Here is a 72,089-nt window from a genome sequence, read left to right as displayed (position 1 = left end):
AACACTAGCTGAGCATCATGGCTACAGGCAAACTGAGCTCTGTAGCCAGGATAAGGCCAATAATGCCAGAATGCCGCCAGAATGACAGGAACTTATCAAGCCGTGATCCACGCAAATCGATTGGGCGCTGGGTATTCGGGGTGGAATGAACAACGTCTGGGCTATTACTGGCACTTTGGGCATCAACTTTGCGTCTGCGGTTTATTATGTTGAAGTGCGGGGGTTTGGCACTTGGTCAATAAGTTAATATAAGACATTATAAGTTGCAATTTGTGCACAGTGCCTTAAAAGTAAGGAAGTATTATAAATCCTTTGAGGTTAAAGCCCAAAGCATTAATATACATGTATGTTAACCGTATGCATAGCATGCCACTAAATGTTGTAACTTTAGTCGTAATTATACTTCTTGTGTACATTTGGTTGTGATGAAGGGTGGGGAGCTTAGCGCGTGGTAAATAAGTGCACTGCCTTGAAAGTAATGAAGTAAATCTTTTGAGGTTCAGCTCAAATGTATGCATAGCATGCCACTAAATGTTGTGACTTAAGTTGTTAATATTATACTTATAGTCTGCAGTTGGTTGTGATGAAGGGTGGGCTCAGCTTAGCACGTGGTAAATAAGTCGCCATTTGCGCACTGCCTTGAATTGAAAGTAATAAAGTGAATCCTTAGAGGTTAAGCTCAAAGCAATGACATGTTAACTGTATGCACAGCATGCCACTAAATGTTGTGACTTAAGTCGTCATTATACTTCTTAAATGTCTACAGTTGGTTGTGATGAAGGGCGGGGGCTTAGCTCTTCAAGGTCAATAAGTTTCAATTTGTACACTGCCTTGAAAGTAATGAAGTAAATCTTTTGAGGTTCAGCTCAAATGTATGCGTAGCATGCCACTAAATGTTGTGACTTTAGTCGTCATTATACTTCTTGTCTACAGTTTGTTGTGATGAAGGGTGGAGAGCTTAGCGTTCGGTAAATAAGTCACAATTTGTGCACTGCCTTGAAAATAATGAAGTAAATCCTTGGAGGTTCAGCTTAAAGCATTAAAATGTCAACTATATACATAATGCACTACATGTATGTACGTAACTTTGGTTAGTCGTAGCTGAGGTCATCTGTTGTGTACAGCTTGTTTAATGTTATGTTGAAGCATGCTGGCCGGGCAATGGGTCAATAAATCGACAACAGTTGTCATTAGTGCCTTGCTTTGAAAATACTGAAGTCAATTCCTTTGAGGGTAAGCCAAATCATTAACATGTTATTGCTACTGACTGAAGATCTCATAACTTTACCTCACGGTTTGTTGGGTTGAAGGTCAGTGACTAGCACTCAGGATCAATAAGTTAAGTTTGATGATACAGTGGAGTCCAGCTATAACGAACCTGGGTAAAACGAAATCCCGCTTTTAACAAACTGCCATTGATTTCCCGGCAGACAGCCTTCTATTTCTTACTTGTTACTTTCGGGCTACAACGAAGCTTTTGAACTCATTTGCATAACGAATCCCTCTTATAACAAACACGTTTTCATCCCCCCAGAGCAGTTTTGTCTCTAAAAGTCACAAGGCTACAACGAACGGTGCAAGGTCTCGGCCAACCAAGACTATGGCATACTCGTGGCAAAGCCGCGGAATGGTACCGTAAACCAAGAATAGTGACGTAATTACGTCACGGTCGAAAGTCTTTGACGTCAATGCCTCCCTGTAGTCTTTAGTTTCTCTCGCGCGGTGTGTGTGTGTGTGTGTGTGTGTGTGTGTGTGTGTGTGTGTGTGTGTGTTCATTTTGTGCACATGTGTTAGTGTTACTGTTTGTGTGTGTGTCTGTGTGTTTGTGTGTGTGTTTGTGTGTGTGTGTGTGCGCGTGCATGAGTCTGTACTCGTGTGTGTGTGTGGTGTGTGTGTGTGTTTGTGTGTGTGAAAGAAAGAAAGAGAGAGAGAGGGAGGGAGAGAAAGAGAGAGTGTGTATGTGTGTGTGTGAGTGTGTGAATGAATGTCTGAAGAGTACTCGGGTCCAGCGCGAGCGTTTTTAAAAGACACTGACCTTCTTCCCAGGGGTCAATGACCCAGTTTTAGCTATGAGGTGGTTCCCCTGTCATATGAGAGTGGAAACATTTCCTGCACAGGGGTCAGTGACAGTTTAATCTATGGGGCGGTCTCTTTGATGTCTCAGCTGAAACATGCATTATCACAAGTTGTTTGACTGGTACTCAGGCGGTCTCTTTGATTTTATTTCTATTTTGATACACTCCTGGAAAAAAAGTGCCCCCTTAATGACCCGGAAAATACCGTACATGCTTTTACACGACTTTTTCTGGGACAGGCTGATCTTTCTTAACCCAGTGTGGGATTTTCAGTGGGGCGACCACCCCCAACCCAGCGCGTCCCCGGGTGGCGGATAGGGGAACGGTCTTCAGATATGGAGATCAGCCGCTTGCGGCCGCGGACCAAACTGGCTCCGGGTGGGATCCCGGAAAATCCTCCCCCTGTGCTCTCAGGGTAGGACGTACGGGCCATGAGCTAAGGGTGAGGTAACCCCGACAGAAAACCCCGAATGCTGAAGACGGAGGACCCGGGCCGCACGGCGCATTCTAACAAACCACGGGTACACGCACTTACGCAAATGATGACACAATCAACCAGCACAGATGGAAATGGCGCTCGCCCATTGAGGACCCCCCAGGGTGGAGCAGCGTCGGGTCCCATGCCTCAAAGGGACCCAGCCCCAACTACTGGAGGTCCCTCCCGTCCGTCTTGTCACGCCAGGGGACGCGGGAGGAAAGTGACTGGCACCACCACAACCAGGAAGAAACCCAGTCAGCAGCGACCTTTTCAGGTCATGCACTGGAACGCAGAAAGTATCCTGAACAAGAAGACAGAGTTGGAGCATATCCTGCATGAGAAGAACATCAACATCTGCTGTATTCAGGAGACGCACCTGACACCCCAAAAGTCCTTCAAAGTGAGAGGCTACCAATGCCTTAGGTCCGACAGAACAGACCGAAGCAAAGGAGGAATCCTGACCCTCATCAGGAACAACATCAATGCCTGTTTGATAGAAACGCACATGGAGGACTCCGAATATCAGGTGATTCGAATCCAGACGAAGACATCAGAATTCCATCTTGTCAACTTCTACTGCCCCAATGATAGACACCTCGCCCTTGACACGATCCCCGCAAAGGCCTCCAACTTCATCGTGGTGGGTGACTTCAACAGTCATTCACAGAGTTGGGGATATGACCACCTGGATCGGAGAGGAGAAGAGGTGGAGAACTGGCAGGACGACAAAGGTCTCATCCTTTTGAACAGTCCCTTTGACTGCCCTACATTCTATTCCAGAAGATGGCACACTACATCAACTCCTGACCTAGCCTTCTGCACGGAAGACATGCACCAGCTAACCAGCAGAGAGGTCGGAGAACAGCTAGGTGGAAGTGACCATCGGCCAGTCTTTTTGACCCTGGGCATGGAGTCCTGCACTGAAGCTTCCTTCCCACGGTGGAACTACAAAAGAGCGAACTGGTTCCTCTTTAGACACCGCACCAGCGAACTCACCAAAGACATCAGAGTCGAGGGTCGAGACATCAACATGGTGGCGAAGGACTTCAACATGAGCATCCTCAGAGCAGCGCGTGAGTCCATTCCCAGGGGTGCCAGGAGAGACTATAAGCCCTACTGGAGCAATGAATTGCAGGAACTGGATGATGATCTGGCAGACGCCAGAAGGGAAGCAGAAGTCAACCCGTCACAAAACAACAACATCCGCCTCCAGGAAGCCAAAGCCAAATTTCTCAAAAAGAAGCTACAGGCAAGACGGAGAAGCTGGCAAGAGAAGACAAGCTCTCTGAACCTTGAGAAGGATGGCAGAAAGCTCTGGAGGCTCACCAAGCAGTTGAATGATGAGAACACCAGCAGAGGAAAGATCACATTAGAAGAGAACGAGAAGGTGCTAACTGGAAAGCATGCTGCCAACCAATTTGCTGAAAGCTATGCAGCTGAGAGCAACCTCCATGTTAGCCCCGAGAAACAGAGAGAAGCAAGAAGAGAGAAAAGAGAGAGACCTGCCAGACAGTCGACAGTGGACGCCATGAGTCAACCACTCACACTCCACGAGCTGCACTCAGCTCTGAAAAAGTCAAAGGCGAAGAAGTCCCCTGGCCCAGACGGCATCACCAACGAGATGCTAACCCACCTTGGTAGTGCAGCAGAGAACAAGCTACTCGAGGTCTTCAACAGCAGCTGGCAAGAAGGATCGCTACCACAACTCTGGCGAGAAGCGATCATGATCCCCATCTTAAAAAAAGGGAAGGATCCAAAGAAGGCCACCAGCTATCGCCCAATCAGCCTCACCAGCTGTGTTGTGAAGACCCTGGAGAGAATTGTGAACGAGCGCCTCAGGCGGTACCTGGAATCCAGGAACCTCCTTGCCCCTGAACAAGCTGGATTCCGACAGTTCCGCAGCACTGAAGATCAGGTCACTTACCTGGCGCAAGAAGTTGAAGATGCCTTTCAGGAACAGAAGCTGGTCTTCGTCACCTGGATAGATCTTCAGAAGGCCTTTGACAAGGTCTGGAAAGATGGACTCCTTGTAAAACTGCTGAGGAAAGGCGTGTCCAGCAACATGTACCAGTGGATTCGCTCTTACCTTTATAACCGCAGGGCAAGAGTTAACGTCGACCAGACCAAAAGCAAGAAGTTCCTCCTTCGTCATGGCGTCCCTCAGGGCGGAGTCCTCTCCCCAACACTCTTCCTTCTCTTCATCGACGATCTGGTGTCTGAGATGCCCAAGGGGATCAAAGCTGCTCTCTACGCAGACGACCTTGTGATCTGGTGCAAGGAGGAGCACGCAAGTACTGCCACCTACAGAATGCAGCAAGCGGCAGATAGGCTGAACGCATGGGCAGAAGATTGGTGCGTCTCCATCAACAAGGAGAAATCCTCCACCACCCTATTCACACTGTCGCCAAAGCAGAAAGCCGGAACCATTAGGCTTGGTGGAACTCCTCTGAGAGAGGATGAAGAAGCAACGTACCTTGGTGTCACCTTTGATAGACGGCAGACCTGGAAACCACACATTGCACAGGCAGAGACGAAGGCCCGGTGCAAGCTAGCCATACTCAGGAAGCTGGCAGGTACCAACTGGGGAGCGAACGAGAAGATACTGAAGACAGTATACCAGGGAACAATCAGACCCCACCTCGAGTACGGCTCCACAGCGTGGTCAACCTCAGCCAAGACAAACCTGCAGACCCTTGACCGTGTGCAAAACCAGGCCCTCCGACTCATCACCGGTGCAATGAAATCCACGCCCATCAAGGAAATGGAGAAGCTTACCACCATCCAACCCCTCTGTCAGAGAAGAGAAGCCAAGACTATGGTACAGGCCGAGAAGCTCAAGTGCCTACCCGACCACCCCATGAAGCACAGACTGAGCAACCTCACCAAGAACCGGCTTAAACGGAGCAGTTTTGTACACGAGAGCAAGAGACTTTCTCGACAGTACAGGGAAGTCCTTCCACAGAACACTCTACCTCTGACTCAAGAAGAAGAGGAAACCCCCAAGGCAACAGAGAAACCAGGCATCCAGATCTGCACCAGTGTTCCACATGTTACCTCAGGAGAAGATCAGAATGACACAGCTCGACAGGCACTCACCTTAGCCCTGATCGACGAACAGTACCCAAAAGAGGCGTGGATCCATGTATACACCGATGGATCAGCAACTAACGCCGTGCTCAATGGAGGTGCAGGCATTCTCATCCAGTTCCCTGGGGGACATACAGCTACATCCAGCGTTGCCACTGGCAAACACTGCACAAACTATAAAGCAGAAGCAGAAGCTCTCATGCAGGCCGCCTCCTTTGTTCAGGACTCCGCAGACCCTTGCTACCAAGTTGTCTTCCTCTCGGACGCCCTTTCAGTCCTTCAGGCCCTAGAGAACGACAAACTCCCACAGCTGGCCAAAGCATTACAGATGGTCAGACAAACCAGAAGAGTTGTCCTCCAGTGGATACCAGCACACTGTGGGATACCAGGAAATGAAAGGGCAGATGAGCTGGCAAAAGAAGGAGCCGTGGAAGACCAACCTGAAAACAGTGTCAGCTTTAGTGAGCAGAAGACAATCATCAAGGCATTGATGAGGCCAAGGACAAACAGAGATGACTACCACACAATGTCCAGAGAGCAGCAAGTCAACCTCATCAGACTGCGTACTGGCCACAACAGGCTCAATGCTCACATGAACCGAAAGTTCAAGCTGGCGCCATCACCAACCTGTGCCTGCGGTCAAGAGGACCAAACAGCGGAACACATCTTACAGCGATGTCCCTTACTAGATGAGGAACGAAAAGAAGTGTGGCCGTCACCAACTCCCTTGCAGACCAAACTATACGGCAGTCGACAGGAGTTGGAGAAAACGACAACATTTATCACCAGTGCTGGACTGATTGTGTAACCTCTGCGAACGCCAAGAAGAAGAAGACACGACTTTTTAAATTTTACTTCTAAAATTACAGTAAAGTGAACATTTGAACTATGCCTCTCTATGGATTATATTATGAAGCATGCAGAGATTGTACTCTCCAAGGAAAGATCGATGGGACGATCATTTGAAGGTGAGTGGGAAAACTTGTCTTGAGGCCATTTAGGGTTGAAAACTCTACAGCGAATTACTGATATAACGAACTAAAATGTATCTCCCTTGAGATTCGTTGTACCCGGACTCCACTGTATTAGCACTCAGGATCAATAAGTTAAGTTTGAGGTTAAGCCAGAACTGCACTGGCCTGTTATTGTTAACTGCATACTGACTTTTAAGTGTCCAGCGTCTAGGGCGTTTATGTTGAAGGGCAGTACTAATTGCTTGTTTTAATAAGTTGTTATTTGTTCACTGCCTAAAGCCTGTCTTTAAGTTTTTTGTTTGTTTGTTTGCTTAACGCCCAGCCAACCACGAAGGGTCATATCAGGACGGTGCTGCTTTGACATATAACGTGCGCCACACACAAGACAGAAGTCGCAGCACAGGCTTCATGTCTCACCCAGTCACATTATTCTGACACCGGACAAACCAGTCCTAGCACTAACCCCATAATGCCAGACGCCAGGCGGAGCAGCCACTAGATTGCCATTTTTAAAGTCTTAGGTATGACAGGGTTCGAACCCACGACCTCCCGATCACGGGGCGGACGCCTTACCACTGGGCCAACCGTGCTGGTTGTCTTTAAGTGGGCAAAGACGACTACACGAAGTATACTCCGCGAAGCTGGCCACACAAAGATTTAGCACTGAGTTTATGGTAAAAAGGCTTTGGTGAGTCGACTAGATTCCAATTTCAAGTTAACTACCAGTCCACCGATCCCTGTGAAGTACCAGTACCAACACTGACTAATTAACTCTGAAAACCCTGTAATTAGAATTCTCGGCAACAATTCACCACCCACTAACTGCTAAGTACCCTCACGTCCCCGCCCTCCATGAAAAGAACACTGGTCACACATTTCCGCCTTCAAACACACAAGGCACAACAAACAGGTAAGTGAGCGTTTTGCCGTGTGATCGCTGAAGCATGGTGAACAGTGCTAGGGACCTAATCCGACAAGAAGGCGCACAAATGGGGAGTTAGTCACCCGCGGCCACCTTACCTTTGTTTGACAAAAGGCATTAGCCTTGCTGCTATTCACATACTGTGGCTGTACTTATGGACTGCTCCTCTTGCAACTATTGCACTATATAATGTGTACATTGACGGGCGCAGTGGCGTGGTGGTAAGACGTCGGCCTCCTAATCGGGAGGTCGTGAGTTCGAATCCCGGTTGCTGCCGCCTGGTGGGTTAAGAGTGGAGATTTTTCCGATCTCCCAGGTCAACTTATGTGCAGACCTGCTAGTGACTTAACCCCCTTCGTGTGTACACGCAAGCACAAGACCAAGTGCGCACGGAAAAGATCCTGTAATCCATGTCGGAGTTCGGTGGGTTATGGAAACACGAAAATACCCAGCATGCCTACTCAACGAAAGCGGAGTGAGCTGACTATGCTCTCAGAGCATAGTGTGGGGAACCCAAATGGGCAAACGAGCTCACACCTAACCAGAAAAATTCTGGAACGCGGAAGAAGAAGAATGTGCACATTAGTTGTACCCTGTAAGTACATTAGTTGTACCCTCGCTTTGTCATCCGCAAGCATAACAGTTATGGGCTGCCAAAGTGCTGGGTTTTTTTTATGTTTTTTTTAATTATTCTTTTTTTTGTTTGTTTTTTGTTGTTACAACACATTATACATTACATTACAGTTCACATCGCCACATACATACATACAACATGCATACTATAAGAATGATCTAGAAAAGAGAGAGAAATAGAGAGAGGGGGAGAGTTAAAGAGGCACTGTATAGGACTGTTTGACTGCAACAACTGCTGGACCCTTAAATAATATTGATTAAGTACTACAAGATTCAAGTTTACAACATAATATATATATATCAAGATACTGTTAACGGATTAGGGAGGAGGAGTAGAGCCTAGTACTGGACAATTTTCATGAAACCAGGTTAGAATATGGTTGCCAGAGGTGGTCAAACTTATCTTCTGCTAATCCCCCCTTGTACTTTTCCAATAAATATCTACTTTTCAAAAATTTCAAGAATATCGGAAGCATCGGTCTTTCAGAGTTCCATTTACATTTGTAAATATAAAATTTGGCCAATAAAATTTAATGAAATCTAAGGCTTTATCAGTGAACATATTTTCCAAAGTGCTGTTAAAAGAGTTTATGTATCAATTGAAAATCGGATTTCCTTTCTTTGAGCCATGTGACGTCAGAGTCCGACAAAATTTCATATAGGTAGCCAGTCGAGACTACAAAATAGTGCATGCTTGTTGTATGCGTTCAATCATAAAAACTAAAACAAAGGAATTCTAACCAGAATCGATCTGTACATACATGTATTAGTTTTAGCATGTTTGACCAAAATATGACATTTTTCACAGATTTCGACAGTCACTGACTGTCTGGATCTGTGTAAAATGTCAGATTTTGGTCAAAAATACAAATAATGTATAATGAGTGTATTGCTCTTGTGGTTGTGTCATTACTGACAGTGACAGTGGATCTCCCGGGAGGCATTTGTTTGCGCGCACGTGCGTGTGTGGGATAAATCTGTCTATAGATCAGAATATTGTATCTGTGTACCTGTGTGTTGGCTTGCAACTACAGTATTGCACTATGTTAGCGGCTGGTGATCTAAAATGTATGCAAAGTGTTTGCAGAGAACCTTGGAAGTGCACTATGTATTATGTGTGTATAAAGGCTGTCAAATATAGTGATATACTGACAGTGACTGTGTAGCTAGTGTGTGTGACTGTTTATCAAATTGTGTGTGCCTGTCTCACTGTTTGTCTTTTCTAGATATTGCACTGTAGGTTTTACTGTTGGTAACAGCGTTTGTGGGCTGAGAAAATGCACACTATGATTTATTTGCAAGGGCTGTTTTTGTGAGAAGTATAATTACCTACTCTATGCTTGTGTATGCATGTGAGTTTATGAGTGTGTGCATGTGTGTGAGTGTGCCTATAGATACATGTATACATGCAAGTACAAGCATCTGTGCCATATATACAGTAAATTATATAATATACATGTGCTTGCGTGATATGTACTAGATAACATAAGATCTTCACACAGGCAGAACCTGGCATTATGTGTCACAAAGGCTCATTCATTCAAGTCGCATTTGCACCAGGGCCATGCTCTCTCTCCCTCTCAATCTCTGTCACACACACACACAGTCCGCACACAGTACGTGACACACACCTGCATACATAAATATAAATTCAGACATGCAGGCAGGGCACAGAGTATTTTTGTCTCACATCCCTGCAGCTGAGGGGACGCACGGTAATTTGCATTTAGCAGGATAATTAACTTATCAAAGGAGAAAAGGAGTTTGTCAAAAAAGGTGCCTGCCATGGTGCAAAACATGCATACTGAGTAAGAGGTAAGAGCCTATAACTCTTGACCTGCTGACTGCTATGTGTATGAACTATGATGCCAGATGCACCCCAACCAATTATACTTGAGTCATCTAGTGCCTGTCTGCCTGTGTGTGTGCAGTGTTTGCATACATGTATACGTACAAAATTGCCACATTCACATTTAAGCCTATCAATCTTAACAGTAAATAACTAAGAGAGAGAGAGAGAGAGAGGGAGAGAGAGGGAGAGAGAGAGAGAGAGAGAGAGAGAGAGAGAGAGAGAGAGAGAGAGAGAGAGAGAGAGAGGGAGAGGGAGGGAGAGAGAGAGGGCTTGAGAGAGAGGGAGAGGGAAAGATAGGGAGAGAGAGAGGGAGAGAGGGAGAGAGAGAGGGAGGGAGGGAGAGATAGAGGGAGGGAGAGATAGAGGGAGGGAGAGGGAGGTCAAATCAAATATTATTTTACGAGGGTTGTTGCATAAGTATTAGAATTACACACGATAATTTTGTCAACCAGCCTCGCCCAGAGAGAGAGAGAGACAATGACAATGACAATGACAATTCTTTATTTTACGAGGGTAACAGAATAAGCATTGGTATACTTTTTTGCATCTGGCCCTCGCCCTAAAGAGGGACTAAATCTACTATAAAAACTACTACTACTACTACTACAATACTTACATAATTAGTAAAACAGGATAAGTTTATGTACATACGTGCATTATATGAAACATTGTAGTTTATACATGTTCATGACAAGGTGCAAAGCAAAAATTTGCAGAGAGAGAGAGAGAGAGAGAGAGAGAGAGAGAGAGAGAGAGAGAGAGAGAGAGAGAGAGAGAGAGAGAGCGAGCCCTTGAGATCTAACACCTTTTGGCTTTCCAACACCAAGGTTCTACTACCCAGCTGATATGCAAGTGCTAGCGCTGCAAAGCTACTTGAGTTCTTCTTCTTTCCAATGATGCCCACGATCATGATAATGATCATTATGTTCCACTGTTTCAGACACGTTTGTACACTACACAGTCTACAGTACACGCCGTGTGTTGGGTGCACTGATTACACACGGTGGAGTAACCCAAACATGCACCGGTCCTCACTAGTTCCGGCTGAAGCATAAATTTCTTATCGACCAAAACTTCGCACGCTCACACTGAACTCAGACAGAGCGAGCTGTTTCTCTCTCTGGGACCTTTCCTTGCCCATGATAAATCAGGAGCAGTTCGACTTCGAGTCGATCGATATTTTCACAGAAACATTTACTGCAATTAAAAACAAATGATCTGTAGACTCACCTGCTGTTTCAAGCAGTCTATGTATCCAGTCACCGGAGAAGCACAAAACACATGCTCACAGAACGCTCTTTCCTCGCATGTCGCTGTTCTTACACGCAAACGAAATCAGCAAATTAGACATGCTTGCTTGTACACATATCACGTGACCGAGCAGCGACCTACAAAGGGGGCATCTGTGTTTGGGTTCATGAACAGATTTTTGATAGGATTTGTACGTCTTTTGTTCGTTTTGATTTTGCTACCCTACTGATCTATTTAAAAGTTTACGTATACTCAGTTTTTAATTGTTAACATTCAAAGCTGTATCTTACAATTAAAGTTAACTGTGTCCTTTTAAACAATAAACAGTCCCTCTAGCAGACGACGCTTTGCCGCAAACACTTGATACAGCACAAAAAAAACTATCATTACGCAAGATAATGCATCGAAAGCATTAACTCAGTAAAACCGTTGTGTCTCTTGTGGTTTTTTTCTCTTCTACATTTTTTCGTGAAGCGGTACTTTACACTTGTGTCTGATACTGGAGTGTTGCCAACCAAAAGTTCTTGAAAAGGGAACAAATTCAGGAGTAGCCTCCCTTGACACATGTCACGAACGAGACAGAGACATAGAGCCAGACACAGAGAGATTAGGAGAATGACAATGACTATTCTTTATTTAACGGGGAAAATAGATCAGCGATGAAAATATTGCTTTTTTTAATTTTTTTTTTACATCTGGCCATCGCCCTAATAAAAAAAATATAAAAAAACTCAACAACAACAACAAAATGCCAGACGTGGGTGACGGGGATGGGGGGGGTGTTTGAGGAAAAATGAGGAGATCAGCTATGATCTGGCACCACAACAAAACAAGTTAAATCATGTTTTTTGCAAACTGACACGGAGAATGCCATAACTTATCTGCCTACAAATTGCAGCAGGTACAATGTTTTCGTGTCGCACTTGTGATGTGTCTGTCTGTGTGTCCGTCTGTCTGTCTGTCTGTCTGTCTGTCCGACTGTGGTCTTCTAAAGTGGTCCAACACTGTGCGTGTGTGTGTGTGTGTGTGTATGCATGTGTCTGTCGGCTGTCTGTCTGTGTGTCTGTCTATGGTCTTCTCGGCCGCAGTGAAGTCAGTGGTCCAACATGTGTTGACCGGCGTAGTTTCTGAAGAACAAGTCGGAATGTGTGTGTGTGTGTGTGTGTGTGTGTGTGTGTGTGTGTGTGTGTGTGTGTGTCACAGTATCTGTCTGTCTGGGTCTGTCTCATGTGTCTGTCTCATGCAGTGTATGTCTGTCCGAGTGTCGGTCTGTCACACACACACACTCTCAATGTCTCACACTCAGTCAGTGATACTGACACTCACACACACACTGACACACACACACACACTCACACACACACACTAACACACACACACACACACACACACTTGACGCACACACAACACTAGGGGCCTATGCATTTGAACTTCTTAGCCTAATTATATTTTGATATCACAGTGATCGAAGACTCCAAAATGACATGAACATGAGGTGTAAGAGGGACAGCAAGAAAGAAGACAAATTCAAACAAAATAGATATAGCCACAGAAAGCACTAGGGATTTGTTTGTTTGTGTACTGGCGATTCGCGATAAACTCCGGGACAAATCGTCACTGATGAAAGTTTATAGTTGTTTTACTCAATTTTGTCTCTCTTAAAGAAATGCCTCTATTGACGTCATATCCGGCTTTAAAAAAAGTTGAGGGTGTACTGCGGCGATCGCATTTCTAACAAAAATCAAATTGATTGAAATTAATTCGGTCAAACGTTCTTTGCTTCAGTCCGAACTATGGTATTACATTTCAACTTCGAGGCTTAAAAATAATGAATCAATTCCTAATTAAAACTCGACCTCATATCAAAATAACAATAACAGACACAAACGTGATCTCATTGAAATCTTTTTTTCTCTTTGTTTTTTTAATCCAAAAATCCATGGATATGTTATGTTCGAACTGATCTTAAACGCTGACACTGTCCTATTTAATTACTTCCAGGGCTTTTCCCATCGTTGCGGGGATGTATAAATTAAGCTTCCTGCAAAGTTTTAGCTTTGAAGTCCTTACCAATTACGAGAAATAATTAATTCTTTATTGCTATGTTCTCCAGGACTTGGGCTATTTTTAGACCGTCAACACAGACAGTACAGCGTCGCCAATCCACGCGTGAAGGAAATGTGCAAAACGTAGTGATATTGACACGCCAGATTAGTGCGGTAGCGTATTGTGCTAAGCAGGAAAGCGCGCTTTTCTGTATTCTTATTAACTTCGCAATTTCCGGGAAACATTAACTTTCACTTTGAGACTGTTTTGTTTACATTCGACACTATCAAAACCACTTTGCAATACTGAAATAATATTTTATGTGTTCGAAAGCTATGTACAGCTAATCGTTATTATATCCCCTTGGGTACAGTTTCATAACATTATTGGCACGGCATGTAAACAATAGGAATTAATTAATGAACGCTACGAAAAGGGCAGCCTTTAAGCTCAAGAATCAACGAAAATCTGTTTTATGCAAATTAGGTCCTATTTCTACACGATAGTGAGACAGTACAGTGCAGCGCCGTCTCGTGGGAAAAGGTTTCGGTTCACCAGGACATAGTCTCAGTGAAGACTTATTGAGTTCAGTTGTGATGTCAATGTTTTGATATTGCTTTACGCATTGTTACTTTTTCATTATTTGTAATTTGTATTTTTCGTTGAAAATGAAAAGTTCACTGATTATCGCTGGCATTAAAGGTCTCCTAGACGAGTAAAAAAAAATCGTCCTTATTTGTATTTGTCTTTTTTTGTTATATTTGAAAATGTTTTTATTCATTGTCTTTTACGTTGGTTTTGAACCATTGAGTGATGTTGTCTTGGTGCTTGGCGGCCCAGTCAATGTGAGTGTTGACTGTCTCCAGGCTTTGCTGCAGCACCATCTTGCCTGGAAGAAATCCCTCACATGCAAACACACAGGGTGGGCCAGTCAGACCACAGACAGACACACACACAGACAGACAGACAGACAGACAGACAGACAGACACACAGACAGACACAGACCTAGGTCCTTGTCCTGGAAGAACTTACTCCCTCACCTGCAAACACACAGGGTGGGACAGGTCAGACAGACAGACAGACAGACAGACACACAAACAGACCTATCTCCTTGTCCTGGAAAAACTCGCTCAACTGGAAACACACACACACACACACACACACACACACACACACACACACACACACACACACACACACACACACACACACAAAAACTGGCATGGGATGCAACCACACATGTTGGAACACTTCAAAAGACCTTACACGGACAGAGAAACACACACACACACACACACACACACACACACACACACACACACACACACACACAACAAACACGAAACACACACACACACGCATGCACACACACACACACATTACACACACTGTCAAAATAAGAACTGCTCAGAAAGAATTTGCGGCCTTTAATTTGAAGAACACAGTTAACTTTTTCTGCACATTTGTGTGTGTGCTATTACCGGTTAAAAGTTTACATACTTTTGACACAAGCTAAAAAGCTAGCTCTCAAAAATGTAAGTTCATAAAAGCACTCATACATGTATCAATAAATACAGCAAATGAAACTGTTGGTATCACAATGCTTCAAAGTGTCACTGTTTGTTTGTAAATGTTTGTTTGTTCGATTGCAGCACAAAACTCTGTACAGTGGAACCCCCCTTTTAAGACACCCCCCCCCCTTTAAAACCTTGTTTTCTCAGACTTTCTGTTTGTTTGTTTGTTTGTTTGTTTGCTTAACGCCCAGCCGACCATGAAGGGCCATATCAGGGCGGTGCTGCTTTGACATATAACGTGCGCCACACACAAGACAGAAGTCGCAGCACAGGCTTCATGTCTCACCCAGTCACATTATTCTGACACCGGACCAACCAGTCCTAGCACTAACCCCATAATGCCAGACGCCAGGCGGAGCAGCCACTAGATTGCCAATTTTAAAGTCTTAGGTATGACCCGGCCGGGGTTCGAACCCACGACCTCCCGATCACGGGGCGGACGCCTTACCACTAGGCCAATCGTGCCAATCAGTCCAGCAAAGCCTACTATGTTGAAGGGACGTTGAAAAACAACAACCAACCTGCACAATGTAGAATCAAGCTATTTGTTGCATACCGTAGGAGAATGAATGGCTTTTTTTTTTAAACAATAATTGGCTTTAAAACCCCTTGACTGCCTTAGGACGGGTATACCCGTCCTGCACTTGTGCATTATTTCCATGATTAGATACTAAAAACAGATTCTTGGTTGAATTTCTTTTAAAAATAACATAGGTTTTACTTTTCTACCTACTGCCAGTTTGGAGCTAGAATTTTTTGTGAATTATTACACCCCGAACTCCAATATTCCCTGGCAGTCAGGAAGTTTTGATTGGCAGCGAAAGGGTTAACATTAACGGCCTCATCACAGAGATCGACACCAATACTTTCTAAGATGAGCAGTATATCTCAACACCTTGAAATGGAGAAAAAAAACAATCTGTAACTTAAGTTTCTAATGAATTGACAAGTATGACAAGCCTTACAACAACTCTTGTTCCAAAACTTCACAATTTTTAAAAGTAATCCTATTTCACTGTTGCTGAGATTGATATAGAAAAAGAAACCTATGTAATTAACATCCTTTTAATCTTCTTTGCCAGTGAACCTTTACAGGGCAGACACTGAGTCTGATTTCCAATTGTCATCTATCTGATTTTGAACATGTCTTGCATGAGTCAACATATGCTTCTTTAAATAAGTAGATTGCGAAAATGTAGCAGCACAATGTGAGCATGCATAAGGTCTTACTCCTGAATGTTTCAATTTATGCCTCTTCAAGCCTACCGAACACGTGTAGGTAGCGCCGCACTGATTGCACGAATAAGGTCTCTGTCCCGTATGGCTTAACATGTGATAATTCAATCCACCGCTGGATGAAAAGGTAGAATCACACTGTGCACATATGTACGGTTTCTCCCCTGTGTGTGTTAACATGTGTCTCTTCAGATGACTTGACCAAGTAAAGGCTGCGCCACACTGGGTGCACGCATGTGGCCGGTGCCCTGCGTGTTTCATCATGTGCGTGTTCAAACTGTTGGCCGAGAAAAAGGAAGAGTTGCACAACACACACTTGTGAGATCGCTGTCCCGAATGAATCAACATGTGTCTCTTCCAGCAGTTCTTCCACCGAAAAGATGTTCCACACACTGTGCATGTATACGGTTTCTCTCTTGTGTTATTACTTGACCCGTCTTTGCTTGAACCATCAACCATGAATGAATACGGTTTCTCTCCTGTGTTATCACTTGACCCGTTCTTGTCGGAACGGTCACCATCAGTGTCAATATTTTTTCTTTGAGTTTTGCTGCCAACAGAGCCCTTGCTTTTAGTCTTATTACAGAGAGTAGAGTTTGTCGGCTGTGTGCTTACATGTGATGTTTCTGTAAACTCTTTGTCATCTATCCTTACGTCTTTCATGCTGGCAGCAAACAGCGAGCCAGCAGTTACACGTCTTCTTTCTCCAACATCGCACGATTCTGATGTTGCATATTTACTGCTGTCGGGGTCTGTGTTCTTGATGGCCTCTTTTTTCAACACGCCAACCTGTTCAGGGCACTGTGTCAGCTCTGAATTTACTTCACTGATACTGGAAACAGGGGACGAGACACGATGTGGTTTCACTGTGTTTTTAACTTTTTTCTTTCTTGGCAACTTTGTAGGAATGGACACAACGAGCCTATCCCCATGGTTGTTGAATTCCTGCTGAACCGTAGACCTTTTTCTGTTGTGAGTCCTCATATGTTTCTTCAAGTACCCTTGCAGAGTAAATGTAGCCGAGCACTGTGGACATGCATGTGGTTTTTCTCCTATATGTAGCTGCAGGTGCCTTTTCAGATTGATTAAACATCTGAAAGCAGAATCACACTGATCACATGCATACGGTTTTTGTCCTGAGTGGCTGAACATGTGGTATTTTAACCCAGCACCCGAAGTGAATGCACAGTCACATTCTGAGCACACATAGGGCTTCTCTCCTGTATGCTGTAACAAGTGTCTTTTTAAATGACTGGACCAGGAGAAGGAAGCACTGCAATACATACACACATGTTTTTTTTCTCCAGTGTGTTTTAACATGTGTGTCTTTAAACTGTTAGCAGAGACAAATGCAGCATCACAAACAACACACTTGTGAGGCTTTCGTCCAGAATGAATCAACATGTGTCTTTTCCAGCAATTCTTCCACTTGAAAGAAGCACCACATTCTGTGCATACATGGGGCCTCTGTTCTGTGTTTGCCATACTTGCCTCCCTTGAACTATGAAGGAGACTATCCCCACAAGAGTCTTCCTTTTCCGGCTTGTCTTCTCCAAAATGAGTCCTTCCGTCGTAAGAAGTGGAGTCTGAAATTTGGTCCGACGTTGCTGCATACTCTTTACCAAGTATCAGTGTATTGTCTGGGGTTGTAGAATGTAGCGATCCACCAGGAAAAACTCCTTTTTCTCTTAGACCCGTTGTCTCTGTATCTGTATTTGTGAATCCAAAGCCTCGTGTGTCTGTACCTTGCACTAACATTTCACACTTTTCAGACCATTCTCCTGGCTCTGACTTAACCCGATTAGCACTGGAAAATCTTTGCCTTTCTCCTCCCTTCTGTGAAGATTTGTGTAGATCAGGAGAAAAGGACACAGTGAGCCCGTCGTCACATTCATCGTCCGACTCTCCACACGCTCCTGGTTCTTGCTGCAAGTGGGCCATCCTATGTCTGTGTAAACAACTAGCTCCAGTACATGGTACTACACCACAATGGAAACACACATATATGTTGGCGTGTGTCTCCTTAGCTTTGTAGGCCACCCTATGTCTGTGTGAACAACTCGCTCCAGTAAATGCTACAGCACAATAGAAACACATATAGTTTCTTCCCTGTATGTGTTGGCTTCTGTGACCCTTTAGCTTTGTTGAACATGTGTAGGTAGCATTTCACTGCTGGGAACTGGGTAGCTCAGTTGGTAGAAGGGTGGCACTGAGTTTGTGTAAAACAAGAGATCTCTTCAGCACTTGCATCTTCCCTGGCTGATGCTGAAACAGAAAATTGTTCATTAATAACGACTGAAATGAAACTTTCTTAAATCATTGTCTCCCAGGTACAGATATATCCGTACAACTCATTTAGCTCTATCTGACCAGGTACGGATATAAATTCGCTCAGACTGTTAGCTTCAGTCGCTTCCAGTAACGTCGATCTAACGCCTGCATTCCATCGTGTTGATACACAGTTTCTACAATGGTACTACAATTCTGACTGACCTGCTGCAGCACAGCTGGTCCCGGCTAAAACAAATTGGTCAATATAGGTGGAGTTAGTTAGTTAGTAAGCTATTGCTTTTCGGGTCCAGCGGACCATAATAGGCCAAATCAGGACCCCCATAGGTGGAGTAGAAAGTGCTAAATGTACTGCAAACAAGCACAGTGTCATACAAACATACAGGCAAATCCAGCTAACTCACAAACGGTTAAGTCAAAAATTCGCTTAGCACACAAAGAAATTCTGGTCCGGAATTATCCCTCTTTATCTATGTGTACAAAGTACCCTGAGCTCGAAATGGGATTTCTCTTACGTAAGTCGAAAGACGGATAGCACACAACAGAAAGTCAGTCCCAAAGACAAAGTTTACTCTATATTTACTACAGCAACTCGAAACACGAAACTTGGCGTCAAACACTAGCGCATTGTGTAACCTTATTCCCTTCTTCTCTACACGGACGCCACACCGACTGGTCAGTCGGCACGCAATAAAGTATGAACTGAAGTTAGGAGGGGGCGAGGAGTAAGGAGGGGGCGAGGAGTAAGGAGAATTATCCAACTCCAAGAAAACATTCTGAAAAAGGTGGGGAAGTGGTGACAAGGCAGTGAACGCACTCACCATGCACTGACATCATACGAAAGCAGCCACACAAACACAGCACAGAGGCAGAGGCAGGTGTGCAGATGCTTTGTGAGAATAAGCGTTGAAAACCAGTTTGAATAAAATAAAAAAAACAGCAGATAGAGCCGCATGTCATAATCATTCTTCTTGTCTGGCTTTATTGACTGCATGCCGATCTTGTGGCAGTGACTTTTCACTCTTCAGTCGGACTGTACACAAACCGCTCTCACTCTCCCTCACTGACTACCCTAAGCCCTGACAACTGATCCTTGGAAATTGTTTGGAAGAGTACACCTCTCTATTTCTCTCCAATGCTCTTCCTGCTGACTTCAGTGACACCGGACACCCCACTGAGTTTAGCCAGCTACCCCCCCCCCCCTATCTCTCTCTCTCTCCCCCCAGCCATGTACTGTTTGGTGCTGTGGCCAGAGAGGTGTCACCGGCTAATTGAGGCCAGCTGCACTGTTCACTCAGAGCAAAACTAGTTGACTGTGTCTAACTTTTGACAAAGCAACACAACTGAAGGGTTCACAGATTAGGTAACCGACTCACTGGTCAAGGCTGCAGGGAAACAAGAGTATCTTGTCAATGAAAGAGGTTACACACAGATACGCGATGCTGAGAACGGTGGCCGATTTTTCACTCTCTTTCTCGGAGGGCCTTCATCATTGCAGGGACTGCTGTAAAGAAATGCTTGCTCAGAAACTAACTCTTTTTGCATTGAAACATGCACCAGAACTGGTGGACACCATCGACAATGTCAAACATGAAATCGAAGCAGTTTGCTTGAGGAAACGGTCGTCAGCAACTCAAACTTCTCTGTTTTCTTTTTTTAAGAAAATCTGAGGTGACTTTTTTTGTGGCCCCGCCCCCTCCCTCTGTAAGGACCCCCCTCCATAAGGACCGATTTTTGTCAACATTTTCAAGGTCGCTAGAGAGGGGTTCCACTGTACTATGACCAAGTCGAAATTTCGGATAGGACACAATAACAATTCGGTCCCTTCAATTTCGTCTTATCCGGATTTGCCTGTAGTAAGTTATCTGACATATTATTTTTCTCATCATTTTATATCCCCTTTCTATCTAACAATGAGCTACTTGAAACAACTGCTTTTCATTTTCAGATTTTTTTTTATTAAGACAAATAATTGTGATGAAAAAAGATGACATGCATGAGTCAGCTGCTTTATATGCTTAATCAGTTCTTGTTTCATTTTCTTTTTTAGAAACCTTGATTTACAGCCTTAATATTTTGGGAATATATAATGATGGCCATCTGATAATAAAAAGCGATGTTGACACTGACAGAGCAGAGATTCGACGGGCACAGAAGCCTGCTGGATGTTTTGTTTGTTTGTTCGTTCATGGGCTGAAACTCCCATGGCTTTTACCTGTATGACCGTTTTTACCCCGCCATTTAGGCAGCCATACGCCGCTTTCGGAGGAAGCATGCTGGGTATTTTCGTGTTTCTATAACCCACCGAACTCTGACATGGATTACAGGATCTTTTTCGTGCGCACTTGGTCTTGTGCTTGCGTGTACACACGGGAGTGTTCGGACACCGAGGAGAGTCTGCACACAAAGTTGACTCTGAGAAATAAATAGCTCGTCGAACGTGGGGACGAACTCACGCTGACAGCGGCCAACTGGATACAAATCCAGCGCGCTACCGACTGAGCTACATCCCCGCCCTAACCTGCTGGATAAGGCGCTGGCCTCCCATGCAGAAGGTTGAGTGTTCAAATCCCTGCTGCGCCTGGTGGGCTAAGGGTAGAGATTTTTCCGATCTCCCAGGTCAACTTATGTGCCAACCTCCTAGTGTCTGATCCCCCTTTTTGTTTACACACAAGCACAAGACCAATACTAATGGGCAATACGCAAAAACAAGTTCCTGTAATCCATGTCCGAGTTCGGTGGGTTATAGCAACACTAAAATACAGTGAAACCCCCCTTTTAAAACCCCGCATAGGGCGGGGATGTAGCTCAGTCGGTAGCGCGCTGGATTTGTATCCAGTTGGCCGCTGTCAGCGTGAGTTCGTCCCCACGTTCGGCGAGAGATTTATTTCTCAGAGTCAACTTTGTGTGCAGACTCTCCTCGGTGTCCGAACACCCCCATGTGTACACGCAAGCACAAGACCAAGTGCGCACGAAAAAGATCCTGTAATCCATGTCAGAGTTCGGTGGGTTATAGAAACACGAAAATACCCAGCATGCTTCCTCCGAAAGCGGCGTATGGCTGCCTAAATGGCGGGGTAAAAACGGTCATACACGTGAAAAGCCGTGGGAGTTTCAGCCCATGAACGAACAAACAAACAAAAAAACCCGCAATGTAAGATTCTGCCCTTTTAAGGTCTTGCTTCTTTTTTTTTTAAAGATTTTCTGTTCATAAACTTTGTAAACTTACCCCCATTTTAAGACTCCCTCCTTTTCAAGAATTGAATTTCTCAGATTTTGTTAGGTCTTACAGGGGGGTTCCACTGTATCATGCATGCATCCTCCAAAATGGGCATCTGGCTGCCTAAATAGTCGGGTAATAACGATCATTCTCATTAAAACCCACGCGTGCAAAAAACAAACACACGTGAGTGTACGTGGGAGTCTCAGCCCTTGAACGCAGAATAAGAATAAGAAATCAGAGCACGTATAGATACAACTGTGAACAGCCGCACTCACCATATGCCTCTGTATACATGTGTTGCAGTTGTGACACCTTATCCTCAGCATCTTTCTTCTTCTTCTCGTTCGCTCCTTTAGGCTTCCACTCCTGTGGCATGCACGAATGCCGCCGTCTTCTTTAGGGCCACCAGGTTGCCAAACAGCTTCTCAATCCTGCAGGGGGGTCTCATTCGGCCTCTTCCTTCAGTTTACCTGTAAGTTTGACCACTGCTTTGTCTTCCATCTTGAACTTGAAATACTTCCAGCCAATTTGGTTAGTGATGGCCACACTTTCTGACTCCTGCCAAGGACAAAAAAAGAAAGACAATTTAACATCTGAACTACTAAAAGTAAGCGATGGGTAAAGCCTACTCCCTTCCCCGCCCCACTTTTTTTTCAGACTGCGAAGAAAATAAATTTGCGATCGAGAACATCATTTCTAAAAAAAAAGGAAGGTTGAGTGAGTCCAAAAATAAAATGGAGGATAATTAAATCACTGAAGTTATGATCAGAAAATCTGAGAAAGAAGTATCTTGTCAGAGGTGGAGTCTTAATTAAATCAGAGGACAAGGTGTGGGGTCTTAAAAAGAAGGTTCCACTGTATTGCAATCAGTCACCCTCAATTCACCACTAAAGAAAAAACATCCACTGCAAAACAAGCAAGTCGCGTAAGGCGAAAATTACAACATTTAGTCAAGCTGTGGAACTCACAGAATGAAACTGAACGCACTGCATTTTTTCACAATGACCGTAGTCCGCCGCTCGTGCAAAAGGCAGTGAAATTAACGAGCCTGTTTAGCGCGGTAGTGGTTGCGCTGTGCTGCATAGCACGCTTTTCTGTACCTCTCTTTGCTTTAACTTTCTGAGCGTGTTTTTAATCCAAACATATCATATCTATATGTTTTGGAGTCAGGAACCGACAAGGAATAAGATGAAATTGTTTTTAAATCGATTTTGGAAATTTTTTAATCATAATTTTTTTTTTTAAATTTTCAGAGCTTCTTTTTAATCTGAATATAACATATTTATATGTTTTTGGAATCAGAAAATGATGAAGAATAAGATGAACGTAATTTTGGATCGTTTTATAAAAAAATAACTTGACTAAATGTAAAAACAAACAAGAAGAGCAAACGCTCGATCGAGTCACTTTCGCAGTTCTGAATATTATATGAGGCATCAGATGGACAGGAAGAAATTGCTATTCACAACACAATGAGTCACGTTCACATAAAATTTGAGCCCGGTCACTTTTATAGTTTCCGAGAAAAGCCCAACGTTAAGTTGTGTGTTGCCGAACAGAAAAGGCTAGTTATCTCCCTTGTTTTTCTGATAACGTTCGTAAAAGGCTACAGATGTAAATACTTTGATGTAAAGAATAATCCTACAAAGTTTCAATCACATCCGATGAACTTTGTCAAAGATATAAAATGTCTAATTTTTCCTTTGACGCTGACCTGTGACCTTGAAAAAGGTCAAAGGTCAACGAAACCATCGTTAAAGTGTAGAGGTCATTGGAGGTCACGACTAAACAAAATATGAGCCCGATCGCTTTGATAGTTTCCGAGAAAAGATATAAAATGTCTAATTTTTCCTTTGACGCTGACCTGTGACCTTGAAAAAGGTCAAAGGTCAACGAAACCATCGTTAAAGTGTAGAGGTCATTGGAGGTCACGACTAAACAAAATATGAGCCCGATCGCTTTGATAGTTTCCGAGAAAAGTCCAACGTTAAGGTGGTGTCTACGGACGGCCGGCCGGACAGCCGGCCGGCCGGCCGGACAGACTAACACTGACCGATTACATAGAGTCACTTTTTCTCAAGTGACTCAAAAACTACTTCTCACTGATCAGTTGATGTGAATTGTAATGTTTAAGTACATGTATCAATTAATTTTCACCACTTCTGACACCATGTCCTGTTCTCGTCGTATGGGATGTTCACAAATACAAACAATGTACTGGTAGAAATAAAGCAGATACAGGCAGCATTGAGGGATGGCATGGTTAATTCCACCATGCTTCTTCCCCCAGAATCCCTAGCTACGTAAATAAAACAAATACATCACGGCTCTTGCACATTAGCCATTGAATACACATGTCAGTGACATCATAACATTACAGTGATCGCATCAGATTCTCTACATAGAGGGTCATGGGACCCCAAAATAAAATGTTTAGGGAGTACAAGGACCCTCTCAGCGCAACTTTAGAGGGTCCCAAGACCAGGAGGATTTGTGGAAGTTCTGTGAGACCTTCACATTCACATTGGTTATATAGCTTTATTCTGTATTTTCCTGTCTTCATAATCCATCCAAGTGTATGTTCTTGTCCATTTTGAACGGAAACAAGCAGACGATTAATTGAGACCCAAGTCGACTTCGCAAATCTTCTTCCCCCAGCTACAACATAGTACTTCGTCCCCTACTTCGTTTTGCAAGTTCTGAAATGCAAAGCTTTGCCGTAGCTCTGCGACGAAGTTGCTCTTTTTGTCAGAAGAATGCTTTTCGATTCAAGACGGATGAGGAAATCAGACTGGATACCGAAGTGAAGAATATGTTTATCGACTTTTGTTAACCCTAAGTCCAAGAACTCGCCACCTACCTGTATTGTTTCATTCTGCAAAGCTATTAATTCAAAGGTGAAATCACAGCACTCGAACAACTATCCCATACAATCATCAAGTATGTAAAGTACAATTTGTGATGCAGGGATGGCCAAATCGTCCGCCTGATTGCCAGGGGTGAGTTAATAACACGCCGGGCTAGTAGAAACCGCCTGGCAGCTCATCTGACTGGCCAGTGAAAATTCTGGTCAAATGCAAAACTTTTGGTTGTGTTATAGACTCGTTTTAAGGTAGTTCACTGGACCCGTTAAATATAATTTGGTTTCTCCCAAAAGTTGGTTATTTTTTAAGTTCGATCTGTCTGCTATGCATTCAGCATAAAAAAAATATAGGGTAGTGGGTTCGTTTCGGAGCTATGAGTCTCGGAAGACAGTGCCCGTTTTGAATTTTGGACCGAAAAATCGAAAAATGGGTATGTTTTGAAAACGGCCAATTACACAAACATATGCATAGGAATAGTCATTTAAAAAATATCACCCAAAGCAGCAATGGGCATGTAACGAAGTGCACTGGTAAACGAAAATGTTGCGCATACTCAAACTTTGTCTTTTGCCAGAGTTTATTTTAAATTTGTTCCTCATGTTGAGGTATTTTATTGCTGGTAGCCTGGAAATAAATTACGATTTGATGAGATGGGTTGTAAACACAAGAGCGATCAAAACGGCATTAAAAAAAACGACAGGTTGGTAGTGTTTTTAGGGGGGGTTCACTCCCTTGATTAACCCCACCCTTTGCACTATTACTGTCCAGTGTGCCTCAGAAAAATATGTGTCACGATAATGTAAAGGGCTGTTGTCCGATCATTTGTCTCAGATATATGAGCCAACTAAATTATGTTTTTAAAAACCACTGTTACATATGACCTCTGTTGAAAGTCAAAGGTCACCGCAACTTTGAAAGGCCACAAGTCCGATTCAAATGTAATAAAAACGCCAATCAAAAGGTGGAGGGCACTTGTTTGATACAAGTGTAATAATAAAAATTAATAATCAAGGCTTGGTTTATAATTTTGCTTAATAGTGCGTACTGTTATTTGTTACGGTTTGAAGGCTGGGACTTTTTGAGGGTGGAATTAAAGCAATTTTTCGCCTTATGGGCTCTTTATGCCTCGAAGGACTTCAATTATTGTATTATCTGCTGCCAGCGTACAGTAGAAAGAGGGCTGCATACACAAGACACTTGTTCTTAATACTACTGGCTGTTATTCTAGTTCAAACACCGGTTTTAACATGTGGTATTCTGATGCAATCACGCTGTGAGCATCACGGGTTGGGAGACACTCTCTTACCTGCTACCGGAGCTTCAATGTTAGCTTTGGTGATTATTACGATGTCACTGGCAAAGAGAACGGCTTTGTACCGATTTCATTAGATGCCCACGTGTTTTTGACCTCGTGGTTGGGAGGCGTGTCGCATTGTTTTTATTTCTGGCGGTGTCGTCATTTTCTGACGTCATTCACTTACGCTGCCTGAAAAATGTGACGTTTGTTCTATTTACGTCATTCGAATGTTCGACGTGTTCTTCTTCTTCTTCTTCTTCTTCTGCGTTCCCTGTTCGATGTGTTCGAATTCCCAGCCTGCCAGGAAAAAATGGCGACACAACTCAGTGGCTTCCCTTTGTGTATGAAGAGTAATATCCCTGTCTCCATTTGACCTGCCTTAAAGCCATTAAAAACATACCATTACCAGATGCAGGAACTTCTGTCGTCTGCAAAACCAACGCCATGTTCTAGTGAAACAAAAATGAGGCTTATGTCGTATCACTGCTATCTTAATTGCGTAAAGAAATCTGACACTTATAATTTGTTGTGTGGTAATGTACCGGGCAAGCGAAATTTATGGCAGGCTAGTGAATTTCTTGAAGTTACTCGCCCGGCTTGCCAGTTAGCATTTTGAGATTTGGCCATCCCTGTGACGTAAAGTACTCAGAAGAAAAGCAAACCACCCGCTGGTCGAGACTACTGGCAATCATGCATATATATATATAATGCATACACGCATGCCCATTCTGTCTCATAAGGTTCGAGATGACAAGAAAAGATAACACTATTGTCCGCCCAGAGTGTGCCTTCCATTGGACTTCGTCAAAGCTAAGCTGCAGCTATAGTGCAATTAAGGGGTGAATCTTCCTGAAGCGAACTTCGTACAGGTACATATACGAAGTCGACTTCACCGAATTAAAGACAGGCTTGTCACTTGACAGATAAAACAATCCAGGGACCAATAAACTTATAAAATGTCAGTTGCAGTTTCTATCAGACTGTGTGAGCTTGTTTGAGCGTGGTGCCACTGTGTGTGACTGCGAGGCAAGACTTTTGCAGTATTGCAGAATATATATGTATGCTCAGCGAAAAAGAGAACACATAACAGTCTGTAGAGGTAAACATAATTATAAAGAAAACATGGCCAAAAAAGCCATTCGAAATAGCCAGAATTGTATAATTTCTGCACTGATTTTCAGCAAGTCTGGAATCAAGCAAGAACATGCACGTTACCTTTCATCTCGTCAAGGAGAACAGTGTCCATAGCGGACGTGTCCGATCGGTGATAAGTTCCAGCGAAGGGAAGGATTTCTGAATTTTCGTAAATTGTTTAGCATAAGTCAAGTGTCCAAGATTAACAAATGCGTCAAGAATAACCTCCCTTCAAGAAATACCTTTTCACAGAAAACTATTAAAAAAGGCAAAATCTGTATAAAACCCAATACCCAACTCAGGAACATCTGTAGAAATCAATTCAATTACGATGTCCCAATCTTTCAAACAGACCAGCATTTGCTAATCATTAGTTTTTGTAAATAAGGACTTATCAGGCAAAATGAAAGTGCGCATTGTTGTTCTCTTTCACCCCTGAAGCTCTTGTTTTGAATAATTTCGGATGGTAAGATGTTTGTGTGCCAAGGGGAATCACTCGTCACTACCCGAGTAAAGCTATTTCTGACTTAGCACACAGAGAGGAAGATTTCAGGACCCTGTGTTGTTTCAAGTTTTATTTAATTCAATCCCTTGCCCTCCAGTTAAACATTAAATCATGACAACAAAAATAAGGAATATCTTCACAAACAACCAAGATCACACAATTATATAACTCGTGTGTACCAAACAAATGAAAGGAAACAAATGCGTGGAAAAACCAGAAAAACAATTAAAAGACATAATTTATTAATACATACTGATCCTTATTAGTCACAACAACAAAACTCTCACGACAAGACCAACAACTATAAGGGTGGGAAGAGGTCTGTAACTCTGTTCCCTGCGCATGATTACCAAAGCATTCACTGTGGCACACGATTTCAAGTTCACCATTTTTTCAATATAAAATCATACAACTTTTCATTGTCCAGTACTCATATATAGGAGCTGTGTCCCCCAGATGGCGATCGTAGAGGAATAGTTTCCTTTTAGCCATCTGCAAATCCGCAGTGTGAGGGTGTGTGTGTGTGTACGAATATACTTGTGATTTGTATTTAATTGTCAAGACAATAGCTAGTATCCTTTAAAGCATTTGGATCATTTTTCCGTTTGCTTGTTTTCAATACGTTGTGACATTTTTCTTATTATCATTAATTTTGTATTTTTTGGCACATGAAAAAATGAGACACAAATTGTTCAAAATTTCACAAAACATAATAAGAAAGGGGTGCCTGATATTGTTTGTGTGTGTGTGCGTGTAGTTCAAGTCAATCAAATCAGCCATTTTTTTCTGTGCACCCGAGGTGTGATGTCCTAATTTGACTTTGCACTTCATTGAACATTGAACTGCGGTACATGTGACCGCACATGAGAAAAAGTTACTTTGAAATTTGTATGTTGATAGACTTGACTTTTTAGAGCCAAAAAAAGCTGTCAATGTAAAAATCAGTAAATCATCACCTGTTGACAGTTTTACAATAAATAACTTGTAAGTGTAATGTTGTGAAACTTATGTCACATTCAGTTTCCAAAACACTGTCACAAATGTTCAAACCTTCACCAGGCAGATTCTGACACACACACACACACACACAGATGAACTTTAACCCTTAGGCTGGTTGTCGCGACACTTTACGTATATTGTCACCTGGTTGTCACGACATATGTCGCGCTACTGGCTCAGTCTGTTTGGTCGGTTCCGATTACCTCCCATGGATGCGAAAACCGATATGACCATTTTTACATTTAGTCAAGTTTTGACTAAATGTTTTAACATAGAGGGGGGAATCGACACGAGGGTCTTGGTGTATGTGTGTGTGTAGAGCGATTCAGAGTAAACTACTGGACCGATCTTTATGAAATCTTTCATGAGAGTTCCTGGATATGATATCCCCAGACGTTTTTTCATTTTTTCGATAAATGTCTTTTATGACGTCATATCCGGCATTTTGTAAAAGTTGAGGCGGCACTGTCACACCCTCATTTTTAAATACAATTAATTGAAATTTTGGCCAAGCAATCTTCGACGAAGGCCGGACTTTGGTATGGCATTTCAGCTCGGAGGCTTAAAAATAAATAAAAGACATGGTCATTAAAAATCTGAAAATTGTAATTAAAGTTATTTTTTTATAAAACGATCCAAAATTACGTTTATCGTATTCTTCATCATTTTCTGATTCCAAAAACATATAAATATGTTATATTCGGATTAAAAACAAGCTGTGAAAATTAAAAATATAAAAATTATGATTAACATTAAATTTCCGAAATCGATTTAAAAACAATTTCATCTTATTCCTTGTCCGTTCCTGATTCCAAAAACATGTAGATATGATATTTTTGAATTAAAAACACATTCAGAGAGTTAAAAAGAATAGAGATATAAAAAAACGTGCTATATCCTCCTCAGCGCAACCGCTACCGCGCTTTTCTGGATTGTTAATTTCACTGCCTTTGCCACGAACGGTGGACAGACGATGCTATGAGTGTACGGTCTTGCGGAAAAAATGCAATGCGTTCAGTTTCATTTTGTGAGTTCGACAGCTTGAGTAAATATTGTTATTTCGACTTACGCGACTTGTTCTTTATTTTTCTCTGTTAATTCACCAGTGGCTATGTTACATGTGTTACAGAATTGCACCAGTGTAAGGGTTAACACACACTTGCACACAGAACAATACGTGCACAGAGAAACACACACACACCACATCACACACGAACATGCAGACACACATACCCAGAAAGATTAACACACACATACACACGCACTTGTCCAATCATTTTACACTCTCCAGTGTGCAGTTTGTATAACATGTGTTTTATACAGTTAAAAGCATCAAACAAACATAAAGCATACATGGATACATTAAGGCATACTTTCTGAATGTCAATAGAAACAAATCCTGACAGGCAAAATCCCTGAAACTTCCTTTGCATATATGTATCTTCAATCATTCCAGAAAATACCAGCAATTTAGTTAATCCTTGTTTGCTGTATCTCTTTAAAAATTAGTTTGTGTTGGATTTTTTTTTAAAACAGACATATCTTTAATCACAGGAATAATGAGTAACACAGCATAACGAGGCATAACATAACATGATTTAATATAACAAAACATTTTTATTCATCCAAAATAAAGGAAATTATAGAGGTGAGTCAGAATCGTTGACCAGCACAGCTTTATCACAAAAACTGGTGGCATGCACACCACTACAATGGACCCCCCCCCCTTCCATGACCCCCAAATCTAAGACTCCCTCCTTTTTAAGACCCTGTTTTCTCAGACTTTCTGTAAAATTACCCCCATTTTAAGATTTTTGGAGGTCTACAAAGGGGGGGGGGGGGGGGGGTTCCACTGTAATAAAATGATGGTTGTACTGCTGGTTTTTCAATATAGAGCACGTTTCAACTCTTTCTGTACAAATGCACAGTCTTGCCCTGAGACCCTACTTTTAAGACTCTCTCCCCCCTCCCCCCCCCCACATTTGTGTGTGTCAGTGTGTGTTTCTCCTTTTACATGCAGCCGGAACAGATTGTGCGCAGCTGTGCGTGTCCGCAAACACACAGAGACTAGGATACACTCACGATCACTCATGCGCACACTCACACTAAGATACACTCACGATCACTCATGCGCACACTCACACTAAGATACACTCACGATCACTCATGCGCACACTCACACTAAGATACACTCACGATCACTCATGCGCACTCACACTAAGATACACTCACGATCACTCATGCGCACACTCACATTAAGATACACTCACGATCACTCATGCGCACACTCACACTAAGATAAACTCACTCACGCACACACACACGCAAACACATACCCACACACACATGCACCACCCCCCCCCACCACACAGACCAGAAATCTTGGTCCTGCTGACACAGCAGTGAGGGGCAGGCAGGTTTCATGGTATTAGGCCATTTTGATAGTCTCAGATTTGCTTAGTCTTTTAAATCCATATCTGTGAGAATCTGCTGTATTTGTTGTATTAACATGCAAACTAGTTGTTGTTTAAATACTTTTTTGAAAATAAAAGTTGAAATTTTTTATAATGTGTTTATTTATGTGCGTGTGAATGGTGGCGATCGTCAAAATACGGACGGATGAATTTACTTTTGCCACAGCATCACTAAACAAAGAACTAAATTCCAACACACACATGCACAAGTATCAATGCTGTGGTGGTTGAGAGTGCCAGAACACATTGAAATGATTGTTTTTCAACAACAATCGATATCCATAACACAAATTCTAACTTATACTAGCTCCGCAAAAAAAATGTATGGGGATTCGGATCTGTCCGTCCGCATAGCGATATCAAGAGCATCGAAACTAATTGTGATTTCACAGGACAAAAACACAAGTTTACCTAATTTTGTATACTGTAAATACAAGTTTGTGCACCCTTGAAGTGAGTTATAATGTTGCCGAGGTCAATTTGCCCTTGATCGAGGCACGGTGACCCGAGTTTCAAAGTTGCGATCCTGTCCGTCTAAACAATGTAACGATCGCCACATTTTTCTTTTCATTCAAAAACTAACCGTTTGGGGAGGAAGTGACCTCACGTTGTTTTACGTTGACGCTCGCGCTCGACAGAAAAAGACCGCAACAGTTTTTCAGTTAAAAAAATCGCAAAGTAATTACATTTTCTGAGGTTTTCTAGTGTCCGTCTAGTAACAATCGCCACTCTAGCGATCGCCACTGAGTGTTAAAGTCACATTTAACTCCATTTTCGACTGTTTTAAGAAACTATTTTGACGCTCAATCGTCACGTTTCAGTGTCGAAACACGTACTGTGCATTTGCAATCAGCCGGTGTGTCCAAACTGAAATGCGAGTGATGACTCGATTTGTGGCGATCGCTCACGTGGTTGACGGACAGAAATACCTTCTTAGGGGGTAGGGGAACAGTTACTCCTCCATACAATAATGGTGTTTACAAATGATTGCAAACTTGTCTCTTTATAAACTGTTCAGACATGTCTTCTCTTCAATAATTTTCAGTTTTGCTCGGTTTGTTAATCAGGAGCACCCTGCAGTAAATGTTTCATCTGTGACAATGCTCGAAATGTTGACGTAATTCCAATGCCCATATCCTTCTCTTGTTACCTCATCTAGCCAAAACCATTGAAGATAGAAAGACATTTATTGAACAAACTAGATGCACAACACCAGTCTTAACACGTTTTGGTCTTACATGTATATGAAAATATTGATGGCCATGGAATGGTTTGAAAAAAAAGACGGTTTTTTCCTTCAAAACGGTCTAGGTCTGCCGGAAGTCGTATTTTTTCAAACCATTCATTTGAGAATCAATATTTTGATGTACATACAAGAACAAAACTTGTTAAGAATGATGTGGGGCATATTTTTTGTTCAATAAATGTCTTTCTATCTTCAACGGTTTTGGCTATATGAGCTATATGCATGCATAGGATGACCGTATTGCTTTTTTTGCGTTTTCAGGGTATGCCGCTTTGCGCCTGGTTTTTAGATATAAATAAGGACCAGGACTATAAAAAAATTTACTGTTTTTAGTTGTAACAAACTCACTTTGTTGGAAAAACATGTCCTTTGAATTGTGTGCCAACATTTATTTTGTAGAATTTGAGTGTGTAAATAGTAAATTGCTGAACACAATACTGTGAAACCTGCCGGCAAGCTCTACGGCCCTGAGGGGACCCTTCGATGGACAGCAACATTTGTCAGGAGGACTGGAATGCCTGTCTGTGCAAACGCTAATGAAGAAGAAGAACTAAACATTGCAGCAGACTGGGGCAAGGGAGACTATTCATAGTCTGCAGCCTCTTGCTTCACTCGCACGTCAAGGTAGGTTCTGAACACTTTCGGTGCTGGCGACGTATCGTCCGTCTGCAATGAGCTGGCTGTGTTTTCTGAGCCGGGCTCTTCCTTCACTCCCACGTCAAGGTAGGTGCTGGACACTTGCGGTGCTGGCGACGTATCTTCCGTCTGCAATGAGCTGGCTGTGTTTTCTGAGCCAGGCTCTTCCTTCACTCGCACGTCAAGGTAGGTGCTGGACACTTGCGGTGCTGGCGACGTATCTTCCGTCTGCAATGAGCTGGCTGTGTTTTCTGAGCAGGGCTCTTGCTTCACTCGCACGTCAAGGTAGGTGCTGGACACTAGCGGTGCTGGCGACGTATCTTCCGTCTGCAATGAGCTGGCTGTGTTTTCTGAGCCGGGCTCTTCCTTCACTCGCACGTCAAGGTAGGTGCTGGACACTTGCGGTGCTGGCGACGTATCTTCCGTCTGCAATGAGCTGGCTGTGTTTTCTGAGCCGGGCTCTTGCTTCACTCACACGTCAAGGTAGGTGCTGGACACTTGCGGTGCTGGCGACGTATCTTCCGTCTGCAATGAGCTGGCTGTGTTTTCTGAGCCGGGCTCTTCCTTCACTCGCACGTCAAGGTAGGTGCTGGACACTTGCGGTGCTGGCGACGTATCTTCCGTCTGCAATGAGCTGGCTGTGTTTTTTGAGCAGGGCTCTTCCTTCACTCGCACGTCAAGGTAGGTGCTGGACACTTGCGGTGCTGGCGACGTATCTTCCATCTGCAATGAGCTGGCTGTGTTTTTTGAGCAGGGCTCTTGCTTCACTCGCACGTCAAGGTAGGTGCTGGACACTTGCGGTGCTGGCGACGTATCTTCCATCTGCAATGAGCTGGCTGTGTTTTCTGAGCCAGGCGCTTCCTTCACAGGTCCTGCAGATGAATAAATACACGCATAAACGAATTTTTAAAAAGGTGCTTCGATTGAATGTGAACGTGAGGCCGTGCACCCACCCACACACACACACGCGTACTCACACAGCCCACTTTACATTGCTAATTAATTCAATAGCCCTATAAAAACTGCTTTGGGAGCTTAACTCTTACCAGTTCGCTCCCTTGCCCATCGTAAGCAAGCTTACGATGCCCCCCCCTGTAGTTTTCCACTGACCAATTATCTAATTATATATATTTTTTATTTTTTATTTTTTAACATTGGATGGGTCGGACAGTGGATAAACTCATATTTAAGACACACTTTATGACTGAAACAAGCTGGGTTTTTGGTATAAGTTAGTTATAGAAATGCATTATTAGGCACAAAAAAAAAAAAAGTCTGTTAACGGTAACATAGGCCAAAAAAATAGGGTCGGTAGGTCGGGACTTTTTTTTAATTTTTTTTTTCCCAAAACATATTTTTAAGTTATTTTGCAAAAAAACAATTTTTTTTTTCAAATTTTTTTTTTCAAATTTTTTTTTTTTTTTTTTTACCAAATGCCAAACAAAAGTCTAGGGTGGCGCGAAAAAATAGGGTCAGTCAGGATACCGTAAACAGAATATTTTTTTTGGGGGGGGCCTTAGGCATGAAACGTCCAACTTTGAAATTTGGGTGGGGGTGTGACAATAACTTTTTTGTTTATCAGCAAAACTCTATAAAACTTTGCTATGTTATGTAAAATGAATGCCCAAACAGACTAGTTAGCAGCATATCTAAAATAAACTGAACACAAAAAAAATTTCTTCTTTGTGTTTGTCACGTGTTCCAAAAAATGGGCGTACAAATTTCAACAAAAATCATGTTGTCACCCCCATAAAAAATTTTAGCTTTAAAGATAGCACAATTCTCTTTGCAAATATGAAAAGCTTATTCATTTTGCTTTCATTTGATATATAACTTTCTATATTTCATTTAGAATATGACCCCAGATAGCCACTCGGCAAGTAGGCACCAACAGCACTGTAAAATATGCCCTAAAACCCCCGAACTGGTAAGAGTTAAAGGTTCACATGGGCATACCAGAAAACAACATCAGCCAGACGCCATCACAAACAGCAACTCTGCATCTCACGGGTTTGCTGTGTTCCGTTGTACCAAAAACGTCGAGCTACTATGAATACCTCACGCTTTGGCAGGGAGACAACTCCGTCAATGCAGAGCAACTGCCTGTGAGAAGGGGGACTACTGTGTGTCCTTGTCACTGATAATTTTCAAATACTTTTTGAATCGCAGAACTAAAAACAGTGATGCTACAAACTCACTGTTGAGTTGATGGTGTGTGCTGTGCTGGCCAAGTAACAATGGGTCTTGTGCCACGTCGGTCTCAACTTTCACCTCGGCCAATGCTGTCATGTCGTGCTGCTCTGCCGTTCCGTTGCACTCTGCAGCCTCTGTCGCCATGTCTTCTATACTGTGAAAATATTGAAGTACACTTGTCACCGTGTGCCCGAAGCACTACAATAACCTTTGGAGACAGGGTTGAGAATTTTAGAGCTAAATTATAATAGCCCTACAAAAACTGCTATGAGTATGCAAAGGTTCCCAAGAGCATACAAGGAGACACCAGCAGCCAGACCCAGACCTGATTACCACTAAAATTTCCTGGTGTACAAATGAGGCTAAAAATGTGTACAATCAGAATTTTAAGGTGTACAATTCATTCTCGCGGTACACACTGTGCTTTATTCCCCCCTCAAACCCCATTATTTAAAGACTGTAAATACATGTAAGAAAGAATTTGTGCTGAAAGTAAATTAAAACATTTTTGTTGAGAAAAAAAAACCCATACACTATTAGATATTTGAAAATGTGACACAAAACGAATGATAGAAAAACATAATTTTTATTTTTGACCTCTGAGGAAAATTTGCATCAGCTGCTGTCAGCAGTATTGAGTCAGCCCTTCATTTCTGTCACTGCACTGGTCAGTATTTTCTGGTCTCATACAGTCCTCTTTACACATTGCTTTCTAGGCTCACACAGTCCTCTTCAGACTTATATATTTTTTTTATTTTTTATTTTTTATTTTTTTAAATTTTTTTTTATAATTTTTTTTTTGCGTATGATTTTAATGTCTGGCGTATAATCGTACAGCGGTCTTCAATTTCGTAAGATTGTACGCAAATTTCGTACAGTAACCAGGTCTGCAGACCCCATCACAAACAGAACTCTACAATTGACAGTTGTCTAGTCGGCGATGTAGAAGAAACTCCGAGCTGTAGGCTAAGTAAGATATGAATTAAACTATCAATCTTAAAAAACAAAAACAAACACCCCATTCTATCACTCAGAAAATGCACTTTTTTTCAGTGTGCATTGTGTGAAGTGTATCTATGCTCACCTTGACCTTGGAGATGACCTCGCCGCAACTTTGTACAATGCTACTGGTCTTGCCAAGGGGTTTGAAACAGCCTCACCATCATCAGAATGAGCAGGAGAGCGTTGAGCGTAATACCTGGAGAAAAGGAAAACAAACGCTCGACAACTTTGCGGAAGAATCAGTCTTCTGGGGACTTCTTCTTCTTCTTCTTCTGCGTTCGTGGGCTGAAACTCCCACGTACACTCGTGTTTTTTGCACGAGTGGAATTTTACGTGTATGACCGTTTATACCCCGCCATTAAGGCAGCCATACGCCGCTTTCGGAGGAAGCATGCTGGATATTTTCGTGTTTCTATAACCCACCGAACTCTGACATGGATTACAGGATCTTTTCCGTGCGCACTTGGTCTTGTGCTTGCGTGTACACACGAAGGGGGATAAGCCACTAGCAGGTCTGCACATAAGTTGACCTGGGAGATCGGAAAAATCTCCACACTTAACCCACCAGGCGGCCGCGACCGGGATTCGAACCCTCGACCTTCCGATTAAGAGGCCGACGTCTTACCACCACGCCACAGCGCCCGTCGGGTCTTCTGGGGACAGAAAGGACAACAAGTCGTCGGGATCATAATGTGCCAGGCAGATGCAGTAGTCCCCCTTGTTACAGGCAGCTGCTCTGCATCGACAGAGCTGTCCCCGATGAAAACATTGTTGTCTCACCAGAGATACAAAATCAATTAAGGAAAGAACAAGACCTCTCTTTTTGTCCCTCTCTTTCGAAGTAAAATCTCTGACGACAGAAGCCAAACAAACACCAAAAAGACGCAATGACGTGATTATTGGCGTCACGTGTTAAATTTTGTCCCTTCTTCTGTATGTCTCCAAAAGAAAGTGACGAAAGGAATGTTGAGAACGAAGTTTGTCTCAGTGACTTCAACATATCAGCAGTAGAAAATTACTGGCTGTGTATGTGTGGCAGGTTTGATTAAGACCGGGGGCTGCCCGGGGAGAGCCCCTGGAGCAATTTTTTGATTAGTGCTTTTGTGAACAAGAAACAATTAACAAGTGGCTCTATCCCATCCCCCCCCCCCCCCCCCCCCCTTTCCCCGTCGCGATATAACCTTGAACGGTTGAAAACGACGTTAAACACCAAATAAAGAAAAGAAATGCTCGGGGAGAATGTGCAGAATGTTTCTCTGTCTCTTTGATGTTATTAGTGGCCTCGCGTTGTTTTGTATGTATGTGAGAATATTTTCCGTTTCCCTCTCTTATCCCCGATGCAATCAGTGTCTTTCTTTCAAATGATATAGCCCACACCGTGGTTGAACATTTCACAGAATCTTTATTTCATTACAAGCGCTCCGGTTATTCTCACGCAATTATCACGCCCCTTCTGGTTACTGTCTCTCTTCCTTTCTATCGCTCTCTTTCATCGTACGTCTTCGTCAGTCCTAGTCATCACTGTCCGCTACCTATCATTTCCCCTGATTACTCCTGGACACCGGTTAAACAGGTCGTCCGAATCTTTACTGGTAACTAACCCCACATTCTTAGACACCGATTAAACAGGTCGTCCGAATCTTTACTGGTAACTAACCCCACATTCTTAGACACCGATTAAACAGGTCGTCCGAATCTTTACTGGTAACTAACCCCACATTCTTAGACACCGGTTAAACAGGTCGTCCGAATCTTTACTGGTAACTAACCCCACATTCTTAGACACCGGTTAAACAGGTCGTCCGAATCTTTACTGGTAACTAACCCCACATTCTTAGACACCGGTTAAACAGGTTGTCCGAATCTTTACTGGTAACTAACCCCACATTCTTAGACACCGATTAAACAGGTCGTCCGAATCTTTACTGGTAACTAACCCCACATTCTTAGACACCGGTTAAACAGGTCGTCCGAATCTTTACTGGTAACTAACCCCACATTCTTAGACACCGATTAAACAGGTTGTCCGAATCTTTACTGGTAACTAACCCCACATTCTTAGACACCGATTAAACAGGTCGTCCGAATCTTTACTGGTAACTAACCCCACATTCTTAGACACCGATTAAACAGGTTGTCCGAATCTTTACTGGTAACTAACCCCACATTCTTAGACACCGATTAAACAGGTCGTCCGAATCTTTACTGGTAACTAACCCCACATTCTTAGACACCGATTAAACAGGTCGTCCGAATCTTTACTGGTAACTAACCCCACATTCTTAGACACCGATTAAACAGGTTGTCCGAAATACTAATGAATCAAAAGAAAAGTAGCTTACGCTGAGAAAATTTAGGGCTAGCTACACTCCCGGTTGACAAGGAATGATTTATAATGGCATTCCCGATTAACAAGGAATCCCCGAGCACGCGAATTTCGAAACGTTATATAGACCCCAAAATCTTCGGACTGTTTCGCATACTCATGTGCTACAGTGAACTCTGACACAACCTTCCGGCAAATAATCCGATTCTTTCTTGAATTACATAACCCTATTTTCCGCTAACCGTCGTTAAACAACCAAGTCCGTAAGTGACTACTGACATAAAGAAACTTGTTATTTTATCAAACAACTCCCGCACATCGATATTACCAAATTATAGACTGGTCGTCTGCAATCAAGTCACGTCTGCTCAAAGCGTCGGTTCTACGCCGTCATACTGACTAGTATTGTGGTTTGTAAACTACGTCACATCAAAATCGTGTCAAGCTATGAAAGTGCACGCGTACCAATGATCGGTAGTGAAGTCACTCCAGCACACGCATGCACTCAAAACATTGTTACGTGGTCTGTAAGGCCATTCCTTCACACATGTATCAGTATCGAATATCATTAGACGGGCGCAGTGGCCTAGTGGTTAAGACATCGGCCTCCTAATCGGAAGGTCGTGAGTTCAAATCCCGGCCGCGGCCGCCTGGTGGGTTAAGGGTGGAGATTTTTCTGATCTCACAGATCAACTTATGTGCAGACCTGCTAGTGCCTTATCCCCCTTCGTGTGTACACGCAGGCACAAGACTAAGACTAAGTGCGCACGAAAAAGATCCTGTAATCCATGTCAGAGTTCGGTGGGTTTAAACTACCAAGCATGCTTCCCCCAAAAGTGGCGTATGGCTGTCTCAATGGCGGGGTAAAAGCAATCATACACGTAAAAACCCACTCAAGCGAAAACATGAGTGAACGTGGGAGTTTCAGCCCATGAACAAAGAAGAAGAAGAATATCATTAATTAGTACTTACAGATCTAGGAGAATGCCAGCAAGAGCTTCGTTGGATATAACACCAAGTTCTTCTGCCAGCTGACACCATCTTGCAATCTCTCTACCGACGTTGATCACACCTTCATCGCTTTGGTCCTGACGGATCACCTTCTTTCCTCCTCTTTGGATTCCTTGTGGCAACAAAATGTATATAGTACAGTGGTGTATATAGTACAGTGGTGTATATAGTACAGTGGTGTATATAGATTATAGTACAGTGGTGTATATAGTAGTGGTGTATATAGTACAGTGGTGTATATAGTATAGTACAGTGAGGGATATAGTACAGTGGTGTATATAGTACAGTGGTGTATATAGTACAGTGGTGTATATAGTAGTGGTGTATATAGTACAGTGGTGTATATAGTACAGTGGTGTATATAGTACAGTGGTGTATATGGTACAGTGGTGTATATGGTACAGTGGTGTATATGGTACAGTGGTGTATATAGTACAGTGGTGTATATAGTACAGTGGTGTATATAGTACAGTGGTGTATATGGTACAGTGGTGTATATGGTACAGTGGTGTATATGGTACAGTGGTGTATATGGTACAGTGGTGTATATAGTATAGTACAGTGAGGGATATAGTACAGTGGTGTATATAGTACAGTGGTGTATATAGTACAGTGGTGTATATAGATTATAGTACAGTGGTGTATATAGTAGTGGTGTATATAGTACAGTGGTGTATATAGTACAGTGGTGTATATAGTACAGTGGTGTATATAGATTATAGTACAGTGGTGTATATAGTAGTGGTGTATATAGTACAGTGGTGTATATAGTACAGTGGAACCCCCCTTTTTAACCTCAAAACAGAATGAGGCAGAGCGATGTTAAGATATCAAATAACCAAAGGGAAGTAATCGCTCTTAATGCATACGACATGTGTAATAGAGTAAGCGAGAGTTGTACGGAACCTTTTCTCCTGGCACCTGAGAGAATAACAAGCATTGAACTGTTTAAAACCAGTCTTGATCTAAGGACTAAGTCCGGTCGAGAATAAAAGCTGGTTCTTGTTTTTGACTGTGTACGTAGGTGTTAGTTGGAGTGCCTTGGAGAATGATGAGCATATGAGCTTGCGGCGATCATCCTTTTTTGAGGATGAAAGTCGCTTGTTCATTTCAATGCTTGTTATTCTCTCAGGTGCCAGGAGAAAAGGTTCCGTACAACTCTCGCTTACTCTATTACACATGTCGTATGCATTAAGAGCGATTACTTCCCTTTGGTTATTTGATATCTCAAAACATCTGACAAAATCAGGCCTTAAAAAGGAGGGAAACTTTAACTAGGGGTAAATTTACACAGGTTATGCATAGAAAGTCTAAAAAAACAGGGTCTTAGAAGGGAGGAAGTCTTAAATTGGGGAGTCTTAAAAGGAGGGGTTCCACTGTAACAGACCTAAAAGGGATGGGCATACAGCCTAGGCCTCGCGGCTTTTCAAAACAATTGTTTTCTCTTTTGTAAAGGACGGTCTAGCAAGCTAATCTTTTGGCTCACGTAAGTGTAGCCTATGCGATCGTAACTTTGTCTGTCTGTGCGTGCGTATGTGCGTGCGTGTGTATGTCTGTGGTAGAAACTTTAACATTTCGTCATTTGAAGACGTCACATTATGACGTAAGAGGGTTAGACGTCACACGAAGGAATTACTGAAAGTCTCGGTCATTGTTATTTTGAGCGGGCCGAGACTAGTTGGCAGTCGTGTCCCTGTAAGTAGGCTACATGCAGACAGACAGATCTAGATCTAGTGTCTCGCTTTCTTGCACAGTGTCACCTATGCTTACTGTGTGTGTGTGTGTGTGTGTATGTGTGTATGTGTGACGGAGTGATTGAGTTTGTGTTACTGTTTGTCGATTTCTTACGTGAGCCTTGAAGGCTTCGCCTCTTGTTCATTCTGTTTGTCAAAAATTTATGAAAATTTGTACAACTTTGTTTATTCACATCTAGGATATTTTTAAATGTGTTTGCTTTGTTGGCAAATTAACGTGCAGGTTAATTTGCCAACAAAACAAACACATTTAAACATATCCCGGACGTGAATAAACAAAGTTGTAAAAATGTTCATACATTTTTGACGAACAGAATGAAAACAAGAAGGGCAAAGCCCATACGACTCACATGCTTTACACATTTTTCCTACCAAAATACATGTGACCTTGACCCAAGGTCAAGGTCATCCAAGGTCATGCAACACAAAGCTGTTAATTCAAGGCATAGGAAGTACCATGGTGCTTATTGGCTCTTTCTACCATGAGATATGGTCACTTTTAGTGGTTCACTACCTTATTTTGGTCACATTTCATAAGGGTCAAAGTGACCTTGACCTTGATCATATGTGACCAAATGTGTCTCATGATGAAAGCATAACATGTGCCCCACATAATTTTTAAGTTTGAAACAGTTATCTTCCATAGTTCAGGGTCAAGGTCACTTCAAAATATGTATACAATCCAACTTTGAAGAGCTCCTGTGACCTTGACCTTGAAGCAAGGTAAACCAAACTGATATCAAAAGATGGGGCTTACTTTGCCCTATATATCATATATAGGTGAGGTATTGAATCTCAAAAACTTCAGAGAAAATGGGAAAAATGTGAAAAATAGCTGTTTTTTAGGCAACATTTATGGCCCCTGCGACCTTGACCTTGAAGCAAGGTCAAGATGCTATGTATGTTTTTTGGGGCCTTGTCATCATACACCATCTTGCCAAATTTGGTACTGATAGACTGAATAGTGTCCAAGAAATATCCAACGTTAAAGTTTTCCGGACGGACGTCCGGACGTCCGGACGGACGGACGGACGGACGACTCGGGTGAGTACATAGACTCACTTTTGCTTCGCATGTGAGTCAAAAATTAGCTAGAATCAAGGGGGCTCTAATGATTCGCAACTCTGTTGCTCAAGTAGAATTTACGTTTATCGAATTTCTCACAACCGTCACGTCTGACACTTTAGACATTAACCTGGCTCAAGATCAACTATACCGGTAGCTCAGTTGGTAGAGCACTGGACTTGTGATCCGCGGGTCCCGGGTGGCTCAGTTGGTAGAGCACTGGACTTGTGATCCTAGGGTCCCGGGTGGCTCAGTTGGTAGAGCACTGGACTTGTGATCCTAGGGTCCCGGGTAGCTCAGTTGGTAGAGCACTGGACTTGTGATCCTAGGGTCCCGGGTGGCTCAGTTGGTAGAGCACTGGACTTGTGATCCTAGGGTACCGGGTAGCTCAGTAGGTAGAGCACTGGACTTGTGATCCTAGGGTCCCGGGTGGCTCAGTTGGTAGAGCACTGGACTGGTGATCCTAGGGTACCGGGTAGCTCAGTAGGTAGAGCACTGGACTTGTGATCCTAGGGTCCCGGGTGGCTCAGTTGGTAGAGCACTGGACTTGTGATCCTAGGGTCCCGGGTAGCTCAGTTGGTAGAGCACTGGACTTGTGATCCTAGGGTCCCGGGTAGCTCAGTTGGTAGAGCACTGGACTTGTGATCCTAGGGTCCCGGGTAGCTCAGTTGGTAGAGCACTGGACTTGTGATCCTAGGGTCCCGGGTGGCTCAGTTGGTAGAGCACTGGACTTGTGATCCGCGGGTCACGGGTTTGAATACGGACAGACTCAGAGACAGTATCCATGTTCCACCCCCATGTCACCACTGTGGCATGTAAAATACCTTGGTCATTCTGCCCTATTTGCAGGTGGCTGATTACACCTAAAAACGCACACACGCGCGACTCTGTTGCTGCTAGCTTTCCACTGGGAGGTAGTGACCCGAATGTCCCAGCGATGGGACAATAAAGTAATGAAAATGAAATTTTACAGTGGAACCCCTATGTTAAGACCTTCAAGAATCTGAGAAAATCAGGTCTTAACAAGTCGCGTAAGGCGAAATTACAACATTTAGTCAAGCTGTCGAACTAACAGAATGAAACTGAACTCACTGCATTTTTACAGCAAGAGCGTATACTCGTAGCATCGTCAGTCCACCGCTCGATGCAATGGCAGTGAAATTGACAAGAAGAGCGGGGTAGTAGTTGCGCTGAGAAGGATAGCACGCTTTTCTTTATCTCTATTCTTTTTAACTTTCTGAGCGTGTTTTTAATCCAAACATATCACATCTATATGTTTTTGGAATCAGGAACCCACAAGGAATAAGATGAAATTGTTTTTAAATCGATTTTGGAAATTTTATTTTAATAATAATTTTTGTATTTTTAATTTTCAGAGCTTGTTTTTAATCCAAATATAACATATTTATATGTTTTTGGAATCAGAAAATGATGAAGAATAAGATAAACGTAAATTTGGATCGTGTTATAAACAAATTTTTTTTTTTTACAATTTTCCGATTTTTAATGACCAAAGTCATTAATTAATTTTTAAGCCACCAAGCTGAAATGCAATACCAAAGTCCGGCCTTCATCGAAGATTGCTGGGCCAAAATTTCAATCAATTTGATTGAAAAATGAGGGTGTGACAGTGCCGCCTCAACTTTTACAAAAAGCCAGATATGACGTCATCAAAGATATTTATCGAAAAAAAGAAAAAAACGTCCGGGGATATCATTCCCAGGAACTCTCACGTCAAATTTCATAAAGATCGGTCCAGTAGTTTGGTCTGAATCGCTCTACTCACACACACACACACACAGACAGACAGACACACATACACATACACCACGACCCTCGTCTCGATTCCCCCCTCTACGTTAAAACATTTAGTCAAAACTTGACTAAATGTAAAAAGGAGGGAGTCTTAAAGTGGAGGTAAATTTACAGAGGTTATGAACAGAACATCTGAAAAAGCAGGGTCTTAAAAGGGAGGGAGTCTTAAATTGGGGGGTCTTAAAAGGGGGGTTCCACTGTATCAAACAATAGAGTCTATTGTACCTGTGGAAATGACCCTCCTCTTTTCAGTTTTGCTTCGTGTTGATGCAGGAGACATTTGTATTGAAGAAGATTGTGATGCGGCGGCCGGCTCCTCGGGATGGGTCTCTTCATCACTTGAACATGCTGCACCCTGTACGTCTGCTCTTCTCCCGCCAACAGCAGGTTTCTTCCTGAAATGATGATAAAATCGTTTATTTAACGTCACTCTGTAAAAACATTGGCGACATTTGTCTTAGGTTAAAACACACACAGGCACGCACACACACAGACTTTCCCTTTATGTACAGTACGCCACCACCCAACCCTGTCCCCTGCACTCTCGCTCATCTAACTTACGGTGAAAATGAGAGATACTTGGATAAGAATGTTCTTAAAATGGTCTGGTACAATGGGGTGGATAGTCTAAAAAGCAAAGGTTTTAGATGCAGCATGGTTGCTTCATATTCATCAGGCATGGGAATTCCAAAATAGAAAAAAATCTGAAAATATGCCATGGTCCAGGGGCCACCTAGGCCCCGGCGGGGTACAGGGGCAGAGCCACGTTGGGGGGACCGCCCCCCCGGAATTTTTGCATTGCAGACCAATATTTTGATAGTTCTTGTGTAAGCAAACAATGGATAGAGAGACAATAGTATACAAATAATTAATTTACCTTTTTATTTTTGCCGCGGACAATTTTTTATATTTTTGCTGAAACATAATTTCCTTTTCGCAGAAATGCGCGATTTCGCGGACAATTCCCATGCCTGATTCATGCACCAAGTGGATGCTTGTGCAAGTGTCTGAAATAATTACAGTGCTACCTGTTAATGTAACCGAGTGCACGAAGCACAACAATCACCCTTGGAGGCAAAGCCAGTCTAACAGGATTGAGAATTTCAGAACTAAGGCCCCAAAAAAAAATTAGTCTGTTTACGGTAACCCGACCGACCCTATTTTTAGGGGCCGATCCTATAACTTTTTATTACATTTGTCCAAAAAAAAATAAAAAAAAACGAGTGGAAAAAACGCAATGAAAGCGAAAGCGCCCGAGTCGCACACTTATTTCCCTGTCAAGTAGGTTTAATTTGTACACATTAGAAAAAAAAGTAAAAAAAAAAAAAAAGTGATTGCCTACCTACCGACCCTATTTTTTTGGCCTATGTTACCGTAAACAGACCTTTTTTTTTTGGCCTAACTAAATAGCCCTATGGCCTATAGATAAAAACTGCCATAGGTGCTCACAGGTTCCAAAGAGCATACAAAGGTGACAACAGAAGCCAGACCCCATCACAAACAGCTATTCCACATCCCACTGGTGACAACAGAAGCCAGACCCCATCACAAACAGCTATTCCACATCCCACTGGTGTGCTGTCTTCCAACATACACAACAGCAGCCAGACCCCTTCACAAACAGCTACTCCACATCTCACTGGTGTGCTTTCTTCCAGCATACAAGGTGATAACAGCAGCCAGACCCCTTCACAAACAGCTACTCCACATCTCACTGGTGTGCTTTCTTCCAGCATACAAGGTGATAACAGCAGCCAGACCCCTTCACAAACACCTACTCCACATCTCACTGGTGTGCTTTCTTCCAGCATACAAAGGTGACAACAGAAGCCAGACCCCATCACAAACAGCTATTCCACATCCCACTGGTGTGCTGTCTTCCGGCATACAAAGGTGACAACAGAAGCCAGACCCCATCACAAACAGCTATTCCACATCCCACTGGTGTGCTGTCTTCCAGCATACAAAGATGACAACAGAAGCCAGACCCCATCACAAACAGCTATTCCACATCCCACTGGTGTGCTGTCTTCCAACATACAAAGGTGACAACAGAAGCCAGACCCCATCACAAACAGCTATTCCACATCCCACTGGTGTGCTGTCTTCCAACATACAAAAAACGTTGAGGCTATAAATAGCTCACGCTTTGGCAAGGAGACAACTCCATCAATGCAGAGAACTGCCTGTGACAAAGGGGGACAACTGCGTCACCTTGTCACATTAACACCAAGGAACATTAAAGAAGAAGAGGTAGGTACTGTGAACCCCTTCTCTTAAAACAACACCCCCCCCCCCCCCGCCCCCCTGCAAATTTACAATCCCCTGTTTTATCATCCTACTTTCTATCATTTTATCATGCCAAATGACAAAGCAGGTTTTCACAGGGCTGTTTACTCAGCCTAAACTCACTCCTATTTACTCCAGACTTGACCTCTCAGTGATTCTATTCGCTAGATTTGATTGTCCTTGGGGAATTCCCTACATTTTGTTGTCCCTGCATACGTTTATTTGTACTTCTCCAGCACTCAGACTTTCGCTGCAAGATTGAAATTTGTATTGTGTACATGGGGGTGTTTCAGGATACATGGAAGAGTCTGCACAAAGCCCTCCCCCAGTCTCTGGGTCTGACCCGCGCTGATACAGAGGATCCCCCCTTTTAAGACCTCCAGAAAAATGCAATAATCAGGTCTTAAAAAGAAGGGAGTCTTAAAATGGAGGGAGTCTTAAAAAGAAGGGAGTCTTAAAATGGAGGGAGTCTTAAAATGGAGGGAGTCTTAAAATGGAGGGAGTCTTAAAATGGAGGTAAATTTGTCTGAGAAAACAGAGTCTTAAAAGGGGGGTTCCACTATGACAACATACTGGTTTAAAGTCCAGCGCGCTACCGACTGAGCTACATTCCCACCCCAGTGCTTGGTGCACCTGCTATCACTGTCCTTAGCGGGCGGGGATGTAGCTCAGTCGGTAGCGCGCTGTATTTGTATCCAGTTGGCCGCTGTCAGCGTGAGTTCGTCCCCACGTTCGGCGAGAGATTTATTTCTCAGAGTCAACTTTGTGTGCAGACTCTCCTCGGTGTCCGAACACCCCTGTGTGTTCACGCAAGCACAAGACCAAGTGCGCACGAAAATGATCCTGTAATCCATGTCAGAGTTCGGTGGGTTATAGAAACACGAAAATACCCAGCATGCTTCCTCCGAAAGCGGCGTATGGCTGCCTAAATGGCGGGGTAAAAACGGTCATACACGTAAAAGCCGTGGGAGTTTCAGTCCATGAACGAACAAACAAACAAACTGTCCTTAGCATGACATGAATACCAGCCAACCAACTCGTTTTAAGGCCAGCGCGCTACCGACTGAGCTACGTCCCCGCCCCAGTGCTTGGTGCACCTGCTATCACTGTCCATGACGAGCAAATCAGCCAACATTCTGGTTTTAAGGCCAGCGCGCTACCGACTGAGCTACGTCCCCGCCCCAGTGCTTGGTGCATCTGCTATCACTGTCATTAACAAACGACACAAATACCTGCTAGAATCCGACTGCCAAAGAATGTCATGACCCATGTGTAGTGTGGGGATCCAGTCAGGGTGGTGTTGGTTCCACTGGGCCGCTGCCGCACCTGCCGAAACAAACACAAGGCAACTTCTTCAGTCCTGCATTAATACGTATTGCAAAAAATAAAAAATAAACAAAATAATTGCAGACAACTGACAAGTACCTGTGCCTAGATTTTTTGTAAGAGGGCCGGTAGCTCAGTTGGTGGAGCACTGGACTTGTGTAACGGGTTCGAATCCGGACATGGGTCAACATTATGTGCAGGCTCAGAGACAGTATCCATGTCCCACCCCGTGTCACTAACGTGGCATGTAAAAGACCTCGGTCTCTGCCATCAGTGCAGGTGGCCGATTTCAGCACACACTGGGTAGCATGACTCTTGTTGCTACTAGCTTTCCAGTTGGAGGAAGCGACCAGAATTTCCAAGCGATGGGACAATAAAGTAATAACAAGTCGCGTAAGGCGAAAATACAATATTTAGTCAAGTAGCTGCCATTTTTCAGCAAGACCGTATACTCGTAGCATCGTCAGTCCACCGCTCATGGCAAAGGCAGTGAAATTGACAAGAAGAGCGGGGTAGTAGTTGCGCTAAGAAGGATAGCACGCTTTTCTGTACCTCTCTTTGTTTTAACTTTCTGAGCGTGTTTTTAATCCAAACATATCATATCTATATGTTTTTGGAATCAGGAACCGACAAGGAATAAGATGAAAGTGTTTTTAAATTGATTTGGACAATTTAATTTTGATAATAATTTTTATATATTTAATTTTCAGAGCTTGTTTTTAATCCGAATATAACATATTTATATGTTTTTGGAATCAGCAAATGATGGAGAATAAAATAAACGTAAATTTGGATCGTTTTATAAATTTTTATTTTTTTTTACAATTTTCCGATTTTTAAATTTAATGACCAAAGTCATTAATTAATTTTTAAGCCACCAAGCTGAAATGCAATACCGAACCCCGGGCTTCGTCGAAGATTACTTGACCAAAATTTCAACCAATTTGGTTGAAAAATGAGGGCGTGACAGTGCCGCCTCAACTTTCACGAAAAGCCGGATATGACGTCATCAAAGACATTTATCAAAAAAATGAAAAAAACGTTCGGGGATTTCATACCCAGGAACTCTCATGTCAAATTTCATAAAGATCGGTCCAGTAGTTTAGTCTGAATCGCTCTACACACACACACAGACACACAGACACACGCACATACACCACGACCCTCGTTTCGATTCCCCCTCGATGTTAAAATATTTAGTCAAAACTTGACTAAATATAAAAAACTCTCTCTCTTTCTCTCTCTAGCTCTAGCCGAGATTGTTGTAATTAAATGGGTTTTTTTTAAACGCAGCAATGTGTGGATTTTCCTAAGTAACCATGTTCTTGCCACATAAAATTTCATTCATTTTGAGTAATTTTACAAAACATCTTTATCAATAATAAATGTGGTCAAATTCCTGGTCAGGATTATAGTATTCCCAGAAACCAACTTCATAAAACTGTCAAAGCATAAAAAACAACTTGCACTCTCACCCACGATCGACTTGTACACAATCCCTTTGCGTTTCTTAAAACGATCAAGCCAACCAGTCGATGCAACAAAGTTGTCAATGCCAAGTTCTGTGGCGAACTGTTGTGCTTGCATAAGGAGGATTGGTCCCGAAATCGGGGCATTCATTGCTCGTGTCTGTTTGAACCATGCTAGCACTGCGTCGTCCAGTTGAGTGTGTTTTTCAGTTGGTCCGGATCTCATGCGTTTGCGCGCAGGTAAAAAGTTTGAATCTTCAATCTTTTCCCTTTGTTTGATTATGGTTGACAAAGTGGACTTTGGTATCGCATATTTTTCCGCGATCTCACATTTCTTCAACACATTTTCATCTACGTCAGCGAGAATTAGTCTCTTTTTTTCCAGGGAACAAGATTCGCGTTTTCTCTTCAACATCTTGAACGTGGAGTGAAGTCAATCAGCTCTGATCAGAAAACCGTATCAACTGAGCGTAAATCACATTCAAAGCAATCACATGATCACTCTGCTATCAAATCAAAAAACGCCCGATGTGTACTGCTATTTTTAGAGCACAGTCATAGCTTAGCAGCTGATTGGAATAGTGAAAACACAGCGGCGGTGGCTGTTCCGTGCACCTCCCGCTGTTTCAGACCTGTTAACCCCCCCAAATGAAAATCAGGAATGCAACTGGTACTTTTCCGTAATTTGAGTAATCTTTTTTTATCAACCATAAACCAGCTCGAAAACGATTAAACGACACGTTAATTCGCGCGCTACCATGCAAAACAAGTACAAAATTGATAACCATGTTTAACAGTATTGTACTACACACACAGAAGCTCGATCACACACACCACAAACACACAACACAAGACACCTGATATATATGCAAGTTAACAAAGACAAGTTTAAAAAAACCTACAGTATTCAGGGGCGGAGCAAGAGAGCTAGAGGGGTCCAGGGGTCTGTCTGAAGAATTTTAGCTATTTCATTAACAATTTGTGGATTATCCTTGATTTTAAACATGATAAACTGGTATCAGTAGCCACTCATTATTTCTTTTAAAGTTAGTATTAAATAATGGCAATTTATCTTCATTGATATCTGCTCCTGACAACAAAAAAAATTTCACAGACAGACGAAAAATGTTGGTTTTTTTTCCACATACTGAATTTTTGTGGGTTTTTTTTGCTTTTTTGACAGCAAAGGGGAGGGGGGGGGGGGTCCGGAACCCCTGTAACATACCCCCCCCCCCCCCCCACCCTACTCCGCCCTTGGACTATTTACAGTCAAGATGCATATATGTGAAGAAAACCACCTTACATTCTGTCACATGACACATCAGACATCCTGCATTAAAACCAGTCATAATAATAACTCTCTCCAGAAGCTACCTTTAATTTTAGAGGACCGATTCGTTTATTTCATTTAAACATTTTGTTGTAAGTTTTTCGATTCAAAGAACTGTGATCTTTGCTATATTGGAGAAATATTAATGGAGATCAGTTTTAGACTCAGAAAGACTTGAATTTCGGCAACAGCGCAAGTCACTGATGAGCGCGACCATAGACATACATCAATGTCTCTGGCGCGACTGACCGTAGTGAGAGATCGGTTCGCAGGTCTGGGAGATTCTGTGGAAGTAGAGACCTAGGTCAAATAAACTCGATGCGAAGCAGGCTCATGTTTTGCCAAACATAATTTCGTGTTTTTGTTTGTTTCCATGTTCATTTGTGTACTGCATTTTGTTAAACTTAAAACTAATGCTGCGTCCTCGGGACACGTGCCGCGACGTGACTCGTATTCTGACTGACCAAAATGAATGTGGTTCGCTCTTCTTAAACTTCACCAGACACTTGACTTAATAGTTTTGCCGATATTTCTGTACAACTTTCGCTTTTTTGGTTGGCATTTCGTCCCCACAGAGATCGGCCCTATATTACCCAACGTCGATCTCTAAACTGCGGAATCCGACAAATTAATACCTTTCTGTGCACATGCGCAGAAAAGGCTGTTTCGGTCAGCCTTGAAATCACAGTCCTGGTGACTACCACAATTTCGACTTGGAATTTTCACGCACGAAAAAGGTTCTCTGGACCGATTTCCGGAATTTTCGGTAGATTTCCGCAATACCGGAATTTAGACCCCAAATCCGTAATAATTCCGGACAATCCGGGAGGGTAAACAGGTCTGCTGTTTGTTCAGAGCACAGGCGGAAGGTATCGTCCACTGGACTACTACTATCACAGAAAGACTACAAGGTACGTCACTCACCTTCGAGTCTTCTGTGTTCTTGGAGTCGCTTCCAGGGGAAAAATATTGTTCAAGACGGTTTGCCTCTTCCTACAGTCTGTGTAAGGTCAAATAAATACAGTTGAATGATTGTTTGAACTATATGCACCTTTAGTTTTCAGCTTCCGTTCGCTGCAGGTTGTTGGCTCACGTTTTGGCTCACGTAAGTGTAGCCTATGCGATGCTAACTTTTGTCTGTCTGTGCGTGCGTGCGTGTGTGATAGAAACTTTAACATTTCCGAGTCTATGGATAAAGCTCGCATAAGAAGATTACGTCTCGGTCAAAAGTGTTTGACGTGTGTGATAGAAACTTTAACATTTGAAGACGTCACATTATGACGTAAGAGGGTTAGACGTCACGCGAAGGAATTACTGAAAGTCTCGGTCATTGTTATTGTGAGCGGGCCGAGACTAGTTGGCAGATCTAGTGTCTCGCTTTCTTGCACAGTTTCACCTATGCTTACTGTGTGTGTGTGTGTGTGTGTGTGTGTGTGTGTGTGTGTATGTGTGACGGAGTGATTGAGTTTGTGTTAGTTTGTCGATTTCTTACGTGAGCCTTGAAGGCTTCGCCTCTGGTTTTTAACCATCATTTGGACGAATCTTCGTTTGCGAGCCGCTAATATTCACTTGGCGTCTAATTATGCATCCGCACCGAATATGCATACCAGCGCTCATTGGTTAATAACAGGATATTCGATGATTATTTTCCCGTGGGTAGCTTCCCTTTGCTGCACAATATTTACATATGTTTTAGACCAATGAGCGCTGGTATGCATATTCGGTGCGGATGCATAATTAGACGCCAAGTGAATATTAGCGGCTCGTTTTGCGCTTGACACATTTAAAACAAGAAATTCCTTCGAGGTAGGAAAAACACCCCCGTTGGTCAAAGGGAAATAACCATTCTCACTGCCACCAACTGAGAAGGTTATTTCCCTTTGACCATTAATATGTCACTCTATAAGTCCTTGTAGAATCTTAATCCACCAATAACTCCCTAACCGTGTGTTTGACTGGTCCCAATTTTTGTAAGGACCGTCTCAGGAATGTATAGAACCTGTTCACCAAGTTTGGTGACGATCGGTCCGTTCATTCTTGAGATCTATATGCGAACACAAACACACAAACACATCGACCGAAACCTATACACACCCCTATACCGGGGGTGTAATTAAAACACAGTTATACAAGCATTTACATCTACATTCATAGTTAACAACGCTTAATTAAAAGCCTTCCCCTTCACATTGAGAATGTATGTGAACTTTTTGCAGATGATACAACCAAATTCTAGTAACACCAATTTAAGTCGTTTATCAGAAACACTGCAAGAAAGTTTAAACCAGTTGAGTGAATGGACTGAGCTAAATCCAATGTCTGTTTTGTTTTGTTTTGTTTTGCTTAACGCCCAGCCGACCATGAAGGGCCATATCAGGGCGGTGCTGCTTTGACATATAACGTGCGCCACACACAGGACAGAAGTCGCAGCACAGGCTTCATGTCTCACCCAGTCACATTATTCTGACACCGGACCAACCAGTCCCAGCACTTACCCCATAATGCCAGACGCCAGGCGGAGCAGCCACTAGATTGCCAATTTTTTAAAGTCTTAGGTATGACCCGGCCTCGAACCCACGGCCTCCCGATCACTGGGCGGACGCCTTACCACTACTTGACTAGGCCAACCGTGCCGGTAAATCACATGTCCCTTAACCCCCCCCCCCCCCCAAAAAAAAAGCATGATAATAACAACTAGGCAAAAACGCCAGAACATAACCTCAATATTTCACGATCTAACGGTTAATGATCAACTTGTTGAAAAAGTCGACCATCATAAAGTTTTGGGAGTGACCATTGATAACAACCTGTCTTGGTCACACCACATCGAACAACTGTCTAAACAAGTGTCCAAGAAGGTTTATCTATTATCTAGAATCAAGCACTTTCTGAATTTGGAAGCCAGGAAATTATTCTTTAATGCTCATATTCAGTCTGTTATTGACTACGCGTCTACCTTGTGGGACTCAGCAAGTAAAAATTCATTCAAACCACTAATTAGATTACATAAACGAGCGCTTAAAGTAGTCTTATTAAAGAAAACAACCCTATCTGAGTTAGACTACATGAACTTAGGCATTCTTCCTCTGAAGGCAAGGCTAAGTTATAATAAAGGTACCCTCATGCATAAAATTATTCATGGATGTGTACCTCAAACCATATTTTCCAAATTCACGTTAAAAACTTCACGCCAATTGATGAGACTGAACATGCCTCTGCCTAGGATTGACCTATTCAAATCTAGTTTAGTCTATTCAGGTAGCAGTCTCTGGAACACTCTTCCGACAATCCTACGGCAAACTAGCAGCACAAACGTTTTTAAGACCAGATATACGTCTTATCTCATGAAGTCTAAATAAACATCTGTTGTCGCTAGAATGGTTGTTAAAACCAACAACAGGTGCTTTTTAACAATGTACAGTCGAACTCGCTTAAGACGAATCGGATCGGAAAAAAAGTTCGTCTTAACCAAAATTCGTATTAAGAAAATTGATTGATTTTTTTTTTAATTTTTTTTTTTAAAGTCTTGTAATCTACATTTTATGGTGTTTCAATTTGTTTCTTTCGCAACTTTCATGCTGCTTCACGTTTGGACAATAAAGTGACATATTCAGTTACATGTTCATGTGTGTCTCATGTTGAGTGATGATTGTTGAGTTTGAGTGAGAGTGAGCACACAGATGTTTCATCCAGTTGTTACGTTTTTGGTCACACACACACACACACACTGACACTGTCCACATTCGCGGTGTTCCTATCATTTGTCCGGAATCACTTACCTTGGCGACGGGTAGCAAACCTTGGCCAATTTTTTTTTCTTTTTTGGTTGCGACATGATGTTCAAATCCAAATCGAAAGCACTGACTGACTGATAAACTATCGCGAACCGGCATCTATATTTTTTGGCAATGGCTTCCGTTCAAAACATTGATGTTTCGTTTTTGGTATTCGCGAAGGAAATAAACGTCAGTCAGTCATTCATGTTCAGTGTCTGAGCTATCAATCACTTTGATTCTAAATTTAAAATTGTTTTGTGAGTACAGTGTAATCAGTTTAACTTTATTCAGTGATCGGTTGAGCGATGGATCAAGCAGTCGACGCAAGGGAAGACTTTGACACATGTATTCAAACTTCTCAAATTCCCATGATATGTCGATCTCGGGACGAGTTTAAAGATTTCGTCATAAGCGTGAGTAAATTACAGACATTATGCATGCTTGGGAATCCAAAAAGTGCTCGTTATAAGCATAAATTCGTTACAAAGAATTCATTTCAAGCATTTTTTTTAAGCATGAAGAAAGAGGTATTCAGTTGGGAACTTAAAACTAATACGTTATAAGTCAAAATTCGTAACTAGCGTTTTCGTTTTAGGTGGGTTCGACTGTATTATTATTTATATGTATACACTGATTTTTTCGAATGCAGTGTATGTCAATGGGCATGGCATTCACAGCTTTGTTGCGTCAGTGCAATCTACTCTATAATTCTTAACTCATGTCAAATGAACTTACATTATTCATTTAAGCAATGTATTGTATGTAAATTGATGATATGTTCTTACTTTCATTTTATTATAATCATGTAGCAGTAGTTTTCTTTACTTGCTTATTCTTTGGCAATTTTAGACTAGTCCCTCTTTAGGGCGAGGGCCAGATGTAAAAAAGCAGATCACTGCTTACTCTATTACCCTCGTTAAAGCCATATGTACTCGATGACTATACACGCTAATTGCTTTACCCACAGCTGGAGACATGCTAAATTAAGTTCCCTGAAAGATATTGTGGTCTAGGACCCCTTAAATGTTGAGATATTTGAATTTTTATTTTGATCTAGATCGTCCTATTTATAGATTTGCCAACAGAGGGAACGTTGACGCAAGGGAAATAACTCCGCGTCTTTGTTGACATCCTCACTTTTTCAGAGGCTAGAACAAGCTGTAATGCATGTATATGGTCCGCGCATTGCGACATATCGTCATTATATGGCCTTATGATGCATTTGACATCGATTGTGGGCAAACTACACATCGTAAACACGGGAGCGAGTTAGTAAGCCTTTAAGCAATGTATTGTATGTAATTTAATGATATGTTCTTACTTTCATTTTATTATAATCATGTAGCAGTAGTTTTCTGTACTTGCTTATTCTTTAGCAATTTTAGACTAGTCCCTCTTTAGGGCGAGGGCCAGATGTAAAAAAGCAGATCACTGCTTAGTAAGTAAATTTTAAGGGGCTTATTGTCCGTCAGGTCTTAATTGCCTATATTGGACATGAATTGGTTTATACGATTCGAGTTTTACGCCCTCACGGCTTTTTGATGTTTGCGTGTTTAGGTGGTATCAGCCATCTGCACTTATGGTAGAATGACCAAGATCTTTAACGTGCCATTGTGGTGACACGGGGGTGGGAGATGGATACCGTCTCTGGGTCTGCACATAAAGTTGACCCGTGTCCGTCCCGGCCCGGATTCGAACCAGCGACCTCTCGATCACAAGTCCAGTGCTCTACCACCTGAGCTACCCGGATCACTGCTTACTCTATTACCCTCGTTAAATAAAGAATTGTTCTTGTTCTTTCTCTCACCGCTGATTTTTCTGAACGTCATGCCGTGTCGAGCAGTGAAGCGCTTAACCCAACTTTCGGAACATGTCCAGTCACTCAACCCAATTTCCTTGGCAAACTGTTCTGCCTTCAACCGCAACACAGGGCCATTGACTGGCATGTTGTTGGCCCTTGCCATTCGAAACCAATCCAACAGTGCACTGTCTACTTTCGGTTCCCCAGGGCATCTCTCGCGCTTCCTCTTCGCACTCGTCTCACCACTATAAAACTTCTGCTTTAATTGTTCACCATTTTTCACAATAGCGCATACTGTTGACTGTGCAACCTTGTACTTCTTTGCAATTTCCGTCTGTGTACCTTGTTTTCTTTCAATGTCTTTCAAGAGATCAATTTTCTGCTTCAAGGTAAGCACAGTGCGTGGCTGGCTTTTGCTCGCCATTTTGGTAAAGGGAGATTACTCTCGAACATTGGTGTTGGGCGCAAAGTAAGAATCCGGGGCAGAGTTGGAATAATCGGGATTTCCCGAAACCTCATTTGATTTCCAACAAAGCGCCGCATTTCCGAAAACGAGCTGCCTCGTTCTAGAAATGGCAACCCTTCGACTGGCACAAAAAAGTATACCCTTTTCACAGGTCATGAATAAGGTATAATATGAACAAGTCGCGTAAGGCGAAAATACAACATTTAGTCAAGTAGCTGTCGAACTCACAGAATGAAACTGAACGCAATGCAACGCAGCAAGACCGTATACTCGTAGCATCGTCAGTCCACCGCGCACGGCAAAGGCAGTGAAATTGACAAGAAGAGCGGGGTAGTACTTGCGCTGAGAAGGATAGCACGCTTTTCTGTACCACTCTTCGTTTTAACTGTGCGCGCCTTCGTGAGCGAGGCTGGTACTACATATTGTTCATACGAAATGACAAACACAGGTTACAAGCGATAACGCGCAAAAGTACTGGTTTATTATTTTACATCTGACACTAAGGTATCAGTAATGCATATATAGTTACAGTACTACGTAATGCGATACTACGTATTGCGATACTACGTATTGCGGTAAAAAACTTATGGACAGAAAGAAAAAGAGAAAAGAAAACAAATTATTAGACATGGCAAAAGGTATTAAAATGCATTAACAAGACACGAGAAGTAAATACAAGAAAAATAAACAATCACAAGACAGGCGAAGACAAACAGACACGAAAGTTACAATTACCAAACACTCGTTGGTTAGTCCTTCAACAACAATAAAGAGTTACGTTCTGTACGTTCAACAACAATAAAGAATTACGTTCCGTACGTTCAACAATACCATAAGCACTAAGAATACTCAAGAAACTTAGCATACATACGTTTAAAACCAAAATGGCTACTTTCAGAAAAATACAAAAACATTGACTCATCAGGCCAGGAATACAAAGCAAACTGTCATACCAAAAAAGTCTAACGACAACGTTCCTGCGTTAATCAAAGTCACAAACAAGATATTTACTCATCCACTTTCCCTCAATAACGTTACAAGAAATAAGCCCGTTTACAAACGATCACCACAGACCGCAAGCTTCTTTTACCTAAATTCTTTTAACGTAAGGCTGAAAAAGTCGGAGAAAACGTTTCACTTCGAACTTCGTTAACCACAGAAAACACAAGTTATCATTATAAACATTAGCGACTTTCTAGCGTCTACAAAACATTGCTGTACGTTCACAACACTAGAACAATTGAACACACAATAAAGAAACACTACAACAAGTCAGACTTTCAACTCACGTTATACATAAACAACTCACAAAGTAATTACAAAATGGCGACCAAAACACAACACAAACAAGTAACAACAAAATTACCTTATGCGCTGTGTGGGTTGACCAGCAGTACCAAAAACGTGTTGCCTCACAAACGAAGGGCACAAAACGATTCACACTTGAGAAACAACTGTCTCCAAGAACATTACGTTGACGTTAAAACATAAGAAACACTCCGTTGGTTCACTTGATAACCTTCATACGTTTACATCAAAACCAAACGCTTCCTAAAACCCTCAGATCGACTGACGAGACAGGAGTCAAGCAGCGGTATTTATGGAAACAAAAACCTAACATGGAATAGTTATTCAAAAGTCAAAGGTCACCGGATTGACCAACCAACAACATTCCTAAGACAGAATCGGGTGAAACTACTATTTTACAACCAATCAGTAACCGATCACGCACTCCGTGCATGCCCAAAACTTAAAACGGTATATTTAACAGAAAGAAGACCAAGGAACTAGCTGACATCACAAAGCTAAAAACACGTGAGTCACACGTATTCTAAAACTTGCAACGCAGATTCGCAGGGCTCACCTCAAAATCAAGACACGGAAAAGAGCACGTGAATCTCACGGTGTTCTAGAACTAAACGACGCAGTTTGTGACACTCCGACCAAAACCAGGTCACAACAACTGAACAAGGAGCACGTGAATCTCACGTAAAAATATTAACGCTCCACAAAACGGGTCACAACAAGGTGCCACAATAAAAACACGGTTTACTTCTTTTTACATCGTGCAATGGCTTGAGCAAACGTAATTACAACAAAAGTAGGTGACTGCATGCCACATCGGCATGCACACTCCCACCGGAAATTATATTAATATAATTTACTTCAAAAACCTTTGTACAAACATATTCCTTATATCAAAAGAAGAATAACGCAGATTTAGACATTTCAAATTTACAACTCAAAATCATTGTGTTGCAAAACATTTACACAACAATATTATGGTTCAATCACTTTCAGTGTCTCAACACATCTCGTTTCAACTAAATGCCACTAGTCATTTACTCGACGGCATAAAAAGAACGCACCACTTAAACCATAAATGTCCGTTACATCATCTGGTATAAAAACAAACCGCAACAATCAACAACTGTCAAATTGGAAAAACACTCCAAAGTTCAATGTTCTTTCAGTTCGCTTACACAGCTTTATCTTTGTGATTTTCACAATCTACTAACACAGTCATTTTGTGAATCGGTCGCTCTAATATGCGACTATCACCAGTGGGACGGCCGTGATTGTCTAGAGCCTTTGTTCCAATATGTACTTTCACTCGTCTGACCAGTCCATCAGATCCAGGCATCACCTCGATTACACGAGCCATGCACCACTCTGATCTGCACCAGTTCTGGTCATGCAAGACAACAATGCGTAGGGCGTTGATGAAGGAATCACTTGACATGTCATCCAGGGTTTCAATGTGGATTGCCCTAGAGGCAAAACACGTCACGATCAGTCCGTACAAGATTAATGTCATGAACTTGACGCAGTCATCACGGTACCCTTGTTTTTTCTGGCGTTTCAGGCCCTTCAGATGCTTGACTGCGGCACCTCTGTTGTCGGGGAGGGACGGTTTCTCTGGTCGAAATGGTAAGGGCATCTCGTAGTGACCAGCTTCGTTGACCTTCACGATCTTCTTGAACTTTACATCGTCCTGGGACATGGATCCTGAGTCACTTGCAAAGTCTCTTTCCATAACATGTAATGGGTCAGTACACGAGACTTCGTCCACCTGTACCTTGTAGACGTGAGCTACACGTTCTTCTTCCCTCGATCCTGGCTTGACGATGACGTGCATGGACGAGGCTATGCCATCAAAGGCGACGGAATGCGGTGCCTTGCCGACGATGCTCCAACCTAACTTAGTCTCTACTGCAAATGGCAGTCCTTGGACAACGTTTAGGGGCATGAGGGCTTCAGCGCAGTCGTAGCCAATGAGGAGGCCTGCTTCGCAGTCAGGGTACAAGGGGGGCAGTTTAGGAGACAGGTGTTGGAGATGTGGGTAAGCTTTGACAGTCTCTGAGGTGGGGATATGAGTGGGGTCAACGGTCAGATAAGGTCGTGAGATGGCAGAAGGGAGCCTGACAAGCTCACTGGAGGTAGGAGAGCGGACACGCAATCCAGAGTACTTCCTGCCGGAGACCACAGCATTGTCCTCAGTCAGTGTGGAGACCCTGAGTGTAGTCGGCTGCGATTTGGCTTTAACCTCTTCAGCCACTGACTGCACTACAAAAGTGGCGTTGGACATAGTGTCCAGTAGTGCGTACGTCAGCACTTCTACGTTGGGGTTAGAGTCACTGGAAACGAGAACGGGAACGATCATAGACGTGAAACCGATGCTGTTTTCCTCGCTGGCCTTAAGAGCAGACACCGTAGGGGTCGACGATGACAGTGGCTCTTGAACGTCAGCAGCAGAGGTACGGTAATTGTTCTTGTGTTCACTCGCCCCTTTGTTTTCACTCATACTGTTCTGATATTTGAAATTGTCATCATGAAGACAAGTGGGATGAGCCTTCTTGCACTTCTTGCACGTCTGTTTCTGCATACATTGACGGCTCTGGTGATCCTTACTTCTGAGACATCCGTAGCAGATACGGTTCTTGAACAGAAAATCTCGTATCTCAACCAGAGGCTTCTCTATGAGTTCCTTACATGTCCCAGCGTCATGGTCCGGAAGTTGACAGTGCAGACATGCGGTGACATCCTCTGTCAGGGTTGACAGGTTCGTTGTGAACTTTCTTGGTGTCCCCGATGCACTTGTCAAGCCGAAAACAGGGTCGTTAGAAATGTCTGCTTCGAGGGTAATGAACGACACGAGTTCATTGAACAGAGGATACCTCTTCTTTTCAACCTTAGTTCGAGCAACTGTTCTAGACCATCTGTGACTCATCCAGTCTGGGAGCTTTCCGACGATCTTCCGTAAGTACTGGGCATCATCCAGGATGCTCAGTCCACCAACTTCCTGGGCAGCAACGGAACATTGCTGCAAGAAATCGGCCAGACTTCTGAGTCCCTTGGGATCTTTGCTTTTGATTGGGGTCCATTCGTCCAGCTTGGTCCGGAAAGCTTGCGAAACGACGTATGAGTTGCCGAACCGATTTTCCAGCACTTCCATGGCTCTCTCGTAGGCATCACCTTCTCTTAGCAGAAAGAAGCCGGTCACGGCCTCCTTTGCTTGACCTCCGATGTACCGTTGCAGATACAATAACTTCTCACTGCTGGTTATGTTTTGTCTCTCGATGAGGAACGAAAACGACGACCTCCAAATTGGATATTGGAGAGGGTCACCAACAAAAATGCACGGCTCCTGCATCGGCAAACGGTTGATCATCAGAGCGTCTGATAGGGTTTTGGCGAGAGAGTCCATAGGAGTGTCCTGCTTGGCAGGAGTAGCAAGTGGACGTTGGTAGTACGCAGACGGGGGGTAGGAGGCAAATGGACGATCTGCATGACATTCCTTGTCAAAGTTCATGTACGCAGGGGGCCTTGCGTTTTCGTTTCCCCAAATAACTTTGGGGGTGGTCTGATGTGGGTCCAGGAATGTGGGCACGAAAGGCTCTGGTTTGGGATGTAGGTGGGTATCATAGGGGAAACAGGGTGGGGCAACTTGGAAACGTCTGTGGTCCATGCGTTGGTGACGTTCTTCTGGGAAGTAGGTGTGTCGTTCTTGCGTCTCATCACCTTCCCTTGTCTCTGGTAGGTGATAGGACCAACCTGTGTGGTCGAGATCAGGCGGGCGAGAGCCTGTGACGCTTGTCGTTGAGTGTCCAACGTTGTGCAGAGGCGGCTGACCAGCGTACGCACCGAAAGGGTGCTGCAGTGTGGTCAGCAGCGCTGTAGGCCGCATGGAGGATGTAGTTGCAGCCGTCGTGTAGTTGGGTGTGAAGGGCTCCTGACGGACGAAAGGAGCGCTCATTCCGACGTGAAGGGGGGCGTTGACATCCTCTCTACGATGAGGTCCGTACGCCTCATAGGTGGCGTTGTTGGTAGTAGCGGCGCTTGTAGAGGCGCTGACTCCAACGACGAGGTCCACGACAGGTAACGCGTGCTGTCGTGGCTCAGTCGTTGTGGTTCCTGCGACGAAGTTGGTGACAGCAGCGTTGACAGTAGAGATGTCACGGGTGCTGGCGGCTTGGCAGACAGGAACAGACGTGAAGTCCATGGCTGGCTGGTGTGTCCTTTGGTCAGCAATGACGGCAGCTTGACTGACAGGAACAGACGTGGAGTCCGAGGCTGGCTGGTGTGTTCCTTGGTCAACAATGACGGCAGCACCTGTCCCTATTCCTATCGCTGTTTGTTCATTGTTTAGAGGAGGGGCTTCAAGACTGTACAGGGGAACGGAAGGACGAGGGTGGAACCTAGTGTTCAACAAATCGACTGACGGTAGATCAGGGAGATCCTGCTGAACTGTATCACATTGTTCTAGTACCCGTATCCTAGCCTGCCGCTCTCTGTTGATATTTTGGCGTTCAGTAAACTTGATAAACCTCAACGCCTTCTTCTGCTTAAGTTCATCAAGAGCTGCTTCAGCTGCATCGTTAGCCTGCAGAGATTCTTCACTAGCCTTCCTTTCAGCTTCTCTAAGAGCTGCTTCAGCCTTCCTTTCGGCTTCCTTAAGAGCTGCTTCAGCTTCTACAGCTGCGTCCTTAGCCTTACTTTCAGCTTCTTTAAGAACTGCTTCGGCTTTCCTTTCGGCTTCTTTAAGAACTGCTTCAGCTGCTACAGCTGCATCCTTAGCCTTCCTCTCAGCTTCTCTAGCCTTCCTAGCTGCTGCTCTCTCAACTTGTTGTTGTTGCAAGAGATCTAGTTCACTGAGCTGAGCTTCCTTTATGGCTTCTGCTTCGACCTTAATGCCAATAGACACAGCCTCTAGCTTAAGAGTCAATTTAGCCTCTTCAGAGCTAACACTTCCAGAGCGGAGAGACTCAGGGTGAGAACCGGCTAGGCTACCTGATCTTCTGCTGCCTGACTTGAAGCTAGCTGGCTTGTAAATGGCTGACCTAATGCTAGCTGTTTTATGGCTGACAGGCTTGACACTGACTGACTTGTGGGTGGATGACCCAACGCTAGGTGTAACACTGCTATGCGTGGAAGTAGGCTTCTTAGTCACCTGCACGCTAGTCGTTTGTCTGTCAAGAGCTCGATCAATGTCAAACATAATGTTCTGAACTGTTCTCTGAACATCATCCCAACTTTCCTGAATGGTTTCACCGCTACCAATACTACGAAGACCTTTCTCTATGTCACCAAGATCCTTGTACATGCTCAAAACAATTTGTTTTTGACTGGTTAACGACTCTTGATTAGGAGTTTCTTGGTTAAGCTCTGTTACTACCTCATCAATTGCTCGTTCCAAGAATGTTCGTTGTCTTGCAAAGTTTCTAGTTTTGATCTCAATCTGGTACTCTCTACCTTTTTCAGTAGGCTTAATGTCACGCCTAGGCCTTTGAGAATGTTCATCTTCATCGCCGTTAATGTCATAACCTGAAGCTTCCAATGGTTTATCTGCTGGAATCTCCTCCATTACAATGTTCGCTTATTCAAAAGCACTAAAAACCTACATAAGGTTTATCTGTTTATAAAGTAAAATGAATCGATCTGAGGGTCGTTTGGGATAATACACAAAAGTCACAAAAAATGCGCCGGATACAGAGTAGGAAGATCTCTAACCGACAAGTTGATCTATGTCGAACTATGGTTCACTAACACAGTGACAGGTAACAATAAAGTCTTTTGCTGGTTATCAACAGCTACGTTTACGTTCATTGAGCATCAATAACAACAGTTCTTTACATTCACTTGGCTGGACTTCAGCTAAGTTTGTTTACTTTAGCTAAAGTTCTTTCACTGGGCGTCAGCAGCTAAGTTTTTTACTGGACGACAGCAACTAAAGTTTTTTACTTCAGCTAAAGTTCTTTCACTGGGCATCAGCAGCTAAGTTTTTTACTGGACGACAGCAACTAAAGTTTTTTACTGTGCGCGCCTTCGTGAGCGAGGCTGGTACTACATATTGTTCATACGAAATGACAAACACAGGTTACAAGCGATAACGCGCAAAAGTACTGGTTTATTATTTTACATCTGACACTAAGGTATCAGTAATGCATATATAGTTACAGTACTACGTAATGCGATACTACGTATTGCGATACTACGTATTGCGGTAAAAAACTTATGGACAGAAAGAAAAAGAGAAAAGAAAACAAATTATTAGACATGGCAAAAGGTATTAAAATGCATTAACAAGACACGAGAAGTAAATACAAGAAAAATAAACAATCACAAGACAGGCGAAGACAAACAGACACGAAAGTTACAATTACCAAACACTCGTTGGTTAGTCCTTCAACAACAATAAAGAGTTACGTTCTGTACGTTCAACAACAATAAAGAATTACGTTCCGTACGTTCAACAATACCATAAGCACTAAGAATACTCAAGAAACTTAGCATACATACGTTTAAAACCAAAATGGCTACTTTCAGAAAAATACAAAAACATTGACTCATCAGGCCAGGAATACAAAGCAAACTGTCATACCAAAAAAGTCTAACGACAACGTTCCTGCGTTAATCAAAGTCACAAACAAGATATTTACTCATCCACTTTCCCTCAATAACGTTACAAGAAATAAGCCCGTTTACAAACGATCACCACAGACCGCAAGCTTCTTTTACCTAAATTCTTTTAACGTAAGGCTGAAAAAGTCGGAGAAAACGTTTCACTTCGAACTTCGTTAACCACAGAAAACACAAGTTATCATTATAAACATTAGCGACTTTCTAGCGTCTACAAAACATTGCTGTACGTTCACAACACTAGAACAATTGAACACACAATAAAGAAACACTACAACAAGTCAGACTTTCAACTCACGTTATACATAAACAACTCACAAAGTAATTACAAAATGGCGACCAAAACACAACACAAACAAGTAACAACAAAATTACCTTATGCGCTGTGTGGGTTGACCAGCAGTACCAAAAACGTGTTGCCTCACAAACGAAGGGCACAAAACGATTCACACTTGAGAAACAACTGTCTCCAAGAACATTACGTTGACGTTAAAACATAAGAAACACTCCGTTGGTTCACTTGATAACCTTCATACGTTTACATCAAAACCAAACGCTTCCTAAAACCCTCAGATCGACTGACGAGACAGGAGTCAAGCAGCGGTATTTATGGAAACAAAAACCTAACATGGAATAGTTATTCAAAAGTCAAAGGTCACCGGATTGACCAACCAACAACATTCCTAAGACAGAATCGGGTGAAACTACTATTTTACAACCAATCAGTAACCGATCACGCACTCCGTGCATGCCCAAAACTTAAAACGGTATATTTAACAGAAAGAAGACCAAGGAACTAGCTGACATCACAAAGCTAAAAACACGTGAGTCACACGTATTCTAAAACTTGCAACGCAGATTCGCAGGGCTCACCTCAAAATCAAGACACGGAAAAGAGCACGTGAATCTCACGGTGTTCTAGAACTAAACGACGCAGTTTGTGACACTCCGACCAAAACCAGGTCACAACAACTGAACAAGGAGCACGTGAATCTCACGTAAAAATATTAACGCTCCACAAAACGGGTCACAACAAGGTGCCACAATAAAAACACGGTTTACTTCTTTTTACATCGTGCAATGGCTTGAGCAAACGTAATTACAACAAAAGTAGGTGACTGCATGCCACATCGGCATGCACATTGACTTTCTGAGCGTGTTTTTAATCCAAACATATCATATCTATATGTTTTTGGAATCAGGAACCGACAAGGAATAAGATGAAAGTGTTTTTAAATTGATTTCGACAATTTCATTTTGATAATAATTTTTATATTTTTAATTTTCATAAGAAGCAAAATAGAGCTATCTGGTGCATCCTGAGCTCTTTTTTGGGGGGGGTGGGGGGGGGGGTGTTACGTAACCCGTGTACACCCCCCCCCCCCCCCCAGATCCGCCCTTGCTTTTCACACACAGACAGACAGTGACACTGACAACTGAACCCACCGTGTCAGAGAAACCACGTTTCCTGCAACTCAGTCACACATGCACAGTGCATGCAGTCACATACACATAACTATTTAATTTTCACCTGTTACAAAGTGTATCTTGCAGATTCTCTGGTAAGTTGCCGACGTGAAAGTTATGTCTTCACGCCCTATCTGACGGATCCACTCTCTTCGTCGTCTTTCGCTCAAGTCCTGGGCCTCGGGCCCTTGATTCGTGACAACTTTTGGAATTCTGATCGTGGCATGACGATTTGTGCATCCAATAACTGCACAGACGATCGGCATTTTTCGATCTAATCTACTGTTTTCAGTCCAAATACCTAATTTTGTCATTTGCGTGATGTAGATCTCTACCCAAGTATAGTGGCTGGTAGTCAGTGTTTCTATGCGGTCTGTGTTGTTTGACCTCCAACATGGCCGACCGCTTCCGCGTTTCAAGCAGTCACGTGACAACGAAGTGTTAAACACTGCTTGGCTACCTTGTATCCATTTGACTGTTGATATTCACTTTCTTTTGCCTCATATGCGTAAAGATAGAAGTGTCGAACCGAAGAGAAAGTACAATTCCCCCTGTTTGGCGCCTGTGATATGATCGCTTCAGCTCACGAACAGCAACTCCTTCAACTTCAAGTCAGCCGATGAGTTGTTTCCCTTCAATCATGGCGACGACGGTTGCATCCTGATGAAAATTCGGCAAGCTGTTGCCCTTGTGATACGGTAACTGAGCGTTTTATTGGGAAACGTTGATTGCAGCTGCCTTTGCAAGTGATTCGTTACACACGCTGGCTTTTATTGGATAGCGCTTATCTTGCGTACATGACAAGTATTCAGGAAGGTTGAAAATGAAAACACAGGCACCAGATATGCTTCAATATTGCTTTGTTTTCAACGCAGCATTGCATCCTTTCTTCCGATTGCGGAAATTCTGCACTTTTCAGCCTCGTTGGTTTCACTGCTAGGTTAACGCCGAAACTTTGAGTATAATTAACTGCCACCCAGATGAATGTGGAACGTTAGATTAACATATACTTGAACTTTCCCCTGAAGCTGGTTTTTGTTTGGAGGAGTTCCAGACTTGTCTGTAGAGTTCTTTTATTGGAAGCATGATTAGTTATCTACTGAATTTGCTGCATGCTTTCCACTTTCAGTTTTTAGGTCTTTAATTACTCCAGTTGCACTTGTGTAAAATGTATGCAGGCCTGAATGAAATTAATTCATGGATCAACCATTCTTACTGTAAGTGTAATTGTCCTGCATGAACACAAATTGTTCAAGCACACAAAAGACATCTTTGATTTAGTTGAGTGTGAGACGTATGTAACCATAACTGCCATGGCATACATCAGGACCATCAAACTGATGATGTGTAACTTGCAGGCATGAGCAAGATCGGTCGCCCACTCGCCACAGGCGACCAGAAATGAGTGTGGGCGAGTAGAAAGTTTTATAATGATCGCCATCTTGGCGAGTGAAAAGTTTGGGTCTGTGGTATTATCATTTTCCGAGCGACGATTGTCTGTTGTGAAGCACCAAAAATTGGGTAAACTCAAACAAAAAGGTCGAAGACACCGAGGGGGGACACGCTATGTACCAGCTAACTCAAGATCAGCGTGCTTGTGTCGCTCCGCTTGCAAAAAACCTGCTCGTCTTTCACTACGTTTGAATGGATGAAATCGTTTTGTTCTTTGGTAACTCATTTTTGTGGGCGAGTGAATTTGTTTGTGGGCTTGTCAATTTTGAAATTGACTAGCCCACAAGGCGAGTGAAAATGTTGGAACTTGCTCGATCATGCCTCACATGTCTGAGAAAGTCAGGTTTTGGAGAGGAGGGATCAAGTCTGAAAATGGATGAGTGGGACTTTGATGTGTGATTCCTGATTTCCAAATGCTCAACATTTTCTTTAGCTGCATTATTTTAGTTACTCATGAGTGGGTGGGTGGAGGGGATGGGCTAGTTCTAACTATGCATTAGATTATAAAATTGTATTCTGTGTAGACCCTTCCACCAGCATCTTAGACCACTCTTTGTACATTTTCTTTTAATAGATGATTGTCATTTGTTTTACCTCATGTCTGCCCTGCGTGTGATGGTGTGATCGTGACTGCTGTAGTGTGGGCGTGTGTGTGTTGGTGTGTATGTCAGTGTATGTGTGGACGTGTGTGTGTGTGTGTCAGTGTGTGTGTGGGTGTGTGTGTGTGCGTGATTTTACCAACACTACGCAAAATTCCTTGTGCTTTAAATGTTTTTTAATGTCATTTGGCTCAATAAATACTGTATTCTGTATTCTGTATTCTGTAAATTTGCAGAGGCTATATAGTCATGAACAGAAAATCCGAAATTAAAAAAGTAAGGGTTTCGAAGGAGGTGTGTGTGTGTGTGTGTGTGTGTGGGGGGGGGGGGGTCCTTTGTAATTAAATGCATGTCTTAACAGAGAGATGACTTGCACAGTGTAAAATCCCCAGCTCAATGAAGCTAATAATAGTAATAGTATTTTTGAACATAATATTGTACATGTGCAGTCTTCCAGCTAAAATAATATTTATCTTGTTCTGTAATTAACTTTCTCTTCTTGGAATATAGCTATCTCATTTGTTTGTTTGTTTTGTCTTTGCACTTGCAGATCTGCAGATGCTGACTGCCGTACAGCATTCTCAGAGGCAATATCGTGAGATAGCAGTCTTCGCAACATTTCTTCAGAGTCAACCTCCGATTTGAGACTTTACTCCACATTTACCAAGTAACATCTTCTCCCATGCACAGACGCGGAAAGACTTTCAAGACTCCAGTTCTGACAAGGAAGGAACAGACAGTCCTTTTCCTGAATTCAAGTGATAGCTGCAAGTTAACGACTACAAGAACGGTGTACGTCGGGGAGCCGTCTGCTTGCCAAAGAACATCATTGAGTCTCTCCTTTGGGTGAGGCGACGCCGCGGCAAACAAAGTATAATGTCCGACATGGAGGCGGAAGTGGAGGAAGTGTCCTTTCTCCCAGGTCAGTGTTTTACTATCTTTATTTTGATAATAAACCAGAGGGGATCAGGTAGGAATTGATGTCTGCAATGAGTGCATGGTTTAATGTAACTACGCTGAAGCCATGGTTGGTCTTTTTGTGGGCTTGGACAATTTCAGTTGAAATATTCATACACGTACTCAAGCACCCCCCATTGTCTCAACTCTCTCATGCACACACTGTGATAGACATGCAGACGGATGAACACACACACGCACACACACTCACACACACACACACACACACACACACACACACACACACACACACACACACAGTCACAGTCACACACACAGACCTGTTTACCCATTCTATTTTGGAGTAATTTATTACTATTTTTTTGGATTTTGGGGGGAAAATACTCCATTTGAGTTCAGACTACGATTTTCAAATGTGCTTCAACTAAGGTTTGTGTTACTAATGTTGTTGTTTGTAACCACTGGGTTACTATTTTGGTCATGAGATTACTATTTTTTTACTTGACCATTACTTTTGTCAAGTTTTGGGGGTAAACAGGTCTGCACACACACACAAGCACGCACACAAGCATAGACAGACACACACACGTGCACACACGAAGGCAAATTAGATCTTAAAGGAAATAGAGGTAAAAAGGTTGTCAAGAATAGACAATGGGGGGGGAGGTGTTTCTTATTTACTTTTTGAACGCCAATGGAGCCCATGATCGCCGAGCATCACCTCTCTCCTGCTAGCCATCGTCGATTGAAATTGCCCACAAACGAAGAAGAAGAAGAAGAGCTTCAGTTTAACTAAACTATGATGCCTTGAAAAAGGTCCTAACCTAACCTAGCTGTGACAAAACAGTACAGAAATGATAGTGCAAAATCAGTAAAGAGCAGGTTTTCAATGTGTCATGATACATATTAATTGCCTGCTGCCATTGAAACCCTCCCAACCCTCACCCCCTGTAGTGTGCGTGTGTTTTAAAATAGAGAGTTGATTGATAGCAACTGCAGTGGAAACCAGGATTGCAAATAGATTGAGATCACACACTAGCTCTGACAGTGAATGAAAATCTAATAGCTGATAAAAACTGTGACTGAGATTATGTGGCCTTGAGGCGCAGTGAAGGCAGACACACCTACACCTACACCTACACACACACACACACACACACACACACACACACACACACACACACACACACATTCACACATACACTCACACACACACACACACCTACACACACACGCACACACACACATGCACACACAGACACGCACACACACACACACACAGAGACACACACACACACACACACACACACACACACACACACACACACACACAGACTACTCTGGTCTGACTCTTAAAATCAATATGATTCTCTCAGCAGAATTTACACATGTACACATTTTATACACATGATACCAGTCTGCATGTAGTCAAGTCTGCCATCAGGGTTTCTTTGACAAGATAGATAATGGCTGATACCACGGTGAGGAAAAGGGCGACCGTGCCACTTGGTGACTTTGAGCAACCAGAGATTGTGTGTGATAGTTCAGAGAGAGATAGTGGTAAACTAAATTGTTTATTTCTCATTTATACTGGCATAATTGGCTGTTATCTAGGCTGCTAAATACTAATGGTCTGCCCGTTATGCCCTCTGGCATAGTGGGCAGCAGCTGTTTGGTTGAATACATACCGTATACTGAGTTTTTGTCTCCTTTCCTCGCTTTCTTTACGGTATATCAGGCAAGCCCTGTGACAAGCATTTCCCTGTGTTAAATTTACTTTTACAAATTTGAATAATTAAGGTTTGGAACATGGCTACATATTTTGAGAAAGAAAGAAACGGCGTCACATGTACTGCAGTTTTCTTGCTCATGTTATTTTTATTTCTTTTAATTTTTATTTTTGTTTGTTATTCTTTTCATTTTATCTGTGGAATTTCTGTGCAGTATGGGTTTCAAGCACGCCTCTTTGTTTTTATTCTTGTAACATCTTGCAGTGATTTTAAGTTGTTTGTATGTTTTTCTTGAGGGGGGTGGCAGTCCTGGATGGGATTGGGAGGGCTGGTGTTTTTGAGAAGGGGAATGGGGGGGGGGGGTTGGGGGGTGGGGGGCAGGTCATAATACAAAAGGCACTTGCGTAACACAGTGGTAGCTCTGGTGAGAGAACCAGCCGAAAGTGTGTATATATATATCATTTTATCACAGGTGACCCAAGTTTCATGACTTTGGTCAAGGTAATAGACAGAGGGACGGACAACAGCTTATGTCCTTTTATGGGAGGCGTCCTTTCAAAAGAGGTGTCCTTTCTTTGGAGGGGCCTGACGTGACAGGTACCCCTGTATGTTTCAATGCAGACTGTGCACAGAGGGTCTGCAAAATCCTTTTTATCCGTCATTTAAATGCAGACTTTCTAACAGCTTTCCCCCAACTTTCAAGCGATTTTAGTCGGCGCTAAGTCAAATCAAAATTGCTGCCGGTGTGAACGCAGTGCAAACGCTCAAACTAGTTTTAAGCAGCGGTTCTCTGCCAGTTAAGCTATATAGGAGCTACCTCTTAATGCTGGAACTGGAAGAGCAGTTTGGATAGCTATACAAACAATTATAACTTGACAGTGGATGGAGCTAACCAATCAGCAAGCGCAATAAGGAAAGTCTGCGCAATATCTGCGCCAAGTCATTAGGCCGAGTTGAGCAGCGCTCAACTGAATTTTTTGGTCGCTGCTAAATCTGGCCTAAATCAAACCTAAAGAATCATGGCCGTTCACATGGCAGACTTTTCGCCGGCTTGGCCTCGACAAGTAGGGAGCGATTTCAAACCGGCAAGAGTTCGGGAAAAGTTGGTCGAAAGTCTGCCATGTGAATGGCACTTTAGTCCGAATATTATCAGCCAGCTGTGGCTTACATGATAATAATTAAGACCTACCTAATAGTCTTTCGGTGCTGCTCTTTAATGACTGGCAGTGTAAGTTAATACAGCTAGCCGCTTGTGAATGTGACAGTAAGTGATTCCAGTGGTGTCTTTTTTGTCCACTTTTTTTGGATTGTATGCATGTACATGTACGGATAATGCAGGACTTAACCTGTGCTAAGAGGATACATTTTATGTAGGTCACATATATGTCTTTCAGTTTAGAGATATGGGCCAAAATGATAGATAAAGGGACAAGAGTCTCCAGTACATGTTGTTTATTGGGACTGGTGTTCTGTCATTGAACTGGCCGGGCCTTACATTACAGGTACCACTGTACAACTCAAAGATTCACATATATATATATATTATATGCTGAGATTTTTAACTTTTATTTTTTATATTTTATA

General features: G+C 42.9%; 2 protein-coding genes across 6 annotated transcripts; both read right to left on the bottom strand.

Moving 5' to 3' along the window:
• Nucleotides 1-15,046: 15,046 nt before the first annotated feature.
• On the bottom strand, nt 15,047-27,152 carry LOC138949694 (zinc finger protein 431-like). Its single transcript, XM_070321478.1, has 3 exons — nt 27,018-27,152; nt 21,917-22,199; nt 15,047-18,394 (listed from the first exon to the last, which is right to left on the bottom strand). Exon 3 carries the CDS (start codon nt 18,224-18,226, stop codon nt 15,983-15,985), a length of 2,244 nt encoding a protein of 747 aa, XP_070177579.1. The 5' UTR covers nt 18,227-18,394; nt 21,917-22,199; nt 27,018-27,152; the 3' UTR covers nt 15,047-15,982.
• Nucleotides 27,153-29,733: 2,581 nt separating this feature from the next.
• On the bottom strand, nt 29,734-66,203 carry LOC138949725 (uncharacterized). Of its 5 annotated transcripts, none has more exons than XM_070321523.1 (7): nt 65,871-66,203; nt 47,484-47,577; nt 44,188-44,357; nt 39,290-39,440; nt 36,074-36,187; nt 34,995-35,143; nt 29,734-33,668 (listed from the first exon to the last, which is right to left on the bottom strand). In XM_070321523.1, the coding sequence occupies exons 1-7, from the start codon at nt 66,118-66,120 to the stop codon at nt 33,268-33,270; spliced, it is 1,329 nt and encodes a 442-aa protein (XP_070177624.1). In that variant the 5' UTR covers nt 66,121-66,203; the 3' UTR covers nt 29,734-33,267. The 5 variants fall into 5 exon arrangements, with proteins under 5 accessions (XP_070177624.1, XP_070177626.1, XP_070177625.1 ...); XM_070321525.1 differs by lacking the exon at nt 65,871-66,203 and adding an exon at nt 56,296-56,392; XM_070321524.1 differs by lacking the exon at nt 65,871-66,203 and adding an exon at nt 55,960-56,285.
• Nucleotides 66,204-72,089: the final 5,886 nt, after the last annotated feature.

This window comes from Littorina saxatilis, linkage group LG16 (assembly GCF_037325665.1).
Source record: "Littorina saxatilis isolate snail1 linkage group LG16, US_GU_Lsax_2.0, whole genome shotgun sequence".
NCBI classification, from domain to species: domain Eukaryota; kingdom Metazoa; phylum Mollusca; class Gastropoda; order Littorinimorpha; family Littorinidae; genus Littorina; species Littorina saxatilis.
Note: the sequence above shows the minus strand (reverse complement) of the source record. Positions and strands in the feature narration are given on the sequence as shown.

What these genes read in the sequence shown, in the direction of transcription:
- LOC138949725 (XM_070321522.1), bottom strand. Translation starts at nt 49,461, where the DNA reads ATGTTGAAGAGAAAACGCGAATCTTGTTCCCTGGAAAAAAAGAGACTA. An exon ending in GAGGAGGGTCATTTCCACAG is followed by an intron (nt 39,441 to 44,187) that starts GTACAATAGACT and finishes TGTTGCCACAAG; the next exon opens with GAATCCAAAGAGGAGGAAAG. An exon ending in CACACACCATCAACTCAACA is followed by an intron (nt 33,669 to 34,994) that starts GTGAGTTTGTAG and finishes ATTCATCTGCAG; the next exon opens with GACCTGTGAAGGAAGCGCCT.
- LOC138949694 (XM_070321478.1), bottom strand. Translation starts at nt 18,226, where the DNA reads ATGTGTTTCTATTGTGCTGTAGCATTTACTGGAGCGAGTTGTTCACAC.